The following is a 72,089-nucleotide window of genomic DNA, read 5'->3' as shown; positions in this document are numbered from 1 at the left end:
ACACTCACTATTTATTGGGCTGGTGGGGGGCTGTGTGAGACTCTGTGTACTTGAAATGCCAGGGCCCATTTTTATCTCAGTCCAGACTGCTTTTTAAAGCTCGGGAGATGGGACAGATCAGGTCCCAACTAAGATTCAATATACTGTAGGTCCTGGCATGTTCCCTCTTATCTAAGGTGTGTGTGAACACAAATTTTTCAGGCCAGCACACACAACAAATTGTGGGGCAGGCAAAGAATTTTTTGGTGAAAACACAAAATTTTGTATTATGACCTGAGCACACAGTTTTAAAAACTGCACACGCGAGTGTAATATGTGCACACACAAGAATTGTTTTGCTCACATAGCTGACAAGGAATTAGAGGGAGCATTGCCCACCAGCCCTATAAATAGTGACTGTCTATGGCATCTTACAGCAGCCCCTTTGGCAACCCACAGATTTTCAGTCTGGACCTGGGACAGATGCTCAGAATTGCTCCCCCTTCACTTGTATATAAATGACATGGAAGTGCTGGTGCAATTACTGCCATATTGACAAAGCTGCCACGTGTGCTGGGGGGCCTGAAGTTGAATACCTCTAGGTTATGAAGGGAGGCAGGTTAGTGAGCTCTCCTATTATCTATTACAGCGTTAATCTCCATGTAAGAGAGACTGCTGGTCGCATTAGTGACTGACTCACACATCCATCAAAAAGGTCAGTCCTCAGTGAATATTAGTTATTAATTCTATCCCTTTTGTCTGTCTGGTTGTAGGTTGCTCATTCATGTGCATTTGCTGGTTTATGCTGCACTAGCTTGAAATATTTTAGCATTCCTGGTAATTCAAGTAAAACTGGAGCTTACATTTTTTGCAAATAAGTCTTGTTTCCTAGTAACATTAACATTCCTGCACTGCAGCTTAAGCCTGTTCTGGCAGCAATCAGATCACCTGGGCTCAAACAGATCCTTACATTCTGCCCTGTAATGTAGCCCGAGGCCTTGTTTCGCCCTCTCTGCACTTTCACATGGACCTGTCTGTTTAAATGAACCTTTTAGGGGTTGAAATGTATTTTCCTTAAGCTATATATTGTACATTTTTTTCTGTTCCTATGTTTCAGCCTATGTAGTTATTGCACTCTAGATGTACAATGGCACCATGGGTGCAAAAGTTGGCTACGAGGGGGACAAGTCTGCTTTACGCTTACATCTTATAAAAAGGACAAGTAATCTCAAAGGCTTTGCATTTATCTAATGCACTCATTAGCATGATGGAACACTAGATTAGTCGACCTTGATGAATCTTCTCTTCTGCAGAGGCAGCTTCAGAAAACGGGTCCTAACATGGTTGTGGGGGACCTTGGAACGCAAAGTTTCATCCATGGACAGTATAATCAGTATGAGGATATTTGGATATGGAACAGGGATTGTGGGAAGAAAACCAAGTTGTGTCCTTTCCATTGCCAAGATTAACCTGTAGGCCATTGCTTTTTCAACTTCTCTATTATCGAGGGCTGGAATTTTTCTGGCCTATGTGGTGGAGGGACGATACTGGAAGCCACTATTGACAACTCCCCCATTTAAACCAAGACCATGTCCACATTAATGGTGCTAGTACACCAAAAAAGCCAAATGATTGGTGCTCACTGCAGGGATAGCACTCAAATGTGAAAAAAAGTAAGTCATACCCTTAATTATACCATAAACATACTATTAAATTCATGTACCATCTCCTCCCCTGTGGATAACACAGCACCTCCCCCCCTGCACATTATTAAACCCTAACAACAATTTCCAAATGCTTTCCAAAAACAACCCCCAGAACAAATCCTACCAGGCTCATGTCCCACAGAGTTCAGGGCAGGCAGAGTATGGCACACACAGGGAGCATAGGGCAGACAGCATGTGGCACTCACAGGGAGCACATGGCAGGCAGAGTATGGCACAGACAGGCAGAGTTTGACACACACAGGGAGCATAGGGCAGGCAGAGTGTGGCACAAACAGGGAGCATAGAGCAGGCAGAGTCTGGCACACCCCCGGAGCATAGGGCAGAGTGTGGCACACATACGGAGCATAGGGCTGGCAGAGTATGGCACACACAGGGATCATAGGGCAGGCAGAGTATGGGACACACAGAGCATAGGGCAGGCAAAGTATGGCAAAAACACGGACCATAGGTGTGAGAAAAAGTCACCCTGGTGGTCCAGTGGGCTGGCGGGGACGCCCGCCACACTGCTCCTCTCTGCTGTATTGCCGGTTTCCTAAGGGCGCGCGCAGCACGTACGCCCTACTTTTATAGGCGCATTATAGCTAGCGTGATGATGTCAGCGCGCAATGGTGCCAAATTCAAAAAGTATTAAAAGGGACTTCAGCATTGAATTTATTGCCCGTTGTTAGGTTCATCTCTTAGAGTTCCTGGGTGCTATTTTGTCTGCTCCTGTTATCTGATTCCTGTTTTGAGCCCTGCTTTCCTGACTAATCTGTATTCTGTGATCCTGACCTTGGCCTGTTACCCGACTATTCTGAATTCTGTAATCCGACCCGTGCCTGTTTGACTCTTCTAATTGATCTTCTCGTTTTGACCCTTGCCTGTACGACTTCGCTTGTATTCTGCCAGCACCAACCAGGCCTGGTTTGACTACACTCTGTTCCTTGAACAGACCTTCTGCCCAAAAAGACTTTGCTAACGATCATGTCCCTCTGCTCGTCCAGAACCCTTAGCTTGGCTCCTCTCTTAATAAGACCTGGCGGCATCCAATTAGACGAGGGCTCCTCCCGAGATGAAAGGCGGCTGTTAAAGGTGGAAGCAAGAGCCGAGACCAGGGAACCTAGCATTGGTTCTGGATTTTGGGTACCGACCGTGACAATAGGGCAGGCAGAGCATGGCACACACAGGGAGCATGGGGAAGGCAGAGAATGGCATACACAGGGAGCATGGGGAAGGCAGAGAATGGCATACACAGGGAGCATGGGGAAGGCAGAGAATGGCACACACAGGGAGCACAGGGAATGCAGAGTATGGCACTCATAGGGAGCATAGGGAAGGCAGAATATAGCAGGAGACAGGAAAACCTATCAGGACTCTAAGATGAACAGTTGATACTGTTCTACATACAGTGACACAGTGCTGGTGCCCCTTCAGCAGTTTGTCTGAGTGTGAACAGGTGAACAATGGGGGCAGTTTCAGTCTGGGTCTGAGGTGTGAACAGTAAAGGGTTTAAGGAGTGTGAACAATAGAGGTGTTACAGGTGTCTACAATACAGGGGTGAATTTGAGGTGTAAACAATGAAGGGCCAATTAATCTCAGTACTGATAATTTAAATGTTACACAAGGTAAGCAATCACAACAGACAGACATTCATGTGGGGGCACACAAGGCTGGGGGGGGGTCACGGGTCGCATCTGGCCCACGGGCTGCCATTTGGACTGTTGTGCTGTCAGTAGGGAGAATAAGAAAAAAAAGTTTTGTCACCTGCTTTTATTTTAGGCCAAGGTACAGAATAGTGGTCCTATGAACAACACAAGTGTCAGACCATAGTATAAAAATTTACTGTGTTTTTCCCAATTCTATAGCTTTTAGTTTCTTTGTGGGGGCTTTTGTTTGTTAATTTTGATTGTACCTGGGTCGCCAGACAGCCCTGCTATAGGCTAAAGCTCAACCTCTGGGAATTAAAGCACAACCAAGGCAAATGCTGAAGAGCTACTGATTACAGACTGGTTTGCCCTTATTGGGGCTCATCAGAATAGTGCAGAGCTGGGGAATGGGATCCATACAAATTTTACCTTCAACTGAAAGAAGTAGTAGTTTGTACCAGTATCACGATAGGGCTCCTGCGCCACAGCTTCTGTCCCGAAATAGAAGCGATGCAAATACCAAGTCTTTTAAGTTGTGGACAAACATGAACAAGGTTTTTTTATTCACAACATGTTTCGAGCTAAAGTGGCTCTTTTTCAAGTGTTAATCAGTGCACTTTACAAACAGGTTTTTAAATCCATATACACTCCACCCCCTTAGCGTGATAGGTTACTAAAACCGTTAACTCATCGAGGTCACTGCAGTGGGGATTTGTTAGCCTGGCCTCATATCATATAATGTAATCAGTGTAACTGTGGTGCTTATAGTCCAGTGTAGTAAAAAATCCAAATAGTCCAATAGCCAATAAAACCATAAAAATGGTAGGTTACACTTTACCCCCTGTACTGCTTTTCAGCCCACTGCAGTGACCTCGGTGAGTTAATGTTTTTAGTAACCTATCACGCCAAGGGGGTGGAGTGTATATGGATTTAAAAACCTGTTTGTAATGTGCACTGATTAGCACTTGAAAAAGAGCCACTTTAGCTCGAAACATGTTGTGAATAAAAAAAACCTTGCAGCACAGTTTCTGCGGTTTTATGTTCCTGTTTGTCCACAACTTTAAAGATTTGGCAAATTTTACCTTCTAAGCTGTGCAGATGCTGATTAGGAAACTACACTACACTGATGTGGATTACCATCCATAATTCCCCTCATTACTGATGTGCCTCACATGGGGGTGCTAGTGATTCATCTTCTAACCAAATAAATGAGCCACCGCCCTGTAGCCAAGTGTCTTCAGAATTTTTTTTTCTCTCAAGAAGTAGTAATTCGTGTCATGTTAAGAAATGCATTTGTGATGAGAAATACGTGAAGTATTTGGCTCAAGGATCTTATTGAGGTAGGGTATTGGCAATCAAACAAGGCCGAGCCTATATGCTTTTATAGGTATTATACACACATAAGCCTTGTAATTGAACACGTTTGTGTGTACTTGTTGCCATTAGACTTCCATTTACAGCTTTCCAGAGGGAGTTCTCCTGTACAGTTAAAAGTGCAGATTATAGGGGAAGAATTTGCACCAACAGCTTCATGGCTGGCATTTCCCAAAGCTGCACATTCAGCTCCAAACAACAAGGCCTGCCTGCTCTATAGCCACTTGCATAACTGCTTTTCTCACTAATGTTCCCTTCTCTATAGGGAATGTGTCTCACACTTGTCACCTTCTAAGCACCTCATTGTCACCATGCGTGCCCAGGCTTGTACTGGGAGTGTAAAGCTTCCTATTCAGTGGCTCAAACCATTAGAGGTATCTGTCTCTACCTCTGCGCACAAATACCAGCAAAGAATTGTACCTTATTCAGATGCCCCTTGTGTATGTTGATATTTTGTACAATGAGTTTGCACAAGCAATATCCTGACATTTAGACATATCAGAAAAGGGGGTTTGGAATTTGCAAGGAATGCCAGGAAATATTTCCATGCAAAATCTGGGGCAAGCATGGGCACCAAGCAGGCGTTTAGTAAACCTTGTGAGACAACGTAAGTAGCATGAATGCGATAATAGGTGTTAATTGTATATGCTCACCAGAATATTTGCAATGACAGAAGTGCTCGCAGTAAACTTGCTCTTGAGGATTTTCTGGCGTTTTTTCTGGCGCAGGCTATTATTGCTGCTAAATGCACCTTAGTAAACTGACGCCAGAGACCCAAACAGGCCAGATAAATAGTGAATGTTTATGGCATTTTACAGAAGCCCATCCGGGACTTGCCAGAATCTACAGATTGTCAGTGTGGGCCTGCTGACTAGTGATAGGCGAATTTGTCCAGTTTCGCTTCACCACAATTTTTGCGCATTTTGCGAAATCCACGAAACTGGCGAAAAATTCAAGAAACGTAAATTTTGATGTGGGCACACATTTTGACGCGTCGGAACTGTTTCCTGGAGTCGAAAAAACTTTGATGCCGGCGTCTAAACAATTGCATGCGTCAAAATTTTTAGATGCCAGCGACTTTTTGCCAGAAAATCTTCTCGGCAAATTCACGATTTTCGACCATCACTACTGCTGACTCTCTCAAGACACATGAGACTGAGGCAAACACAACAATGACCCGTATAATAGTACCAATCCCTTGTGCCAGCTTCAGCTAATAAAGGAGAAGGAAAACTGCCGAAGCAGCTTATTGCCAATAGATTAGCCACAATAGTGCAAGCTATAACACTATATTTATTCTATAGAATACTTTACCATACCTGAGTAACCAGCTCTAAAAACTCTCTATGTTTTTTTAGGATAGCAGCTGCCATATTAGCTTGGCGTGAAATCACTTCCTGCCTCTCCCTGCTCTCTCATAGTTCTGGGCTCAGATTACAGCAGGGAGGGGAGGAGGGAGGGGAAGAAGAGGGAAGGGGAGAGGAGCAAACTGAGCATGCTCAAGCTAACGCCCTGGAGGTTTAAAAGGCAGGAAGTCTGATACAGAAGCCCATATGTACACAATAGAAGGAAAGAAATTTGGTATTTCTTTTGACAGAGGACTCAGAGCAGCATTACAGCATTGAGGGTTTACTTGTGTATTTATACAGACCTTTCTGATAAAGCTTACTTAGTTTTAGCCTTTCTCCTTTAATAATATATGTATTCCTCAAGCAGACTACAGGTCTGGCCACTATCAACCAATTAGCAGGCAGCATTTACTGAGCACCTGTTTATAAGCAAACCTCTTATTGGTTGCTATGGGTAACTGCCTCATGGCAAACTTTGTGCCTTTTATTACATATGGGGGGAATCTGATCCAGCAGCACATTCAGAGCTGTAATATTGAGGCCAGTCCCTGCCTTTATTGTTACAGAATCCTTCCAGCTGGCAAGGTTGGGTGTGTCTCTGCTGTGGAGCTTTGCAGGAAATAGAAGGGGCCGATCAGGTTTCCTCTAGCGCCTGGGCCAAAACTGTAGCAGTCTCTGTTAGTGTGTCAGGGTGGGGCTGGGGAAAAGAACTATGTGCAAAGTAAGTATATAGGAATGGCACCAGCTGAGGAAATAGGATGAAATGTTGTTGTGGAAAGGTGTAAATAAGACTGTGGCCCAAAATTTGTTTTCAAGAGAGTGTCATGTGACATATGCATATTCATGCCACCTGATGTGTTGTAAATGGACTGGTAGGTGAAATTGAAGGAGATATTTTTCAGTTTAGTCATATTTATGTTTCTCCATCCCTATACACAAAGGTCCCTGCTGTAGAAAGACCAGCCCATCCATACCATGTATTTTCAATGCTCTTAATCATGACATTGGTTAAAGAGCATAAGGTTACTTCAAGGTATGGTCACCAATAAATTACAGAGGGTTGGGTAAATTATAGAAGCCAAGCTATTGACAAGAAGCCCAAACAAAGTCCCATTGTTGAAAGAGAAACGTGCTGAAGAGTTTGCAATCTGCCAAATAACTCATTAACTGGCCTAAAGAGAAATGGCACAACATTTTGTGGATTAATGAAAGCAGGATTGTTCATGATATGGGGATGTTTCTCATACTGTGGTGCTGGGCCTATTTATCACATACCAGGGATCATGGATCAGTTTCAATAAATCAAATACACAAAGAGGTCATGTTGCCTTATGCTGAGTAGTGATGGGCGAATTTGTGACGTTTCGCTTTGCCGAAAAATTCGTGAATCTTGGTTCCAGACCAACAAGAATTATGTTGTGGAGTGGCCAGCCCAATCCTTGGACCTTAATCCAATAGAAAACCTGTGGGGTGACATCAAAAATGCTGTTTCTGAGGCAAACACCAGAAATGTAGAAGAATTGTGCAATGTAATAGGTTCCAGAAGTTGGTGGACTCCATGCAACACAGATGTGCAGCAGATCTCAGAAACACTGCTTATACAACTAAATATTAGTTCAGTCATTCAAAGGACAGCAACATCTTGAAACATGTTTCAGTTTATATAGAAACATAAAAATGAGGATTAAAGTTCCAAACCAAAAGTGTTCTCCAGTTCGGTAGCAACGAAGCTTCTCTCCAACCTCCAAAATAGTTCAAAAAGTTCCAAAGGTGTGTTACCGATCGTACCTCAAAGAAAATGAGTGGAGAATAAAACAACAAAAAGCATTTAGTGTATCATTCACACACTATCAGTGTATCAGTTCTGATTCCAAAGTAATTTGTACAAGTGAGATTAATTCTCATCTATACTCAAACACAATCAACTTAAAGTGCTAAAGAGTGAAGAAAAAGTTTTAGGAGGTATGGGGATACCCACACAGTTTGAGCCCCCCGTTTCTGGTAGTCGATTATACTCACAGACAGTCGGGTTAAAATGCACATATCAAGATTGTTAGCTGCTTCTTGAGTCCTTCCTTGTGGACAACAATAAGAGTGGCATGTGCGGAAAACATTATAAAACACTTTAATAAAAATATATTGCACTTACAAAATTCTCCTTTTTAAAAACGCCTTAAAATCAACACGCAACGTTCTTTTTCCTAAGGGCCAAATGCTTGTGCAGTTTTGTGACCTTTGTGGCGCTTTCTCTCTGTGTGTGGATATTCCGTTCTGTGTCTTGGGATTTCCGTAGCGTTCCCCAGGTCCAAATGCGCATGTGTGTGGTTCCTTCTGCTGTCATCACCTCTGACGCGTTTCGCCAAACAGGCTTCCTCATATAAACAGTTTATACAATGAATATTTCAGTTTGTAAAGACACTGCTATTTCTGGAACAGCCTAATAATTCCCTTTTCTTCACTTTCTGTAAAGGAATAACACAACATTTTTCTGCATGTTTTGATTTGGAATACATAGTAACATAGTAACATAGTAAGTTAGGTTGAAAAAAGATACACGCCCATCAAGTTCAACCTTTTAACTTTATAATTAACCTGCCTAACTGCTAATTGATCCAGACGAAGGCAAAAAAAAACCATTTAAAGCCTCTCCAATTTGCCTCAGAGGGGAAAAAAAATTCCTTCCTGACTCCAAAATGGCAATCGGACCAGTCCCTGGATCAACTTGTACTATGAATAGAATATGCCGTGTTCCCAATGCATTTGTGTGTATGCAAATAAATTAAATGATAAATTCTTATGAACAGATTTTAGTGATATCAATTATAACTGGTGCTTAGTGATGCCCCCTGTATAACGTGACTCATTGAAACCTGTGCATTTAAATACATGATTTAACAGTGCATTGTACATATTTGTTCAGTCAAATTGCTTTCTGCATGGATTACATACTATATGTCCATAATATATAGAGACTTAGAAGGATTGCCTGCTTCTATATACAGCTAGAGATACATAGACGCCCAATGCTGCATGGCAAGGTAGAAATTACCTTAGCACAGAGGCTGTTTAAGTCTTATTATGTTATTATGCTGCATTCTTCATTGACACAAATTGTCTGATTAGGACATACTGTATGTACTGTGTATATATATATATATATATATATATATATATATATATATATATATATATATATAGTCCATCGCATAGAAACCGCACTCGCAGGTCTTAAGAATTTTTTAAAAAAATGTAATTTATTATCATATTGGCGGCTGACGTTTCGGCCTAGTCCTAGACCTTTCTCAATGTGCAAAATGCTTAATGAACATCCCATATATACAGGAAATGGCGGGAAAACAGCTGATGTAACAATGATGTATCCCCCACGTCACCACTGGGCGACTCCATAGAAATTTAGCATAATAAACACATCAAGAACGAAGATAAAATACTATTAACATCAAACAATCAGATCCTTACATAAACACTTATTACAAAACATCCAGATAAAAACAAGATAAAAACAAAATACCATGTAACTTTGTTATCTTAATATTAGTCTGTAGCAAATTCTCCCACTTATAAAGGTAACAAAATTGTTACAGTTACTAAAGTATCAATCTTTGAGTTAGGTTTGGAGGTGGCTCAAAAAACTATACTGCCAGCTATCCAACAAGCAATGTTATAAGTATGCTTACACTATACCCTTAGGCCTTACTTTCCCTTTAAAACATATATGTTTAGTTATACGAATCAGTCCCTGTATATATGGGATGTTCATTAAGCATTTTGCATTTTGAGAAAGGCCTAGGACTAGGCCGAAACGTCAGCCGCCAATATAATAATAAATTACATTTTTTAAAAAATACTTAAGACCTGTGAGTGCAGTTTCTATGCGATGGACTATTACTTTGAATTTTGATACTGCACCCAGGCAAGTTATTTCTATTTTCGAGAGTGCCGACTTTTGGATGTATTATATATATATATATATATATATATATATATATATATATATATATATATATATATATATAAACAACACACAGTATGTCAATAGTCACAGTGCTATTTGCCAATCGGCAGAATGAAGCCAATGTTCAAAGACAGATTATGAATACTTGCTTTGTGTGTCCTAAACTCAAAGCTGCTCCACTGAAAGTGTTGACAGTTAGCTCCTGTCTATGCACGTTAAACAATAACAATCCTGAATTCTTGCTGATTCCAGTTAACCTGCCACATCTTGTATGTACTAGACAACATATCAGAAACACCAGTATTTCCTTACCACGTAGGAACTGTTCTCCTATAAAGCAAGGGGGTCCCAACTACACTCGTCCATGCTTTAGAGTCTCATACATTACAGGAGCAATAGGCTAATGATGTCACATGGGGCTGAAATTCGGCTTGTTGAAATATGCAGAGAATCACCCACTACACTGGTAGGCACCGGGGCTGATGAATCCAGGTCCAGGCAGTACAGGATGCTTATGCCAGTGTAGGGGCCGATTCTTAGCAGATTTTGGCACTGAAATGCAAACTCTCAGTAGAATTGCTGGTAGGACAGTACAGAACAGGTAGTTGTATTCTGCTGCTGGATGAGTACGAAATTCTGGGATGTGGTTGGCTCAAAATAAATATCTTTTCTCACATCTCATTGTCTGTACTGCTATTTGAGAATACTGCCCCATTCCCACTTGGTTTGCCTTAACACAATGCAAAAGGCTCCTGGCGTTTATGTAACCCAAGCAGTATTATGTTGCTGGTCAGAGAAGGGAAAGTATTTTCAAAGGTATTTTGTCTTGGGATTAAAAGGCCAAGATATGGCACATTGCAGGCAGCTGTGGTACCATATAGTGCATCAGTCGCAAAGAAGTGAATTGCTTAAAGGAGAACTAAACTGTAACTAAAGAAGTAGCTAGACATGATGTACATTACGTGTTGGGCTTCTGTACTAGCTCAAGGCAACCACAGCCCTTTAGCAGTAAAGATCTGTGTCTCCAAAGATGCCCCAGTAGCTCCTCATCTTTTTTCTGCTGATTCACTGCACATGCTCTGTGCTGCTGTCACTTACTGAGCTTAGGGATCGAAACACAGTATACTTTATATACAGAATAAAAATGTCACAAAATAAGGCTACCATGTAGCAATTAATACAGATAATTACTACATGGCAGCACAGAAACCAGTGCAACTAGCATCAGAATTTAATAATCAGCCCTGTAGCATCAGTTTATATTACAGACAAACCTAATTTTCTCTGCTGGATAATTAGTGACGACCCCTAAGCTTAGCTTCTCAACAGCTGCTCAGAGCCCACTGAGCATGTCAGTGTCACAGACACTTTCCAAGATGGTGACCCCCTGTGACAAGTTTGAAGTCCCGACCTGGATCATTGCTGCTATTGAGATGCTGAAACTTTTGGCCTGTGCACTAAGTTCAATATATAAAATGTGGCATTTTTAACCGTATTAATTTTTAGGGTTTAGTTCTCCTTTAAAGCAGTGCTATAAAATGTACCTTAGACTCGGATGATAGGTTATTGCTTGGGTATTGTTTTGTATATCACAACATTGTGACACATATTAGACTGTAGTAAAAGGCTGATTTGTAAAATTGTGCTGCTCAGTATTTATAGCTAAAAGCTTATTTACCCATTCTCAGTATTCCAGGATATCAGTATCAGTGCTAGTATGTGGAAACTTTGTAAAAATTACAGACGTTATCAAAGGTAGTTTTAAGGGGACACCTTACTATTATGGGCTTACTATAATGCATAAAAAGCAAACCTGAATCATCAGTAACAAAAATGTGTGGGAACTATTCTTATTTTGGGGTCTCTGCATGTCATTGTGTTTTTCAGTGTTGATGTGCCAACTGTGATGTCATTATGTGGTGAGGTGCTGATTTACAGTATAGATAAAGTACCCCCTCTTGTAAAATATAAGGATATTATAAGTTACCGAGGAGTTTCATGACCATATAAAAACACGAGGCCGAAGGCCGAGTGTTTTTATACAGGTCATGAAACTCCGAGGTAACTTATAATATCCTCATATTTTACAATTGGGGGTACTTTATTTATTATAATACACAAATTTTAGTGAGTCATGTGACAGAAATTACATCACTACTCACCGTTTATAACTGATGACATCACTACTCACCGTTTATAAGGATATAATTTACAAGATATTCATGGCTTTTGTGTATTATATGTATATATATATATATATATATATATATATATATATATATATAATCATTGGATAAGGACCCGCACTCCGATATTTCGTGAAAAAAGATTTTTTTATTTTAACTTGTGCATCCAACATTTCGGCCCATGCCTGGGCCTTTATCAAGGCCCAGGCATGGGCCGAAACGTTGGATGCACAAGTTAAAACAAGGCCCAGGCATGGGCCGAAACGTTGGATGCACAAGTTAAAATAAAAAAATCTTTTTTCACGAAATATCGGAGTGCGGGTCCTTATCCAATGATTGTATGCTGAAGCTTTGACCCAGCACCCACAGTATCTTCAAGACTGGATCTGAGTGCAAGCGTTTTTCTACATATATATATATATATATATATATATATATATATAACAACCAAAGGGGTCGGTGCACACAGAGCACAAAATGGATGCCTAGGTGCTGGAGCAATTAAACATAAAATGGAGATAACAAGCAGAGCCCGCACACACAGGACTTGAGTGAAGAAAAATTATTTTCGTTTATTCAACGTTTCGGCCCAGTCACATGAGCCGTCTTCAGGAAGTGAGGGTGTACCAATAGGCATACAGATATTTATACATTTGTAAAACAAAAAGGGGCGCCAAAAATCACAAATAAAAAGGTAACAGGAAGCATGGGTGTGTAATGCTCGTGAGGATGACGTCATCTATTGTTCAGACCCGTCAGGTAAGTGTTGAGCATACATATCTTAGTGAGGTAAGGTAAATCATGCCTGTTTTCGTGCCGTGTCCTATATTATAAAAATGTGAATATAAGCAAAGTCTAAAAACAATTTAAAAACAAGTCGGGGATTATCCCCGCCACTCATAGGGCCGGCCTGCATTCTGTGAGACACAGGAGAGGAAAAACAGCTGGTATCGCCACCGGTACCAGGTACGGGTAAAGACGTATAGAGAGGACGGTACCTGTGTGGTTGCGCATTCCTACAATCAATTGCCCATACGTGTCAGAGAGCAGTACGGTCTCTAGGAAACATTCCTTTCATTAAGCGTCTGCCCTGCCGTCAAGCGCTGCCCTTGCCGTTAGAGGCTGTGGAGGGGAGCTGTCTTTAAGCCGTAAAAGGCGGTATAGGTAGAGGTGCCTGTATGTTTAGACAGCGGACCGATTAAACGGTTCACAAACCCAGAACACAGCTTCACGGCACCCATCTTCTACCAATAAAGAAGCATCCCCAACTTACATTCTCATCGTGCCAGGCATAGGGTATTCATAAGACGCGTAGAGAACCGGTATCTGACTCACGGTTGGGGGCGGATTGTAATGTCATTAACTCTCGGTCTATTACAGGTGCTGTCCAACGTCTCCCGAACCCTGTGTGGGGCCGTCCTATCGCACATAGTTCAACTGTATCTCACTGCTGGCGGGTATCCTGGAAAGAGAGTGGAAGGAAACAACAAAGTTATAATATTGTTATTATGTATAAATGTATCCAGTGAATAAAGAAACATATGAATTCTAATGGCCTGATTTGTATTAGTCATAAAGCCAAAGGGAAATTTCTCACTCCAATCCTCTAGTAGTTCGCATATCCCGAATGGCAAAAGCATATACGGTATGGCACCTATATTGGGGAAAATATACAATAAGCAGGAGTTGGAGGCCACTACACAGGCCTAAATAAAGAAAAGCTAGCTGGTCATAGGGGCGATAGAGCAGAGAAAAGCCTATTTGGTTGTGGAGAGGCACATAATTAGATGTATAAGGCACCAAGCTTTGGATGTCATAATGTAGAAAGAACATTAGGAAATATATGACAATGTAAGCAGGGGGAGCAGCCCCCCTTAACAAACCAAAGAGAATTTTAGTGGTAGGCCAGAGAGCTCAAGCAAGACAGAAAGTTATCGCTCAATACACAAAGGTAGGATAGTCCAAAAAATAAGTAACGATTCGAAATAGTATCCACAACAGTCCAAAAATAGTTCTAAAACAAAAAAATCAAAAAAACAAAAAACAACAAAAAAATCAAATCAAAAAATCAAAAGAAAGGGGACATAGGCAGAGTCTCGTTTAGTCCTCTGGGGGCCAGAGTATCCAATTTGTATATCCACATCGATTCCCTCTGTAGGAGTAATAAACCCCTATCACCTCCCCTCCGTGGTATCGGGACATGATCAATCATCATATGGCGGAACTGAGGAAGAGTATGCCCACACTTTAGCCAATGTTTAGGAACAGGCTGGTCAGCTTTACCACCGGCCAGGGCCAGTCGGATTGCACTTCTATGGTTATTCATTCTCTCCCTGTAGGTTGTTGTTGTTTTACCTATATAGTGTAGGCCACACGGGCACCAGGCCATGTATATAACATGGTCCGACAAACAAGATAGTCTAAAGTTAATAGAGTATTTGTGCCCGGCCTACACTATATAGGTAAAACAACAACAACCTACAGGGAGAGAATGAATAACCATAGAAGTGCAATCCGACTGGCCCTGGCCGGTGGTAAAGCTGACCAGCCTGTTCCTAAACATTGGCTAAAGTGTGGGCATACTCTTCCTCAGTTCCGCCATATGATGATTGATCATGTCCCGATACCACGGAGGGGAGGTGATAGGGGTTTATTACTCCTACAGAGGGAATCGATGTGGATATACAAATTGGATACTCTGGCCCCCAGAGGACTAAACGAGACTCTGCCTATGTCCCCTTTCTTTTGATTTTTTGATTTGATTTTTTTGTTGTTTTTTGTTTTTTTGATTTTTTTGTTTTAGAACTATTTTTGGACTGTTGTGGATACTATTTCGAATCGTTACTTATTTTTTGGACTATCCTACCTTTGTGTATTGAGCGATAACTTTCTGTCTTGCTTGAGCTCTCTGGCCTACCACTAAAATTCTCTTTGGTTTGTTAAGGGGGGCTGCTCCCCCTGCTTACATTGTCATATATTTCCTAATGTTCTTTCTACATTATGACATCCAAAGCTTGGTGCCTTATACATCTAATTATGTGCCTCTCCACAACCAAATAGGCTTTTCTCTGCTCTATCGCCCCTATGACCAGCTAGCTTTTCTTTATTTAGGCCTGTGTAGTGGCCTCCAACTCCTGCTTATTGTATATTTTCCCCAATATAGGTGCCATACCGTATATGCTTTTGCCATTCGGGATATGCGAACTACTAGAGGATTGGAGTGAGAAATTTCCCTTTGGCTTTATGACTAATACAAATCAGGCCATTAGAATTCATATGTTTCTTTATTCACTGGATACATTTATACATAATAACAATATTATAACTTTGTTGTTTCCTTCCACTCTCTTTCCAGGATACCCGCCAGCAGTGAGATACAGTTGAACTATGTGCGATAGGACGGCCCCACACAGGGTTCGGGAGACGTTGGACAGCACCTGTAATAGACCGAGAGTTAATGACATTACAATCCGCCCCCAACCGTGAGTCAGATACCGGTTCTCTACGCGTCTTATGAATACCCTATGCCTGGCACGATGAGAATGTAAGTTGGGGATGCTTCTTTATTGGTAGAAGATGGGTGCCGTGAAGCTGTGTTCTGGGTTTGTGAACCGTTTAATCGGTCCGCTGTCTAAACATACAGGCACCTCTACCTATACCGCCTTTTACGGCTTAAAGACAGCTCCCCTCCACAGCCTCTAACGGCAAGGGCAGCGCTTGACGGCAGGGCAGACGCTTAATGAAAGGAATGTTTCCTAGAGACCGTACTGCTCTCTGACACGTATGGGCAATTGATTGTAGGAATGCGCAACCACACAGGTACCGTCCTCTCTATACGTCTTTACCCGTACCTGGTACCGGTGGCGATACCAGCTGTTTTTCCTCTCCTGTGTCTCACAGAATGCAGGCCGGCCCTATGAGTGGCGGGGATAATCCCCGACTTGTTTTTAAATTGTTTTTAGACTTTGCTTATATTCACATTTTTATAATATAGGACACGGCACGAAAACAGGCATGATTTACCTTACCTCACTAAGATATGTATGCTCAACACTTACCTGACGGGTCTGAACAATAGATGACGTCATCCTCACGAGCATTACACACCCATGCTTCCTGTTACCTTTTTATTTGTGATTTTTGGCGCCCCTTTTTGTTTTACAAATGTATAAATATCTGTATGCCTATTGGTACACCCTCACTTCCTGAAGACGGCTCATGTGACTGGGCCGAAACGTTGAATAAACGAAAATAATTTTTCTTCACTCAAGTCCTGTGTGTGCGGGCTCTGCTTGTTATCTCCTATATATATATATATATATATATATATATATATATATTTAAAGCACCAGTTTGATATGTAAGTTTCCTGGTGTGCTGTTTTGTCTGGTCCTCCGGTATATTGACTTTTTACCCCTATTCTTTTATTTGTATCTTTTTTGTTATATTCTTTATTCAATAGTAGTGATGGGCGAATATTTCGCAAGCGCAAATTTGCGGCGAACTTACACATTTCACTGTGGACGAATACATTTGCGATACTATAGAGAAAAAAAAATCCAATGCGTCCAAAGAATTTAGGCATGCGTCAGAATAGTCACGCGCATAAAAATTATTCGGACGCCCATTTGACTTCAGTGCCTTACGCAATTTTTTTGCCGTTTTGCGAATTTCTTGGGAAATTTCTCCTTACTCCACACTGGTACTAATAATTGAATGCAATTATAAGTATTGATTGAGTAATCATGTGCACATGAAGCATCAATCTATTCAGAAGGCCCTGCACAGGACCAGTTGGGCAGACCCATGCCTGACCTGGACCTGCTGACCTGTAACCCAACCCGCAATCGTCACCCAATATGTTCCCTTATTGCTACCTGACTGGAACTGTAAACAGTTAACTTACCTTCCGACTCAGCACCCGTGAAACCATAAATATTGTATTTTTTTGGACCGGAGGTGACAATTTTGACACGAGCAACAATTTTTATACGTGCGACTCTTTTGTCCAAATGCATTAAAGTCAATGGGCATCTGAATAATTTTGACTTGCATCAATTTTTATGCACGCAACAATTTTGACGTGCAACAATTGTTTTTCGTTGCGGTGAATTTTCCACAGTGAATTTTTGCCATAGTTTCAGGAAAACATTCACAGGCAGCGACATGCAGAAATTCGCCGCAAATCCGTGCCTGGCGAATAAATTCGCCCGTCACTAAACATGACCTCTTTGTGGGTATTCCACAAGTACCTGACCCATTGCAGGACCCATTCTTATTTCAGATGTATTATTTTTACCAAAGAACGTGTGACATGAGATGCTGCAAAGTGTAAATTGTTACTTGGAAACCTGTTGTGTACTAAGGAGTATTTACCAGTTTTGAATTCTTCAGGAAGTGTATTTTACAAAACGATATGGTTTTATGGAGTCAACCTACTAATTTGGGCTTTTACAACTCATAAAACAAAGGCAGTTTGTTTTGTTTCAGATACCCTAGTCCTAAACACATTGGTATAAAACTGTTGAAAAGCTTTGTGGTATTCATATTCATGATGGTTTGTCTTTGTACCAAGAACATGTGTGAGATAAGATATTGTAAAGTTCAGTCTTGAGTCAATTTTAGATATAAAAAAACTGCTATATTCAGCAACAAAACGAGTTTGGAGTAGAGAGACATATTAACCAGTTTTTAATTATGCATAATTCTAGCAAAATTCCTAGAACTTTTATGTGCAGGACTTGATAAAAATCCAAAGACAAATTACTGCATTTGCTTTAGGCAAGTTATTTTTATTTATATGTTTTTGTAATGCAGGAATGCAGCCAAACCGCTCAAGTTATAAGGAAGTCGACAGCTGGCGTCATTTGGGGCGGTCATTCCACTATAAATAATGCGCACATTCTCACAAATCAGAAGTAGGCATTTGTAAAATTCTTTTCTGGTTCGGAAGGTCATAATTCAAAGGATACCTGTACCCCCTGGGACAAATCTTCAGCATAGCTGATATATCTATGGAATGAAGAGGGATCAGGGAACTGGTTTGGTTGGTCAATGCCTTAGTTAAAGCCCGAGGCATCAATGCTTCCATAGAAAAATTGCAGAAAACAGGGTTACGTTTACATTGTCCTGTTTCCATGGGTAACAAAGTAAAGACTGCATGTTCTTTCATCTTTAGGGTGAGGGCTTCCTCTGACCGAGATATGTGAATGGAATTCTTAGACTTTGTCAGGCAGCGCCACACACCTATATAGTAAACGCCAAATTGTGTGCCTTTCAGTTGCAGCCTGAACATTTTGCCATTAACCTAAGTACAACGACTCTAACTTTATGTCTGGTATAGTGGCAATGTGCCTAATATCCTCCCAGCAGTACGGTTACATTAATAACCTACAAGTGCTTATATCCGCTGTTGCTGGCAGAACCATTTACTGGGTAAATTAAACAAACATGAAACATAGACTGTATGTCTCTCAACTACTGTACAGGCTTCTGAAAATTCCTACAGCTACCAGCAACCTCTGCTGACTCAGGCATTCTGTCCTAACAGCTGAGAAACTGCTTATTCCCTCTCCGTGTCCCTATTATTGATCAGAACACAAGGCTTGCAAGTCACAGGGTCAGCTGATTAAAAACAAATGGCAAGTTTGAGCTCTTTTATCAGGAATGCTTTGGATCTAGGGTTTTCCACCACTCATTCCACCACTTTCCATCCATATCTATGGGAATTTTAAAAAAATATTCATCAATGGGTGAAAGTAAATAGTCCTTTCAAAATCCCATAGAAGTGAAGGAGAGTGGCAGAATTTCACTCCAATGGACTGTGGTGATCTCTAAATTAACTTTTTTTTTATATAAATAAATGAGTCTTTCCATAACTTGGGACACCATGCCACAAGACTACTAAAAATACATTTAAACTTTAAAAACCACCAATATGGATTCATGCAGCTTAGTTACCATCAAGTACATGGAACTGGTTTCGTAATACAGAGAAAAGGGAAATCGTTTGCCTGATTATAGATGCCTGTACAGGCAGTTGTAGGATTTGAGTAGGGCACATCTGGCCTCTAGAAGAATTCATCATTAAGGATCTAATTGCTTTCTATTTGTAATCTTTTTAACTAATATTCAAGTCACATTTTTTACCTTCTTATGTCTTTCTTAAACAGCTGGGGTGTGCGTCGCTGACTCTGTAACTGTTCTAAACTGATATATTAATTATCTTTGTCCCTGCTGAGCAGAATCCCTGAGTTTCATTAAAGGCAGCTGTTAGAATTAATACAATAGTTGCTAATATTCAACAGATACTGCTGAGAAATGTATCAACTAAATGTTGCAAATTGTAAAAGTTCAGAATCGGCACCTGGATTACTAAACTGGCAGAACATTAAACTTTAAACTTAAATTTTGGGAGAACGGTAAAAAATAAAAGATGGAAAGCAATTGAAAAAGTCTTGGTTTATGGCGAATCTGAAAACAACTGAACTGAAAAAAGTTTTGGAAGGTGAACGACCCCTTTAATCCAACTCTAAACTGTGAGGGGCACATTCACCAAGCTCGGGTGAATGAATAGAGGGAAAAAACCTCGAATTTCGAGTCATTTTTTGTGCTCCTCGACTATTGAGTTGGCGTAAATTCACATGAGTAGAATGATTCGAATAGATCGAGCGAAAAAACGCTGTGACTATTCGCCCATTCGATAGTCGAAGTACTGTCTCTTTTAAAAATAATTCGACTGCCTACTTCGCCAGATTAAACCTACCAAATTGCTTTAAAAGCCTATGGGAAAGTCCCATAGGCTTGTTTTCTAAGTTTTTGATCGAATAAAAAGGCATTAGTTCGATCATTCGATCGAATTACAATCCTTTGATCGAATATTCGATCGTGCGACTATTTGCCCATTCGACTACTCGCCAGCGCGTAAATTCGCCCGAATTCCCTATTCGATTCTATTCCCCAGTCAAATTTCGACGGATTTAACCCCTCAAAATTCGACCCTTGATACACCTGCCCCTAAAAGTAAGAAAAATGCTATACCTGTTTCTTCCTTTGTGTGTTCAACCCAACATGTGGGAGAGCAAAAGCCCTGGAAGAGCAGAGAGCTGTATCGGCCGATATCTTGTGTCCTTCCCATCCTCAGTCAGTGGCACCGTTGTCTATAACATTTCAACTTTCTCAAAGAAATATGCAAATAGTGTTCACTGAAAATATATATATATATACATCTTTATGTATTACCTTGGGGCATTATTTGATTGATATAGTACTATGCACAACAACTGCAAAAAAAAATACATAATTATTATAATATCAAGCCACTGCTCAAATGCCATCAATCACAACTGACAAAAAAGTAGATCATGTTTCAATTTGTTATATAACAGGTAACTGAAGTTAAGTCAGCTCCACTGCAGGAAGGGTGTATGCTACCACTTCCTTGCACACACACACACACACACACATATATCTATATATATATATATATATATATATATATATATATATATATATATATATATATATATATATATATATATATATATATAAATATAAATATATCTATAAATATATATCTTTAATATATCTATCTATATATATATATCTATAAATATATATGAAGAACATTTAAGATGCACATGATGTTGAAGTTGTTAAAGAATATCAAACCAGAGGGGAATGAGTGTTAAAGGGTCACTTATAAATTGTATCATATATAGAAATTATTTTGTCAGCATTCAGAAATGTACACTTGCTGCAGTGTCCCTTAGTAGAGGTTGTTTCAAACCTTATGGATAGGTCCTAGATTGACAACCACTGGCAAATCCACAGGCTATTGCACAATAGAACCCAATAAATGTGCCAATGGGAGTCCCACACCAAAGAACTTGGCTTCTGGGTGGTCAGTTGTGGAGCAATCACACCAGCATCCAGACACACAGACTCATATTCATACTGCGCTGTCGTAACAGATCTGCCCAAACTGTATGTTGTCAGTTTAGAGGCAGTTTTTATGTATAATAAAAAGAATGCCTCCTGTTCAATATCAATATTCAATTGTAAAGGTAAATTGCACCAGAGCAGTAGGAACAAAGAAACAAGAATCATCAGTGGTCCAACTTGAAATTGTTGATTGGTTATAGTTATAGCATCAGTACAATTCAGCACCAATGTTGGTAAGAGATAATGTAATCAGGTTGTATAAAAAGAATAATTGTTGGAGCAATTAACACGGCCCTGTAGAATACCTTCAACTGTACCCTTCAGTAGAAGTCACAATACAGTATATCTCCGGCTGTTTCTTTGAGCAGCGAACCCCAACCACTGGTTTGTGAATAACATGTTGTTCTCCAACCCCTTGGATGTTGCTCCCAGTGGCTTCAAAGCAGGTGTTTATTTTTGAATTCTTGGCTTGAAGGCAAGTTTCAGGACATAAAAACCAGGTGTACTGTCAAACAGAGCCTCCTGTAGACCTCAAGTCCACATAGGGGCTACTAAAGAGCCAATCACATGATCAATGTAGTGCCGTAGTAAACTGACTTTGCTGTAGTCAGTTTTAGCTACTTTCCATTGTGGGATACTGCCACAAATGAGGCCCCCTCTCTCAGGGGTAAACCCTCACAACGGGGTGGAGTCAGGGTGTAGTGCAACTGTAACCAGGTGTGATAGCACAAATGATGGGCGCCAGTAGTTCTTTAATGCTTAACCAATGAACTGTCTTTATTTAACATAGCACATAGCAAATATCCACAATGGAGCTTAGAACAATCAGACAGCATAAAGGTAGCATATACTCAGAGTACCAGTATAGGCTGAATCCCTGCAGGCCAGGGAATATACAGCAGAGAGAGTTGCAGCTTGTGAGGGGTATTGCCTAGTTTTCAGGATCTCTTTGAGTGGCAGTCTAGGGGAATACCTATCATCCCTAGTCTCAACACTTGGTCCCTACTCTGGGTCAATAATACCCTGGATCTTAATCCCTCTAATATCCTCGGTGGAGCCTTGAGCTGCTCAACTATATAACCTCTCTATCACTCCTAGAGTGATCTATAAAAGAGTATGCTATCACTTTACTAGGGCCACTGCTCCTAGGATCACACTACCCATTCCCTTCCAGCCTGCTTGGTTGGGCTAAAGTAATGGACCCAGACCTTTATACTACTGCACAGTGCCATCAGGTGTACACTGTGAGAACTACAGGGGTTACATAAGCACAAGGTCCCCATCAGGACCCATTTAGGTGTCCATATTACTAGGTATGTGCCTGTCAATAATGTATAAGGGTGTCTAAATTTTCACATCCCTACATATATATATATATATATATATATATACACACAGCAATCCACGAAAGCACTCACAGCAGTCGCCATCAAGCGTGTATCAATAAGTCTTTATGTGTGCATGCACAAATAAAGACATATTGATAGATGCCTGATGGCAACTGCTGTGAGTGCTTTTGTTGATTGCTGTGAATGACTTTGGTTAGCACCCGGCAAATAATTATATGATTGGTGAGTGCTGATTAATCCTACATATATATATATATATATGCAAATTAGGGGTGGGAAGGGGGAAACATTTTTTACTTCCTTGTTTAGTGACAAAAAGTCACGTGACTTCTCTCCCTGCACCTAATTTGCATATGCAAATTAGGATTCGGATTTGGTTTGGCCTGGCAGAAGGATTTGGCTGAAAAAGGCCGAATCCAGGCCGAATCCCAAACAGAATCCTGGATTCCCTTATATACAGTATATATGCATGTGCATGAATATTTTATATTTATGAATGATACAGGTTCTCATTGAGTATTAGGTTATAGTTTGGTCTTCCTAATGGGTATAACTCTATAATATAGTGCTCCCAGTAACAACAGTATTATAGGAACCAGACTTCCAGCTATTCATAAAGTGATGCTCACTTACCATAATCAACATATTTCAGTAATGCTAGCACCAAATCATCCCTTGATTTTACAGCTGGGGCCAAATTGCTAATACTATTTACTGACACACCTGCTCATTTTATCAACCAAGTATTCACGAGTCAGCACTGCTGGGACTTGTTTTGGGTTTGGTCTCATTTATTTGGTTTCATATTCCAGTCCTAGGCTTCGATTATTGTCAGTGCCACCAAACTATTTTCACTTCTGTATTTAGCAAATAGAAATACAGATGTAAGATTATTTCGCTGTTGATGGGCTTCCTTGAGCTTCTATATAGTGTTACTGACTAAAGATTCATGTGTGCCTTTAGCTTCTTCTTGCTCTTGCGTTGATAGTCCTCATTTTCTTCTCAGGAAGTTAGTCTGACTTCAATTTCTAAATAGAGGAGATTAAACTGTTCGTCTGACTTCATTTTCTAAATAGAGGAGATTAAACTGTTCATCAAGACAAAGACCAAGCAAAGCAGCACATAACAATGCCACTTATGAGTGGGCTACTCACACTGTATTTTGTCTTCCTAAGCCCCAATCCTGTGGACTTTGGCTGTCAGAGCGATATTGTCAAATATCTAGTGGCGTGGTCCACCAAACGATGATATTGTCTGTCATCCTTCTATACTTAAAAAATATGTCTAGAAATGATGTGCTTTATATACTAAACTAAGTTCACTAAAGCTCAACAGCTTTTAATCACTATCCATTCCTTGGATGTTTTTAGGCTAACATGTGTGCCAGTGGCACTGCACATGCTCAGTGTGCTCTGAGCTGCTGCTGACAAACTGAGCTTGAAGGTCGTCACAAATACACAAAAATAACTACTGTTTAACCTTTAGCATTTACATGTAGGAAAAGTGGCAAAGAGCCATAAAATTTAGCCTACCATATAAAAGGTTAGAGCTTATTGTGGCTAATGCACTGGCATCTTTTCTAAATGGAGTATTTGGCCTGATCTTTATTACTGGAAGAAAGTAAAGACACAGGAATACCAGGAAATGGGGTGTTGGGGGACTGGGTTTAACTCCGACCACAGCCCTATTTGTATTGTGTTTCTATGTTATGTTCCTGTTCTCACAATGGTTTTCTCCCACACAGGCATTTAGGCAGGTTAATTGACTCCTCGGGACTTAATACTTAGTGTGTTGGTGTTCATTAACTCTAAGATGTCTATACACTTCCACATATTGATCAGATATTTATCAGGAGGTTGTGGGAAAGGGCATGTGTTTGTGTATGGCCAACTTTAGATTGTGACCGCCAATAGAGGCAGGAACTGATATGATTTATGGACAACCCAGATAAAGTGTTGAGTATTATGTTGGCCCCATATATGACATAAAGGAATTATTCATACTATTATAATTAATGACATGTGTTTATAACATGGCAATGTATTCCACAGCACTCTACAATAGATGAGTATATACATCAAACATCCATATTGCACATAGGTACTGGTCGGTGCAGAAGCTTTATTATTTTTATACTCCCATGACTATGCCACAGCATCTACTGCACATTCACAACCTGTCCTCTCACTTTGCTTCCCTATTATTTTTAATTGCACAAATGGAATTCATGTCACCATTACTCATTGATGTGAATCCAAATCAGGGAAGAAGTGAATGATGATGAGTCCTGAAATTTAAGAGCCAATGCAACCCTCTCATTCTGCAGCAGAATTGAGTTTACTACGGGAAGCTAATTATAATGCCATGTTTTTATGGTGTATCTCTATCAGTCTAAAATAAAAACGTACTCCTGTTGTGATGCAGTATGATGACATGTAACAAGGACGCTTATGGCCAGCCTGCCAGGCAGTTTCTGCTTTAGAATGGCTAGAACTGCAAGCTGAGATAATACTACATTAAAAAATTGGGAAAATGTTGAAATTAAAGGTAAAGGGCTTACACCAAGTAGCATAAAAGTCCACCCCTTGGGGCATCATATCTTTTGTATAAATGCCTATCCTAGCAGTCCAAAGTGAGGTCTGCACCTTAAGTTGGCTGTGCTTTTGTTAGTACACTTAGTGCAGAGTGAGGGAACATACATGTAAGTGAACCTTACTGTACATGTAACACCTATCTGCTGGAGGTACTCCTAGGGGACATGTATGTGGGTTGCCATGGCTTGACCTTACAGTGCGCTATATACAGTCACAAATGCAGTAGAACAATATGTACGGTGGGCAAAAATCATGAGTCCCTGTCTTGCCTTATTATTTATTGACTTGTGCATACAAGGGATTTCTGTATTTTAATTAAAGCCTCTGTGACTGTCAATTCATCAGAGACTTCATAAAATCCGGTGGCTGAACACAGTCTCATATTACCATCTATGTCCCCATTTCATACAGTACAAGGATGACGGTAAACATACCAGATAAGCCCCCGGGGTATATCACCTGTTCTCCCAGCCTTCCCAGCGGACTGAACCCTCAGGTTTTACCAGTCATATCTCTTCTAAAGGGAAGGAACATACAAAACAATTATATAATTATAATTTATTATATAAATAACAATTACCAACCAAAGTAATAGTAAATGGAATCAAGAATAGGTCAGAGTCCCTATTACCTTAAAGGGGATGTTAAGCCAAAAATATAATTTTGCCTAGTAAAATAAATTGTAATTTTAAGTAACTCTCCAATATACATTAATTACAAAATGTCCCTTACTGCACTGCTCATCGTATATTGAAACAATATAACAGAAGTCAGCTTTGTATTCTTATTCACCTGCTCCTGCTACATTGACAGGCTTCCAATAGCAGCTATGTCTATAAATAACTTGAAAACCATTGACATTTTGTAACTAATCTATATGGCAATGTTGCTTAGAATTATCATTTCTTTTACTAGGCAGCATTTTTATTTGAGGTTTACAATTCCTTTAATAGCAGCCAACCTACAACACACACAAGGATGTGGTTACAGGAGAGAAACAAGGCTGGGCACATACAGGGTGAGCCAGGGGTTATGTAGAGATGAATGGAAGAGTGAAAGGGCAAGGGCAGGCACAAGACTCAACCTGACAAGAGATGCATAGAATTACAAGTCAATAAAACACACCAGGCACAACAAAGAACTGTAAATCAGGGAAGAAAATGGCAAATTATCAATAAGATCCTAATTTATATTACAGCAAATTTGAGTATGGGAGAAAATCTAATCAATCAAATCAAAAATCAAGATAAATTGTCAGTGTCGGACTGGTAGGTAGGCACGTGGCCAGAGGGCAGTCGGGTTGTGGGTCGTGGAGGGGCACCAGGTTGCGGCTCAGGGAAGGGGGCCAGGTTGCGGGTCGGGGAGGGGGGCCGGGTTGCGGCTCGTGGAGGTTGGCCTGGTTGTGACTCTGTGAATTGTTCATTATTTTTAGGGAAAATGTACATTCTGAGCTTCATGCTCGTCTCTGTATGTAGTGTTGGACTGGCCCACCGCGATACAGAGAAAACTCCAGATGGGCCGAGATGTCAGCGGGCCTCTTGCTTCTAACCATTTAGCCTATTCCATGGTCATTCCCTATTTCTTTATGGGAAAAACCTAAATAACTGAAGAATATAGTAAGTAGATATAAAAAAGACTAGGATAATAAAGAGGTTGAGTGAGGAGAGGAGGAATAATAATTTGGAAAGTGGGCCCCTGGTCTAAGGTTTTCTGGTGGGCCCCTGGCATCCCAGTCCCACAATGTCTGTAGGTCTCAAATGGAGGGAAGGTCTGACAGCACCCAAGTAGCCACTCCTCAAGGGGAAAGTTAATTTTAAAGAAATAACGAAAAAATACCTATGGTGAGCAAATATTTCACTGGTATGATGCAGGCTCATACCCAATAAAAAAAGTTGTGTCATAAGCTATATACAGTTAGATTACTATACGGAGTGTGCTGTATACAGCATAATGTAGGGTGTAGACGGGCAGCCTGCTCTTGGTGCAGAAGTTAATATGCACTGCTTGGATTACATCAGCCAGCAGAACAGTTTGGACATCTAAGGCTTCATTTCACCACACTGAAATAAAGCAAGGTTTTCCTGCAAACTAAGACCGTTAGTGCTGGTAACTTTCTTCTTGTACATTGAATAGGAAGCTGCCGAAACTTCCATTACGAAGCACCAGGCGACTCTACAGGAGGGTGTCGTGGGTGTGCGTCCGCTCACACTAATTTGTTTCATTTCGTATTGAGACACAACCACTAATACCAGATACCTGGTAGGGCCCGGTGTAAATGGGCCCTCATATTTCTAACCATTTGGCCTATTTAAGGGCATTCCTTATTTATGTATGGGAACAAAGAGGCTAAATATGTGGAATAATAGATAACTATGTAAAAAGAAATGTGAATGTTTAGTGCTGCTCACAATGGAAATGTTAGCGTCATTTTGTTGCAAAAAACCCTTTGTGATTACAACATTTTTTTACATACACTGCACATGTAAGCAAACTTTGCGAACCTTTGTTGAAGTTTCGAATTGGTCATAAAGGACACAAAAAATTAAAATCTTGGTCGGTAACGTTTTCAAAGGTGTTTGCAAATGGTTTTTTTTGCGCTAATGAAACATATTATATTCCCCCATATAGAAGAAATAGGTCAGTGAGGAGATGAAGAAAAAAAATTTGGAGAGTGTAATTTGCGTTCCATTTACACATGAAGGTTGTTCCATAGTTTGCAGCAGGCCTCTTTATGCTGGTAGGAAAAAAGCTATGGAGTTTACCATTTTCTTTTTTTGTCTAAGCACTTGCCCCCAATCATCATAAATGAGACCTCTAGTATATTAAAAGAATGTGTTTGTGGAACACTAGGGGAAATGATTTTCTAAAAAATGCCCACACATCCTGACTAGGGTGTTGTGTTGCCTTTCCCTTCTGTGAGCAGTGTGAAATAAGTGCTGATAGTAGTCTGTTTGTAGAGCTGTTAGTCATATACATTATCATTACATCTCTATTCCATAACAAGGGCCAACCCCATAGCCATAATGAGTAGTGCAGCCATTAGTGGTCTCCTTTACTCCTCTACTCAAGTGCGTAGAATGCCATATATTATTTCCCATGTTCCACAGCCACCACAGTAAACAAATGTTAGATAAAGAATGCCTCTTAAAGGAGAACTAAACCCTAAAAATGAATATGGCTAAAAATTGCATATTTTATATACTGAACTTGTTGCACCAGCCTAAAGTTTCAGCTTGTCAATAGCAGCAATGATCCAGGACTTCAAACTTGTCACAGGGGGTCACCATCTTGGAAAGTGTCTGTGACACTCACATGCTCAGTGGGCTCCGAGCAGCTGTTGAGAAGCTAAGCTTAGGGGTCGTCACTAATTATCCAGCAGAAAATGAGCTTCCCCTGTAATATAAGATGATGCTACAGGGCTGATTATTACATTCTGATGCTAATTGCACTATTTTATGTGCTGCCATGTAGTAATTATCTGTATTAATTACTAATCAACCTTATATTGTGACATTTCTATTCTATGTGTACTGTATATTGTGAGTGGGTCCCTAAGCTCAGTAAGTGACAGCAGCACAGAGCATGTGCAATGAATCTGCAGAAAAGAAGATGGGGAGCTACTGGGGCATCTTTAGAGACACAAATCTTCCCTGCTATAAGGCTGTGGTTACCTACAGAAGTTCAAAACATAATGTACACAATTTATACCCTACTTCTTTAGTTAAACTTTAGTTATCCTTTAACTGCATTGTAAAATTACCAATTACCTGTTTAGGCTCTTGCTCATGCTCATTTCTAATGTTTTGATGATGCATTAAGCACCTGAAATAACAATGCACATACTGTATGCTCCTCATATAGATCCAGTTCTTCCCAACAGAATAGGGAGGAAACCACTTGCAAACAGTTATCTCATTTAGATCATGTCTCTGTGACATCTTAATTAGATCTTGACATTTTTTCTTAATCACTGTAAAGCCATGCAGCCAGAGGCATATTTACTGTATATGAATGTATGCTGAAACGTGTAAATACAGTTCAACATTGTCATGGGTTTTATGGCAAAGTTATGTGCTTTTACCATTATGTCCCTCCCTTTTGGTTGCTGGAAATCACCTAATAACCTTAGTTCTGTGTAATGCACACATGGCACATGGCATAGTTGGATAGACATTTTTGCCTTCCCTCTACAGGCCAATATACATCTCCAGCATAATTCCATAGGCTTGATGTTCATACTGGCTCAGCTAAAATGATGAATGAGGTGCAGTTTATCAGAGAGACTGGTCTGTTTACTAAAATGGGGCCAGCATACAGTATAAATATCTTCCCAGCGGACACATTTTATATTATGGCACAAACTGGGGACCGTATGGTTCATCTACCTTTCTAGACAAATTAGGAAATACTGTACATGTTTTAGGTTTCGCCAGCAAGTATTCCTGATATAACTCTCCATGTCACAGTGATACTCTGCAGGTATATGGGTGCGGCAGTCGGAAACAACTGACTGCCATCAGCTTTGATCATCCTATAATTCTGTTCCTCCCTGGCTTTAAGCAGAATGAATAAATGACACTTGTATTCTTCTCATTGGCCGTCAGATAATTATCAGCCGTCTCACAGGCAGAGAAAAGTTCCCAGACAGTCTCGTGGTAACATGTAAACTTACCTCCCCCTTTTCACAAGTCAGAGGGAGAGAAAGGAAAACTTCAGGTCTGTTCTGCTTTATTTTCTCATACAGGTGGCATTACCTGCTCAGCGAGGAATGCACCTCCCTAATACTCCCCCTATTTTGCTTGGCAACATCTCTGTTTATAGTATACTGTACATATACAACTGTATCTGAGCATTCAGCCTAAAAACCTGAGCTCATAAAGCTTCCAGCAAAAAAAAAGGAACTTGTGCCTTTGATCTGGTTTTACTTGCAGTAAGAAGAGCACTCAACAAATATCCTCCCTCAACCCCAGGCTGACCATATTATATGTATTGTGTGCTGATCACATATTGACCTACAAGTTAATGTATGTCTGACTTTCCTGCCTCCTGTCCAACTGGTTTTAATCTTGGCTTTTTATCTTTCTTATCTTTCTTTGGTTTTAATAACATTGGCATAATATCATTTTTATTGGCCAGGCTGGTAAAATGCCAGTTAGGTGGTAACCTTCGATTGGAAATGCAATCCTGCACTTTGGGGATCAGCATTAAAATATATACAGTAGAAGGGATTGTGTACAGGCAGTGAATCATCCATGGAAGGGATTGGATGGTGATACAGAACATTCACTAAGGGGGTTATTTATCAAACTCTGAAATTTTCTCAACTTCTGAAAACCACTCCGACCATATCCGCACGGACTTCCCCCCTATTTATTAATAGAAAAAAAAGTCATGATAAAATCGTAAAAAAAAATCTGAATCCTTTTATCTCTCGGATTTTGCGCTTTAAACATTTTTGTAAAATCACCAGAAATCTACAATTTTTTCAGAAACCCAGCTCCATTAAGAAAATCTTCGAATTGTTAACGGGACATCTGCCATCGACTTTTACATGTTCTCGGCAGGTCTGAGTTGGAGTACTTTTTTCATCAGACTTTTAACACCATCAAACTTTAATAAATCCCGAAAAAAAATTGAGGGTTTTTTTTTTTCGACGAAAGAATTGTATTTTCCACTTTAAGGAGCAGATTAACTAAGCTCAAATGAATAATTAGAATGGAAAAATATTTGAATTTGAAGTAATTTTTGGGTACTTCGACCATCGAATTGGTCAAATTCGATCGAATCGAATGATTCGAACGTTTCGAAGTAAAAATTGTTTGACTATTCGATAATCGAAGTACTGTTTCTTTATAAAATACTTCGACTTCATACTCCGCCACTTTAAACCTACCGAGGTGCAATGTTAGCCTATGGGGACCTTCCCCAGCACTTTTCTACGTTTTTTTTTGGTTGAATAAAAATCCTCCGATCGATCGCTTAAAATCGTTCGAATGGTAATAAAACTTTTTTGGCTACTGCTTTACTACAGGATGACCTCTTACTACATTTGAATTCTTTGTATTTTCCCAAACTTTTCATAACCTGCCAAAATTTGTAAAATTGACATGTTAGTTAGGGAGTGTGGGCCAATTTTTTAACACTCGGCAAAACTTTTTTTGTCCCTCTTTCTATTTTCAAAATGTTGGGACTTATGAAATGTTTTAAGTGCTGAAGATCGGCCCTGTTCATTGCATTGTCCATCTCAAGTCTCCCCTAGTGCCATGGGTGAGAATATGAAAAATATAGCCCCTCTCAATGCACAAACTAGATCTCTTACTTACTACTGATCTTTTTGTCTCAGACAAAGAAGATGCTTTTTCATAGAATTGTCTGTTATTAAACTGTAAAAATAGCTGGATAGTTGGAAGATGGTAATGTATTCATTCTTCAAGCCAACTTAAAGGGGTGTTTTTTCTGTAAATGATCTTTTAGTATGATGTAGACAATGATATTCTAAGACAATCTGCAATTGGTCTTCATCTTAATTGTTTTTCAGTAATTAAGCTTTTTGCTCAGCAGTGCTCCAGTTTGGTATTTCAGCAGCTATCTGATTACTAGGATCTGATGGTTTGAACAACAGACAAGAATAGGAATAGGAGAGGGCCTGCATAGAAAGAAAAGTAATACAAAGTAACAATATCAATAAAATTGTAGCCACACAGAGCAATAGGTTGGCTGCTATGGGGAGTGACCCCCTTTTGAATGAGCAAGGAAGAAAATAAAAAAAACCTATAAAAATAAATAATAATGCAGAGTTGCTATGAATAGGTCATTCTATAACATACTAAAAGTTACCTTAAAGGTGAACCACCCTTTAATTAATCCTACACTATCTATAACCTATCTTTGTGTAACTTCAAATGTAGATGAAACACCTTCTCTAGTTCAGGTAGGGTTCCATGATACATTGGCTAAAATGGAGCTTAGTACATAATACTAGGTATTACACAAGAGGAAAGTAGTTGTGCCTCTGGGACATTCTAAAGCTTTTTCAGTTATTTTGCTAACTGGGGATATCGTTTAAGGTCAGTAGTGAAAGTACGTCAGTTTACAAATGGTTAGTGGCTACACTAAGGGGCAGATTTATCAATATCAAGTGATAAATACTTTGAAATTCGACCATCGAATGGCTTTACTTCGACTTCAAATATCGAAGTTGAAGTTTTTGTCCACTGAATTTGACCGTTTTGCAGTTGAAATCCTTCGAATCGAACGATTTGAAGGATTTCATCCATCAATCGAACGATTTTACTTCGACTTCAAAGAACTTCGAAAACTGCTCTAGAAGGCTAACATAGCACTTCAGCAGGTTTAATTTGGCGAAGTATTGAAGTCAAATTTTTTTAAAGAGACAGTACTTCGAATGGTCGAATATTCGAAACGATTTTACTTTGAATCGAATTCGAAGTCAAAGTCGAAGTTATCCTATTCGATGGTTGAAGTATCCAAAAAATTACTTTAACTTCGAAAATTCCCTCGAATTCACTTCGAACGTTGATAAATATGCCCCTAAAAATATTCACTTTAAATTGATTTGGATTATGAGAACATTGGGGCAAATTCAAGTAGACGAGTAAAAAAGTAGGTAATGGTTTATCACATGAAAACTTGAATCGACTGGAAAATCTGGCAATGATGTTTTTTTTTATCAGAGTAAAGAAACAAAATAATTGGAATATTGTAGTGTCATGAATACAAAAGTATGTCTAAACAACGTAGGGGTTCTTCACAGTGAGGACAGTGAGGTTGTGGAATGCACTGCCGGGTGATGTTGTGGATGATTTATTATTTATTATTATTTATCAGACCTGTCTAGTTGCATATAAGTCAATGGGAGAAGTCCCAATGATTTTTTGATGTGCGCTGGGATTCATGCAATACCCCTGAAGTTTTAGGAGTTTTCAGTTAAAAATTCCAAAAAAAACATGTCTGTGGGCCTGGGGAATATCCCCAGTCATATCCAGATGGTAGTTCAGTATGGTTAAAAGCAGCCAAAATGCCTGACCAGATGTTGCCTTACCAGCTTTATGCAAAGCATGACTTTTTGTGGTAACATACTTTAGACCAGAACTATTTGGCCTATTACAGTGGAGTGCAGAGAGTTGTGTCTTTCCCCACCATCAGGGGCGATCCTGGCCCCTCCGCCGCCTGAGGCAGCAGCAGTTGCTGCTGCCCCCCCTCCCCCGGAAATTCGTTCTTAAAGAACCAGGAGCAGCATTTTTGCTGCCCCTGGTACCTAGTGGGGCGCTGCCACCTGCGGCGACAACCTCAACTCGCCTCTTTGGCGAAGCACCCCTTCCACCATTGGTTTATTCATCTGTACGGCAGCAATGAAACAAAAACGTTTAGGAAAAGACAACTTTATGTAAAACGTAATTATGAAATATAATATTACATTACGAAAATGACATACTTATGAAACATAACATCATCCTTTAAAGCTTATGTTTAATGGGGTGGTTTGCCTTTAAGTTAACTCTTAGTATAATTTGGAATGGCTAATTCTAAGCAACTTTTCAACTAGTCTTAATTTTTATGTTTTTTCTGACTTCTGACTCTTCCCATCTTTCAAATGAGGATCACTGACCCCATATAATAAACAAATGCTCTGTAAGGATACACATTAATTGGCAGTATCACTTTTTAATAATCATCTTTGTATTCAGGCCTGTCCTATTCGTATCCCAGTCCCTCATTTAAACCAATGCATGGTTGCTAGGGTAAAATGGACCCTAGCAACCAGATTGCCAAGATTTGAGCTGCTGAATTAAAAGCTAAATTACCCAAAACCCACAAATAATTAAACAAATGAAAACCCATTGCAAATTATCTCAGAATATCTCTGTCTACATCATACTCAAAGTTAATGTAAAGGTGAGCAACTGCTTTAAAAAAAATGTAGAAAGTTTTTGGCTCCATTTTTTTCTCAAAAATCTAGCAATAGTTAAAAACTCACTTTCCAAAGCTTTACCTGTTTCTAAGCAGAAAATGTTTTCCAGTATTATTCACATATTCGATTTTTTTCAGTGATCTATCAAATGATTTTTCTTTGACTTTAGAAAACTGCTCTAGAAAGTCCCCATAGGCTAACATAGCACTTCGGCAGGTTTAATTTGGCGAAGTATTGAAGTCGAAGTTTTTTTAAAGAGACAGTATTTCGATTAACGAATGGTTGAATATTCAAACTATTTTACTTCTAATCGAATTCGAAGTCGTAGTATCCTATTCGATGGTCGAAGTATCCAAAAAATTACTTTCGAATTTTTTTACTTCAAAAATTCCCTCGAATTCATTTTGACCCTTGATAAATCTGTCCCAAAGAGAACCATGAGGAAAAATGAGTAAAACTCACAGTCAACTATTATGTCCTGCACTCAGCATTTCACAAACAGAAAAAATATTAGCACAAATTTTCAATAATAATTTCACATCAAAACCATTTGTAAATCTGCCACCTGGTGTGAGACCTCTGCAGGAATATTTTCATATCCAGATTTGTCAACTGCCCTGTCTGTCCTTAATAGTCAGGGTTTTGTATCTGGGTCTGGGTGATCTGCTTCATAAAGACATTAATCCATATACAGGTGTAGCGCTATAGTAAATTGAGTGCACCAGTCTCTTTCTATTGGCTTCACTCCCAATACTGTACTCCGGGTGAGACCTTAAATCTTAGGGAGTGAGCCCTCGCGAACGGTGTGGAGGCAGGGTGTAGTGTGACTGTAACTAAATGCAGGGTGCAAGAATTGGGCGCCAGTGGTTCTTATAACTTAACCAATGAACATATTTATTGAACAATTACAATCCTCAGTGGAGTGTACATAATAGCAAAACAGGATCATACAGAACAGTGGATAGGGATATACTCACAGCACCTTTGGTCAGTATTAATCCCCACAAGGAAGAGAACATACACCGCAGCAATGAAGGTACACCCAGCTTTCAGCCTTTCCCTAAGTGGAACCCAGGGGAATTCTATATCCCTAAGTCTACACACTTAGTCCCTACTTCTGGGCAATTAGTTCTTAATCCCTCTGACTCTCCTCGTAGGAGCCTTATACTGCTCAACTAGATAACCTATCTATCTGTCACATCTAGAGTGACCTCTAATGCATCTTAATGTGAGTAACCTATTCCTTACTAGTCCTGATTCATTTAGGTTCCACAAGAGCTCTGCCTACCTGCTCAGGCTAGAGCTAGCACAGAATGGACCCTAAGTGCATGGCTTCAAAGGGTTTTATACTTTAGCACAGTGCCATCTACTGGTCACTATTGAGAATCTCAGGGGCATATCATAAAGCAGAGCATTGACCCCATTAGGACCCATTTAGGTGTCAAAAATACTGGGGAATTGCCTGCCAATTTTAACTAGGGGTGGCTATTTTACACATCCCTACACAGGTATGAGATTGATTATCTGGAATGCCTGGGAGATGGGGTTCTCTGGACAATGTGTCCTTCTGTAATTTGAAGCAGCATTCCATATGACTATTATAAACATTTAAACATTAGAGGACAAGTTAAGAAATTGGAAGAGTTCTAGTCTATTAGATAACCCCCCCCCCAGTGAAGTAAAGGAGAATGAAACCCTAAAAATGAATATGTCTGGAAATGCCATATTTCATATAGTGAACTTATTGAGCCAGCCTTAAGGTTCAGCATCTCTATAGTAGTGATGATCCAGGATTTCAAAGTAGTCACTGGAGTTTGCCATCTTGGATTTTGTTAGGAGTGTCTGTGCCACAAATATGCTCAGTGGGCTTTGAGCAGCTGTTAAGAAGCTAAATTTAGGGGTCATAGCAAATCATCAAGCAGACGAGGTTCGTTTGTCATATAAGCTGATGGTACAAGGCTGTTTATTAGTTATTAATGTCTAAAGGTGGCCATACACTATAAGATCCGCTCATTTGGCGACATCGCCAAACGAGCAGATCTTTTTCCTGATATGCCACTAACGGCACGGCTATATCGGGGGTAATCTGAACATTCAGCCCAATGGCCGATTAATCGGATTACGACAAGCGCAATGGGCTCCGATGGGTCGGTCGGGAGAAAAATCAAACCTTCCTGTTCGATATCGTGTCCAGATATCGATCGGAAAGACCTCTCGGAAGCCTCCATACACGCGCAGATTAGCTGTCAAATTGGTCTAAACGACTGATATTGGCAGCTTTATCTGCCCGTGTATGGCCACCTTAACTCTAATTAATCTAACTAATGTATGTGCAGTACAGTAAATTTACAATAATGTGCATGTGCAAGTCTAGTGCGGCACATGGGATCCCTGGGAAAAAGCAAAAGAAGGCTGCACAGAGGTGAGATCGAAAGAACCCCAGCCGATGCAATTTTTTTTCAGCAGAGGAGCACCGGCCCTGGGAAAGTTATGAATTCAATTCATTCGTAAGCAGGGCCGGAACTAGTGGAAACAGAAGAGGCACATGCCTAAGGCGCAAAGGTGGAGGGGTGCCAGGCACATGCCTTTTTTGCCGCCTTCTCCTAGCTCAGACCCTTGCATCCTCAACCACTTGCAGCTCCTCTTGTCTCTTTGCGTGTACCTGCGATGTTCCCCACAGCCGGCAACTACTCAAGAATCCTCTGCGTGCTCTGCGCATGAGCACGCACTTCGTACGCTTGAGGAGTGTTGCCTATGGCGTCCAGCTGGTTTGGCCCAGCACTGCACGTAAGTGCCTTTATATATTCTATTAGCTTATTGTAGACTTTTAAAACCCCAGTAGGATTGTTTTGCCACCAATATGGATTTATGCAACTTAGTTGCCATGAAATACAAGGTACTGTTTTATTATTACAGAGAAATATGAAATCATTTTTAAGAAAATAAAAGTACATGCTTAAAATAGACTCTATGGCCTTCCCTTAATTCAGACCTTTATGGATAATAGGTTTCTGGATAATAGACCCCATATCTGTAATAATTATTTAATTATGCAGTTTAGTTCAGTGAATTCTTAAAAATACTTCTTAATTCTGGAAGGTTCAGTGAAGGCACAAACATCTGAAAAGATAAAAATATACTAATGAGAGATGGAGAAGAACAAAGAATAAAAATGAATCACGTATTTCTGTGAACTCACCATTTCCATGCTGGATATTTACACGTGCAGGAGCCTGAAGCCTATAAAAGAGTCATTTTTAGAGAAAATTGTTGACATTTGTTATCTGTGTATTGTTGGTGTCACACACAATTGAAACCTGGGGTTCTTCCTATAATTTGGATCTCATTACTTTAAGGGGCAGATTCATTAAGGGTCGAATTTCGAAGTTAAAAATACTTCGAAATTCGACCCTCGAATTGAAATCCTTCGACTTCGAATATCGAAGTCAAAGGATTTAGCGCTAATCCTTCGATCGATTCGAAGGATTTTAATCCAACGATCGAAGGAAAATCCTTCGATCAAAAAAAGGTTAGCAAACCTATGGGGACCTTCCCCATAGGCTAACATTGACTTCGGTAGGTTTTACCTGCCGAAGTAGGGGGTCGAAGTTTTTTTTAAAGGGAAAGTACTTCGACTATCGAATGGTCGAATAGTCGAACGATTTTTACTTCGATTCGTTCGATTTCGTTCGATTTCGAACGAATTTAACCAATTCGATGGTCGAAGTACCCAAAAAATACTTCGAATTTTTTTCATTCGAATCCTTCACTCGAGCTTAGTGAATCGGCCCCTAAGTCTGCTAAAATAATTTAAACATTAAGGGGGTTATTTGTCAAAATCCGAAAAGTTATCACTATTTTCTGCAAACAACTCCGACCAAATCCGCACGGACTTTCCCTCCTATTTATCAATACATTTTCACAAATAAAATAGTAAAGCTACATTTTTGTTCGTAAAATCGCTTGAAAGTTAAGATTTTTTCAGAAACCCAGCGCAACTCAGAAAATCTTCCTATTGTTAATGGGACATCTGCCATTGACTTTCACATGTTCTCAAAAGGTCTGAAGTTTCATTGGACTTTTATCACCATCTGAGTTTTTTTCTCAGAAAAAATTGTATTTCCCCCTTTAAAAGTATGACTAGATAAATTCGGAGCTTAATAAATAGCCCCCTAAATATATGCAGTAGGTTTGTTTTCCTACCAATATGGATTAATGCAGATTAGTTGGGATCAAGTACAAGCTACTGTTTTATTATTGCAGAGAATAAGGAAATTGATTTTACAAACTAGAAATGTTTTGCTTAAAATGGGCCTTTTTTTGCTTTGAGATGGCCTTCCATAAATGTAAGCCTTTTTGGATAACAGATGTCAGACTTGTAGCATCTGTGCAGGTGGGATTTCCAAAACAATTAGTTTTATCAGATAAATCTCAGGTCTGATTGTGCAAAGTAAAAGCATTTTAGGACTAAGTTTAGGACAGGGTGCAAAGTGTAAAAGCTGGGCACAATCCGTCATGTTTGCTACACTATGGGGCCGATCCACTATGGGTCGAATATCGAGGGTTAATTAACCCTCGATATTCAACTGGGAATTAAAATCCTTCGACTTCGAATATCAAAGTCGAAGGATTTAGCGCAGATAGTTCGATGGATAATTCCTTCGATCGAACGATAAAATCCTTCGAATCAAACGATTCGAAGTATTTTAATCCAACCATCGAAGGAATATCCTTCGATCAAAAAAAGTTAGCCAAGCCTATGGGGACCTTCCCCATAGGCTTACATTGACTTCGGTAGCTTATAGATGGCGAACTATGGGGTCGAAGTTTTTTTTAAAGAGACAGTACTTCGACTATCGAATGGTCGAATAGTCGAACGATTTTGACTTTGAATAGTTCGATTAGAAGTCGTAGTCGTAGTTGAAGGTCGAAGTAGCCCTAAAAAAACTTCGAAATTCAAAGTTTTTTACCTTCGAATCCTTCACTCGAAGTTAGTGAATCGGCCCCTATGTATAGTGATGAGTGAATAAATTCCGCAGGTGCGAATCGACGACAGTGAATCAATTTTCGAGTCTCATGAATTTTTCCGTCGTTTCGCAAATTAAATGAAACAGGAGAAATTCGCCCGTCACTAACTATGTTCCCTGCTCTTCTATAAATTTACACAGGTCTCTGCACTCCCGAATGAAGTGCTAATCAGTGCTAATAAAATGGATTTTACTCTGCTTATATGGCTCTGTCTTAATTACGTCAGTGATGTATTGGAATGTACTGGACATCATAAATGTGTAACCTCTATCCCTATGTGCCTGCACCTTCCTTATCAAATATCCTCTCACCTGCTCTCTTCCCCCTCCAGAAGTAAATTGTAAGCAGCAATCTCAACATCCAAAGCCAGCTTCACATGCAGTAGCTCCTGGTATTCCCGCAGTTGCTTGGCCACGTCCTGTTTTGCTTTATGAAGCACATCCTGGATCTCTGTAACCTTGGCATTGGCATCTGTAAACGCCATGTTACTGTTGGTCTGTGCCAGTGACACTTCTTGCTCTAGCTGTGAGCACTTATTCCAACAGAGAAAACAGCAGGTGGTTAGCATAGGCCATGCTTGAACATATAATGCAATGATTCGTTTTTAAGAGTTATAGTCTAATCTGCTACCCAGTAAGGAACCAGGTCATTTGTAGGCACAAATATAGCTGGAGTGTAGCCAAATTTCATAACCGACTGCATATATTATTGATTAGGGTGACATCAGACTAGTGAGAGATTAATGAATAACTGTTGCTCAAGAGGATAAACCAAAGTAAAGAGGATCCATATGATCCCTGTGGAAATCCCCTAACTTGCAAGTCTTCCATACAAGGAAGGTAGGAAGAAATAAAGAGCCCCGTACTATGGCAGGTGTTAAGTACAAGGCCCTCATAGCATAGCATAGCATAGCAAATACCACAAGTGCTCAGTGGATGGGTCTTAAGGGGATTCTGTTTGCTCCAGTTAGGGCTCTTGCACAAGTAGGATTAATAAATGTAGAGTTGCTTCTGGCGACAACTATTGATTCTGCTGTTGCACAGAATCACAATGCTGTATTGATGTTTGTATTTGAATAGCGGATGGAGAAATATCACTACTTTTTGGTTGCCTGTTGCTCTCCATTTCCACTAAGGTTCATGGGAAAGTTTTGTCCCCTGTAGCCATCCATAGACACCCAGGGGTAAATTTACTAAGCGGCGCTTTACTAAGATGCGAAGTTTCATGCCGGTCAGACGAACGCTGGCGAATTTTCGATAGTGTTACTTCGGCAGTGCAAGCAAATCAAAGCGAAGATGCGCTAGTGTTCAATTCTGCCTAGCAGGACTTTGTTAGAGGTCCTAATTTGCATACGGCAGGACATTTAAGGTTGAATGCACCTCTTAATGTTACATTTGCATCTAATACATTACATTTACACTGATAACTACACATGCCAAGGGAACCTTAATAAAGTCATTGTTATAATGCCCTACACATGAGCCCACTGTAAAATAATGTTCCCATAGGTTATAAATGTATGGGGGAAACGGGTTAGACTTTTGCAGCCCTGAAAAAAGGAAAATACGACAGATTTTTTTGAACTTAGAAGTTTTTGCACTAAAAAATATGATGTAAGTAACAGAAGATTGCAGAAGGTCTATGTACTCCATTGCACTTCACCTGATCTGAGCTGGTCTGGTGAAAGAGGTAACGTTCAGTAAAATCCGCATCTTAGTGAATTTGCGGAGTAAGTCCATTCGCCAGAGCGAAAATTCACGTGGTGATAGATTGTGAATCGATGCTAGCGTCTATCTCCTTCCCTAGCGAAGTGACGCCTGTGAACGTTAGTAAATCGGCAAAGTCCCTGAAAGCGGTAAGCAAAGATTTGCCAGCTTTAGTCACTTCCCCCCTTAGTAAATCGGCCCCCCAGTCTCTGATCTGTGTAGAGTAAACTTAGTTTCTTCCCACCCCCCACCATTCAACCCTAGCCTAATTTAATCCTCTTGGTTAGATTGTAACAGGTGAAAGTTGTATATGGCAGAAATTACATTTAATTGTAGTTAGGTGCACATTTTACATTGTGACCCTCTATCGTTCCACAGTTCAGTTGCATGATTAGCAGCATGTTGTTTTTCAGCTGCAGTTGAACAATCTTCTTTACAATAACTAACAAGCAGGTGGATTTGCAGTTACCTTTTAACATGCTCACCTGGCTTTGAATGCTTTGGATATCTGACCTAAGGCGCTGAATCTTGCTGTTGAGCTGGGTGATCTCACTGCGGCTGCTCTTTAGTTCCACCTCGTAGCGGCCAGCCCTTTGTACTCCTTCTGCCAACTGCAAAGTGATCAGTTCAGTTACGTAACCGAGAGACAACACAGGTTATATCTGATTTTTAAAGGGACCTAAGGGTATATTTTAGGATAGGACTACACGGGCGTTTTCTGTGCGATCGGATGACACACTGCACAAAAACGCAGGCGTCAAATCGCATGTGATGGAAATAAGATAAGTGAATGCATTGTTGGATGGTGTTGCAGCATTGATCGTTGACGTGACACCAATGTCGGATGCAGACGCAGTGTGTCGGATCGCACAGAAAACGCCCGTGTAGTCCGACCCTAAAGTTGACCATAGAGAAATCTCCAGCTCTCTCTTCCCTTTAGTTGTATAGTTATCAAACTGGGAAAATACACATATCTTTGGAGATCTGTGGTGAGTTCTATTTTCACTGACATGCATCAGATTTACTCTCCATTCCTCAAGTACTGCTTATATAGGGAACACATTTCAATTGAAACAAAGTGAAAGAAGAGTGCACTCCCCTAATGGAATCCTTTCTTAAAAGTGTCTGTATCAAAATATATTGCACTTACAATTTGACGAATATTATTGGCTCATCAGTTAGCAGTGTAATAGTAATAAACAAGCCCAATCAGTGTCTGACTGGCCCACCGGGATACCAGGAAAACTCCCGGTGGGCCCAGGGGTCAGTGGGCCCTCCTGCTGCTAAACATTTGGCCTATTTCATGGCCATTCCTTATTTCCTTAACAAAGAGGCGATATACAGTAGATTATAGTAAAGAAAAGAGACTAGGAGAATAGAGGTTGAGTGAAGAGAGGAAGAAAATAATACTGAGAGTGAGCCCCTGGTCTAAGTTTTTTGGGTGGGCCTCTGGTCTAAAGTTTTTTGGTGGGCCCTTGGTGTCCCAGACAGACACTAAGCCCAATCCATTTCATCACTCCTTCATGACTTCCTCAGGGGAACCACAATCAGGTAAAGAATCTTTTAAAATCCGCACCTCTTCGCTGTTGGCAAACACGTCCTCTGGTTGCAATTGAACTACATCAACTGCGACCAGAGGAGAGGTGTGGATTTTAAAAGCTTCTTTACCTAAATATTTACACGATTGGGTGCCGCTGAGGAAGTCATGAAGGCGTGATGAAACACGTTTGGCTTGATTATTACTATTACACTTCTACAGTAACTGATGAGCCATTGATATTCGTCAAATTGTACAATATATTTTAATAAATACACTTAAGAAAGTATTACACTAGGGGGCCACGCCCTTCTTTCACTTTGTTTTTGTAGATGTTGCCGGTTTGACCGTCCATTTGTTGAAGAGGCAGCACCCAGAGAATGATTGCGGCTACACTATTGGGAATTTGTAAATCAAACACAAACTCATACACCGACCAATTGAACTTGAGCTGGCATTTTAAAGAACTCAAATGTTTTTTTGATTTTTCAGCCTAATTATAGCGCCCCTTTATATTTTGACACACATTTTAACTGACCGACTGGAGCTGATTCCATACATAAAATGCATCTGCTATCAAAGAAAGCAATCACTTTCTTTAAATATTTATAGTTATATGTGTAACGGTGGCTCTTCCATGTACATAGAGGATCTTATAACTAGGGACGGACCAAATCCAGGATTCGGTTCGGGATTCGGCCAGGATTCAACAAATCCAACTTGGTCAACCATCCATAGCCTTTAGCAACTTAGCAGCCATTCTTTGGACTCTCTCTCTAATTCAATAATTTTCCTTTGCAGCATAAGAGATCTAAAATATGCTCTGAATATTCTAGATGGGGCCTTCCGAGTTGCTGATTCTTCCTGTTGATGACTTGCACTACTTGCTAAAGCAAAATTTGCCCATGTCCCTCTCCATCAAGAATATTCCTAACATAGTCCCATAAAAGGTATAAGTGAATTGCATATTAGTCAAAAGGGGAATGTATTTACCTACTTAGCAGGAACATTGTAAGTTATCAATACTCTTTTATTCCCCAGTAATTTACCCTATTGGCCTCATTGTGCATTCATGAAATACCTTGTTTCTGGAGAGTGCCTGTGCTTCTTCTCGATTCCATGATGCAATGCGCTCATATTGTTCCTTTACTTCTTGGACAACCTTATCTAGGTTTATGGGACAGCTCTGTTCCATGTTTACAAGCACTGATATGTCCCCTGATTCCTCCATCAATTCTTTAAGCTCCTACAAGAATATCACAAATAATAAAGTACTTTTAGTCTTAAAGAGAAAATGGCAGATGCCAAATATCAAATGGCCCTGCCCTGATTTCTCCTGCTATAGTTATACATATTTAAGGTCAACTGGAACAAGCATTCATTTCTTTATTTTAACTGGAATGTAATTAGTACTTAGTAAATTAAGTTGGTCATGATGAGACAGAAATAATGTACTGTAAATGGTAAGGTTGAACCGATGAACTGAATACAATTGATTTGGAAAGGTACATGGGTGCATAGACAGAAAGACAGATAGATAGATATACAGCAGACAGCACTACACATCACTTACAATTACCCCAATGCCTAATAAAACTATTGAAAATAAAAAAGTCCATATATTTATATAAATAGTATATTATATCAATATGAATCAGCCTGAGATTTCATCACCTGGTTGTAAACGGTTTTCATCAGATCTATCATCTCTTTTATCTTTAGCTTTCGTGTTTCCAGTTCAGTGCGTTCCAAACTGTGCTCATCTAATGCCTGTAGAAACAATCACAAGCATATTTTATGTGTGTTGCACAGTGCATAGTTACACACCTTCTCAGTTCCAGACTTGAGAGTTCATTTACAAACACAAGTGCAAAGTGCAGAATTACATACTCCCTCCCCTCTTTCACAAAAGAAAAAACAGTTTACTCTGTTTTGAATAATACAAAGTACAAGGGACTCGGGTGCAAAGGAACGACAACTTACTTTAAGGGGGATTTACTTGCAGCGCTTACTCTGCACATTGCACCTACACATGCACCTGATGACTTCACTAACACCATTTCTAGAGCTTACCGTATATACTCGAGTATAAGCCGTCCCGAGTATAAGCCGAGGTACTTAATTTTACCTCCAAAAACTGGGAAAGATTATTGACTCGAGTATAAGCCTAGGGCGAGAAATGCAGCAGCTTCTGGTAAGTTTCAATCAAAAAATTGAGGGTTTCTGCTCCAATTGGAGGTGCCGGCGTCTCGTTTTTGGATGCCGGCGACCATTCTTGGAGACTTTTCTTGGACGCCGGCGACTATTCTTAGATGCCGGCGACTATTCTTAGTTTTTGCGCTTGACCCGAGTATAAGCCGAGGTAGAGTTTTTCAGCATATTTTGGGGGCTGAAAAACTCGGCTTATACTCGAGTATATACGGTATGTATTTGGCAAACACACGCACACTGGGGCTCACTTATCAACACTGGGAGAATTTGCACCTGGGCAGTATCCCATGGCAACTTATCAAAATTTTGCTTTCACTGTTCTACTTACAGCTGGCTGGGGAAAAAAGCTTATCAGTGATTGATGGCTATAGGTTACTGGCCGGATGCAATTTTGCCCAGTACTGATAAATAAGTCCCTCTGATGTCAGAAAACATGCATACATTTTACCAGGGTCAATCCTTATTTTTGGCCTACAGTGGTAGCCCACGTGCAAATTGTACTTCCAGCTAATATGCAGGAATTCTTAGAAAAATAACTAAATTCACTTTTGTAAATTAGTCATTTGGTCTCCATGTGATAAATGAATCAAATCAAAAAGTAATTTAGATTGAGTTTTTTCCTTCTCTAAACCAGTTTAAATACAGTACTTGATTCTTAATTCAATTTCACAATCATCAGTGTAGCTGCCCTATAGTCATCATACCAGTGTGTTCACTCTATAGATAAAACAAACAAAATGTAGCTGAATTTAGTGAAAAAACTGATGGAAAAACACTGAATTTCACAGTGAATCCATGCTTGTCGGAAAATTTTGTTCATCAATAAAAATTACCTTACTTTACATGTTAATAATATCACTGTACTCATTTACAAAGGAAACGCTGCTGCATTTCTGCTACTGATGTGTACTGGTCATGCTGCGTTCACAATAGTGAACCATACTGGGGAACTGGCAACAAACATAGGGTCTCAGTTCCTGCCTAGATTTACAATTATCACCTGGTGATTTTTATCACTTTGTGATTTAAGGGTATGCATAAATAGGGAGTAATTCTTTCTTTGTGTTGGAATATTTACTTATATACCATACCATGATATTTAACACTGCCAGTGATCCTCATTATTAAACACAGGGGATTAACAGTGTACATGGCAGAGCAAAGGCAACAGGAAAGGCTAGATATTTTCACAAAGCAAATAAAGCTTGCAGTTCTTTTCTAAATACTTTCTCTTAACTATGCCCGATCACTTTGTGACCTGTGGTTGAAATTTGTTGAAATCTAAATAAACATAAGAGCTTCCATGGATGATCAACTGCAGATAGGTTTAGCCCTCAAGAACCACATTTGCCAACTGTAACTGGTTGAAATAGTTTGCATGGAATCTTTCTAAAGCCTCTCAGTGTTCTTAATATAAGATGACCTTATCTGACAGAACTAAATGAATGAGCGTGAGATCGATTGTAGATAGTTAAATCGGGTTTTCCTACCACTGATATCAGACTAACCAGCCTATAGTTTTGAGGCTGAAAGCAGGATCTTTTTGAGTAGTGGCGCCACATAAGTAATTCGCTAGTCTCTCAGACCTCAATGAATCTTGAAAAATTAAGTAAAGAGGTTTGGCAATCACAGCGGTAAGCTCCATTAGTACCCTGGGATGAATACCATCTGGTCTCAGACCTTTATTTATCTTAACATGTTCTAGTCTCTTTTGAATTTCCTCATGTGTGAACCATGCATCTTTACTTGTATTACTAGAATTAGAGGGACTATTAAGGTGAAAACCTTCATTAACTGGTTCCTAATTTGTGTGGACAGACGAAAAATAACAGTTTAGAATCTCAGCTTTTTTTCTGTTCTCATCAACCAGCTGAACCCTTTCTGATATTAAGGTCCCACCTCTTGTCTGAAAGCTTTTTTCATGATTTATTGGCCTTCTTGTACCAAACAAACGTTTTGGCTGTCCCAGCTAACTTGAAAGTCTTAAAAACACGTATTTTCTTACCCACCTCAACACCAACACTTCTATTGAACCACAAAGGTTTTGTTTTGCAACAACATTCGTTGCTTACAAGGGGACATTTATTTATTCATATATACTGACATTTATACTTATTAAAGGAGACCATGTTTTAATCACTTTTTCCCAAATGCTCACCCACACAAATGCTAGAGATTAATTTGGTATTATTAGATATTACAAGATCCAAAAGAGACTGATTCCTAGTCGGATCTTGAAAGAGCTGAAAAAACGAGGATGTTTGCAAAACATAAACTATGTTCCACTGCAGATGAACCCTGGGGAGGTGACTCCTTATGTTTCTGAAACTCGTTTGTGTTCCTTATGGTGTCTGTATGATCAAAACAGGGCTGGAAGTAGGAGTAGGCAGAAGAGGCACCTGCCTAGGGCGCAATAATAGGGGGTGCTTGGCAGGAACCTGTTAAAGGGTCATCTGCCTGCCCCTAGTCCTAGCTGCTCTGCTCTCCCCTCTGCTGCACACCCCCTGTGTCACTGCAGCCCCCCATGTCATGTCATGGCACATGCGCCCGCATACACAGGGGGGTGGGAGGGGCATGGTGGCTGGCAAGTTGCCTTGGGCACCCAGTTGACTTGGACTAGCCCTGGGTCAAAATGCTGCAGAAGGCCCATAAAGAAATATCACAGCACCATAAAGTATGTACCTGTGTCGAAACATGCTCCTATCTGGATTACATCCACTATAGAGGGGAATGGTTTGATTTATGTACCTTCATACTTTCATTTGAAGACTCCATAAAGGCACACCATGGTCAGTCCTCCACAGGATCTGATTGATGGATCTACAGCCCTGACCCAGAGAACTCTATGCTTCTCTTCATTATTACAAGTTGCTTGGACAACAGTTTAAGGAAGGCTGGCTTTTTTAATGTCTAAATAATGTTACAATAATATTCTCCAAGGATTTTCTAACTTTTTAGAAAATAATCTGAATCTGACCAGTTTATGCTGATTTGAGTTTTATTTGTAAATATACTAGCAATCCTGAAAAACAAAATTATGACAAAATTTTAATAGAAAAGACTCATGGAAAAACAATTAATTGTGGCATACAGATACGTGGGATACACAGATACAGGTATGGGACCTATTATCCAGAATGCTTTTCTGAATGTTTTCTGAATAACGGATCTTTCTGTAATTTGGATCTTCATGCCTACTAGAAAATCTTGTAAACATGACATAACCCAATAGGCAGGTTTTGCTTTCAATAAGGAAATATATATAAAATATATATATATATATATATATATATATATATATATATATATATATATATATATATCTTGGTTTGAATCAAGTACAAGGTACTGTTTTATTATTACGGAGAAAAAGGAAATAATTTTTAAAAAATTTGGATTATTTGGATAAAATAGCGTCTATAATGGGAGATGGCCTTTACACAATCGGAGTTTTCTGGATAATGGGTTTCCGGATAATGGCTCCTACACCTCTACTTACTTTTTTGAGTTCTACAAAAGAATATTCTACATCTGTGCGACGACGGAGCTCATCTTCAAACCTAGCAAAAAATGTAATTAGAAAACATAAGTAAGAAAACTTGGTGCACAAAATGCAGCGTCAAATGGTATTTGAGAAGCCTAATGGCTACTCTTTCTAAGCTGTATCATTGTAAGCAGCACTTTCACAGGTCTGTTTCCTGTATATAATGCCATGAAACTGGGGCAATATTTGCTGTGAGGTTTCAGAGAAGCATTTGCACTTAACCCTCCGGTGCTGTGCTCTGCCAGGTGCAAAGTGCAGGCATGTTCTGGATGCAAGTGCTTGAATGAGCATAGTGGGGTTCAATTTTGCACCCCCAAGTTGTCTTGCACTTGCTTGCAGGTCATCAATGAATTATCATTATTCTATATTTGTACAATATTTGGCAGCAACAGTTTGATTTTATACCATAAAGGTTTCAATGTGATAGGAAAGTCGAAATGGCCTTTATTTCATTTGAATCCCATTCATATTTACAATCGTATTATAACCAGCTTTTATCTATTATCCACCTGTGTTACTTTACCTTAAATGGGAAACCCCATATGAACCTGGTCGCATTTTATATAATATATATATATATATATATATATATATATATATATATATATATATATATATATATATATATATATATTAGTGCTTCTGGAGTATATTTTTTATTTACATGCATATAAATACTTTATATTTTGCTGACCCTTTAAGGGAAAGTTTCCAAAGTCTTGTAGGATGACTTTCTCATGGAGTATATGTTGTAACCTTTCCAGTTGTCTCCACTCTGTGCCTCCTTCCAGTCTAATTAACTATAGTGCTTATTTCAAGCAATGAAATAGGTTTCTGGGCACACTATCGGAATGAGTAATGGCACATAGCTGTGTTTATTAAAGATCTGGTACAAGGGTGCATAACTGTATAAATTAAACCCCTCCCTAGGGCAAAGCCTTACAGAATTATACATATGTCACAATCTTTCTAGTTGTTGTGGTTAAAGATGTATCTGAAACATTCCTCTTTGGGACCCAGCAGCAAACCACCCTTAGCTTCTCACAGGCCCTTATTTTGCCATCAACGCTAACATTAAACCCAGTACAGTGGGCAACACCTAATAGCACTTATAAAAGGACATTATCCGATTTTGAAATGGGCAATCAATAAAGCAACAATATTGCTATAGTGTTCCAACTTCATTTAGCTCTAAATTTATACAAAGCTGATTTGCATTGGGAAATTTTGAAGTCCCTCCCAGCAATTTACTGTTCCAAGATGGAATGTTACCCTATATATATAACCAATTCCTGGTGAATCATTTTGGAAAATGGATATAATTATAACATATATGTTTTCCAGATCCGTGCCAAGCACAGTAAATTATCTCTACCCATGTGACATCAGGCTAATTAGCTGATAATTACTTTGGTACATCTAATTTTGTCTCCAATAGCGATGACACGTCGGATTTTTGAGTTTCTGAGGACAGGGATATGTTTTTATCATTGATAAAAGCAATATATGACAACCACTGTTTAGTGGAACACCCAGCTGCCTCACAATGGAGGTTCTGTCCAATCAAATTATCATCTATGCTCAACATTGCTAGGATAATATCAGCTACCCTTTGCCCATAGACTGCAGGTTAAAGTCACACAGGGAAAGAGGCCAATGTAATTTTATAGAACTCACCTGGTGGGGTTTTCAGTTATAGAAGGAGGGATGGAACTACATGATTCTGGATGTATCAGCGCTGATATTAATCAGATTGTTGTGACTGGTGCATCAAAAAGATTTGCTAATCTGTTCTGGTACCAATCTACATTGGGAGCTCTAAAGTTACTTTAGCTTGTTGATGGGTTAAGCACATATTTTTGTAAGAGATCCAGCCTAGTACATTTATTGTAATTAGATCTGACCTTAATTTAAAGGAACAGTAACACCAAAAACTTAAAAAGTATATCAAAGTAATGAAAATATAATGTACCGTTGCTTTGCACTGGTAAAACTGGTCTATTTTCTTCAGAAACACTACTATAGTTTTTATAAATAAGCTGCTGTGTAGCCATGGGGGCAGCCATTCAAAGCTGGAATTTATGAGAAAAGGCACAGGTTACATAGATGATAACAGATAAACAGCGCTTTTACAAATAACATACATAAATGGCTACACAGCAGTTATATAAACTATAGTGGTCTTTCTGAAGCAAATACACCAGTTTTATCAGTGCATGCTAATATGTTAAATACTTAAAAATGCTTCAATTTTTGGTGTGACTGTTCCTTTAATAAGAGGAGTCTGGTGCAGGTCTTGTTACCTATAGCAACTCTAACCACTAAAAGAGGTGACATTTACTGGTCAGCTGTTTGAAAGCATAGACCACAGCTTGCTAGTGATGGCCGAATCTGTCCCGTATTGCTTCGCTGATAAATTCGTGAAACGGCGAAACGTATTGAAGTCAATGGGCATCAAAATAATTTTGACGCCAGTGAAAATTTTTATTCAAGTGACTATTTTATCCAAATGCATTAAAGTCAATGGGGGTCCGAATATTTTTGATGCGCAACAATTTTTATGTGTGCAACAATTTTGATGCGCAACAATTTTTTTTTGTGAATTTTTCGCCGGTGGATTTTTCGCTGCAGTTTTGCTAAATCATTCACTGGCGGAGAAATGTGGAATATATGCCTGCCGAATATATTCACCCATCACTACAGCTGGCACATCTACATAGATTCTCTGGCAAGAGCTACTGCCCAACATCTTTGATAAACAGGTAGTACTGTCCTGTGTCTAAGCATTCCCTTGATCAGGTCAAGGAATATGGCCACTTCCATGATATTTATAAATGCCAATATGCAGAGAAGAGATATTGAAAAATGTTGTCTGATCATCTCCCTGGCAAGGGACCATAAATAAATATGGAGAGAAGCCTTACTTCCAAACAGGGTATATTTTAAAAAGTTACCCTGGATCTATCCCCAATTTATATATGTAGCACAGTGACACAGTGGTAAGCATTTCAGCCCTGGGGTCCTGAGTTTGATTCTAGCCAGGGCAGAATGTGGAAGGAGTGGCTGGTTGCCATGGGTTACTAAAACTCAAATCACTAAGGGATTAAACAAAGAATGTACAAATATATTTCCCTTGAATATTTGTATAAAGAGTTGCACTGTTGTCAGTAAACTGTCAGTGTACAGTTAGCAGAAAAAGCAATGAACTGTAAAGACTTTACTGATAAAACCCAACCCAAATGGCAATTAAAGTAAAGCTGCTAAACGTGGGTCTTCTCTTGAAGGTCATAAATCACTGTGGACTAATGGCTCCTTATAAATTGTTGGGTTGTCATATCATAGCATGGTGACATGGCTGTAATATTTGTAGGCTGACTAAAAGAGAGGATATATAGAAGGGCCATATTTATAAATCATGCAAGTAAAATTAGTACATTTGGCTACATTTTCAGATTTTTGCTAAAATCCTGTTGTCATTTAAATGTTTCTTTTTCTCCTATTTATAAAGAAATTCAAGGAATTTATTTTCAAGATCAGATTTGGAAAAACCTTAGGGTTCATTCAAGACAACCTAGACAGAAGTTCAAGAGCACTATAGGGTGAAAGAATGACTTCTATGAGCTCCCCCCCAGCCTATATCCAGCAGCACTGTATTTATGGGGGTGGCACCTTTTTTTTACACTTTGCACCCTGCCTTCCTCTTTGTAAATGTCTCCTCTTATTCCTACTTTAATGGACATGCCTCCATAAGGTAAACCAAAAAATATATTATTATACTGGTTATCTTCAAAAGTAGCATCTACTAAACTGGGCCCATAATTCTAGATTATAGAAATCCTTTATGAAACTGCCCATTTAAAAGTAAAATATATTCCATGGTTTTGATTTTGCTATTGAGCTTAAATGGAGTAGCATATTAATGTTGACACTGGCCTGCATCTTAAAGGAATTGTTCATTATAAAAATAAAAACTGGGTAAATAGATAGACTGTGCAAAATAAAAAATGTTTTTAATCAAAAATATAATCTATAAAGGCTGGAGTGACTGGATGTGTAACATAATAGCCAGAACACTACTTCCTGCTTTTCAGCTCTATTGGTTTCCACTGATTGGTTACCAGGCAGTAACCAATCAGAGACTTGAGGGGGGGCACATGGGTCATAATTGTTGCTTTTGAATCTGAGCTGAATGCTGAGGATTAATTGCAAACTCACTGAACAGTTATGTCCCATGTTACCCCCTTAAAGTCGCTGACTAACTCGGGGTTAGAGAGCTGAAAAGCAGGAAGTAGTGTTAACCTATTATGTTAGACATCCAGTCACTCCAGCCTTTATACATTATATTTTTGGCTAACTAACTATATTAGAAACATTTTTTATTTTGCACAGCCTATTTATTTATTTGTTTATTTTTTAAGTTGTTATTTTTACTCTGAACTGTTCCTTTAAGGCTGCTATACAGGAGTCAGTCCCATGTGCCATTCTACTGTTCAGCCCATAGGTAGATCAGGCAGATAGGTTACAAGGGGTCATAAGTGGTGGGGCAGCATTTTTATTGTTATGATTGTTCCAGTAGAAAGCCTGAATGATCAGAACAGTGTGAAGTGAAGATGATCTCTGGTTCCTGTTCAATTCCACATCTTTCAATATACAATGTGCTGGCAGATATGATGCACCTGTAACATTCTCGATCCCTTATATGACCAATATCCTTGGAATCAGTAGGCCGCCATCCAGGTACTGAAAATTGTTTGCTTTGGGCAATTGTATTGGTACCTGTTTGGCCAGCTTTAGCTTCCTTTTGTACACAGGTATAGGATCTGTTATCCAGAATGCCTGTGACCTTGTGTTTTCTGAATAACGGATCTTTGCTTAATTTGGATCTTCATATCTTAAGTCTACTAAATAATTGTGTAAACATTAAATAAACCTAACAAACTGGTATTGCTTTTTAATTATATCTTGGTTTCAAGTACAAGGTACTGTTTTATTATTACAGAAAAAAGGGAAATCATTTTTAAAAATTTGGAATATTTGATTATAATGGAGTCTATGGGAGAAGGCCTTTCCATGATTCGGAGCTTTCTGGATAACAGGTTTCTGGATAACAGATCCCATACCTGTATAAAATTAACAGGAACCGACAGCTCATTTTACTTGTCATTCTAGAGTCAGGCTGGAACAAAATGCATGTTATTTCTATGTTTCTATTTCTATGTTCTACATTTCTCTTATACACAGTAGTGCATCATATCACACATTTTACATTTAGCCGGGCCCAGCCACACACACACACACACGAGTGCCCCAACTAACTTGTCTTTCACATCATTGATCGAATCCATCATGCCCAGCAGCTGCCTCTGTGTTTGATGGTTATTCTGAGTGACATTTTTCACTTTCCCTAGGAGACGACTGATATAAGACAAGTACAGAGGCTCCAGATCAGTTTGGGTGGTTTCTTCTGTTTGAACCATTGACCAGCGACCCTCCAGAATCTCCTGCTGCTTCTCTAAATAACGAATCTGCAACGGATGAATTAGAAGTGAAGGATGAGCTAATTAATTACTATTCTGTCTTCTCTGTACATGGCATGCTGTTATCAAAATGTCACATCTACCTTCTAGATTCCAACCCAACTGCTCTACGTATGCATTCTATCTTGTTTGTAGGCTTCAACATAACATCACATGGTGCCTTCAAAGAGCTCTAATTTCTTCCCATTTCACACCCCTTCATTAAATCGCATACAGTTTACATCTCTATAAATCAGTCATCAGCAAAACCTTTTCTATCGTGTCACTGGATTGGGAAATATTGAATGTTAAAGCTACTGTCCAACATCTTGATCTCCAACTAACTTTACAGGATCCTGTATTCAGCATTTTTCATAGTTGACCTCACATTATTAGAACTATTGCATAAACATGAATAATTACTTTATACATGTATCATTTTTGCAGATGTTGGCATCTGTTCATTCTTTATTCATGTGTTAAATGTGTATTTTTCTCACTAGGTTTCAGCTTTGATATACAGATAAATGTGGGCACCCAGGTTATATAGTACAGGTACAGGACCTGTTATCCAGAATGCTCAGGACCTGGGGTTTTCCGGATAATGGATCTTTCAGTAATTTGGTTCTTCATGCCTACTAGAAAATCATGTAAACATGAAATAAACCCAATAGGCTGGTTCTGCTTCCAATAAGGATTAATTATGTCTTAGTTTGGATCAAGTACAAGGCACTGTTTTACTATTACAGACAAAAATATGGATTATTGGATTATAATGGAGTCTTGGGAGATGGCCTTTACATGATTTGGAGATTTCTGGAGAACGGGGTTTCGGATAATGGATCCCATACCTGTATATTAGTAGTAAATACAATATATGTTAGCCCCATATCTCCCACTCTTGTGTTTCCATTGTTTCCCCATTTACAGGTTGTCTCCTGTGATTGGTTTCATTCCAGTACTCACCTTGTCATTGAATGTTGCCAGCGCTGCTCTTAGCTTTGTCTCCGCCTCCTCTGAGTGCAATGAAGAATGGACCTCAGAGGTTATTTTGAGTTGGGATTTGAAAGTTTCTTCTAAGAGAGTTGAGTGATTGCCATTTGTAGAACAAGAAAGGACCTGGCACCTCACTGATGGAGGAGGGCTGGGAAAGCCACTATCCCTCGTCCTTGAATTATCTTGTTGCCAAACAGAAAAAGCCTGGCTGGATTTCTGAGAGTAAGAAGCCATTAAGGCAGTTTAGCACATACACTGTGAGGTGTAGAAAATGTCTCTTGCCATGTGAATATCCAGAGGATAAATGTCTTTCCAAACTGGAAGCACACAAGCTGGGTGTGCCCGTATGATAGAGGGTGAGGCTGCAATTACCGGCTGCCTAAAAAAAATACAACAGGGTGTAAGCAGTGTAATATGCTAATATAGCCGTGCGCCTTAACAATGAGATAACTTAACCATACACATGGAATGTATGTACATAGACCAATCCAAAGAGACTGATGTGAGATACATATACACACACTCTTTGTTAGCCAGACTTCAGCACATACAAAAGACACAGCAAACTCGGTTACCAAACATGCCCAAGCAGGCACTTTCATCCTTCTCAACGGAACCACAGGAATTCTTCCTACACCTGGAACTGGAGAGATCCTAATCTATTTCTATTGCTGCAGAGTAAACTGAAGATTAGGCATACAAAAAACATTTAGAAATAAATGAGGCATTAACAGCCTTACACTGTTATTGGATGATAACTGTTTGGCAGTGATTTAAGCTTCATGGCTTGATATATGATGCCTCCGTGGATTAAAAGTAATTTTTCCTACATAAAACTTCAAAAGACTGTAGCTGGCAAGTTAGATACAAAGGGATGACAGTGAGAGGGTCAGTTGGTAAATGGAGGGTGAGATATGAAGGGATTGGGTGATGTTGGAACAGAATGAATGCTGTAGGGAGTTGTAAAAGGGAAATGGTTTAAGTTGGCTTGGAGTGGAATAGACAGGTGGGAAAATGAAGAAACATAAATGGATGATGTAGGGGTAACAGGATAAAAAAGAAAGGCAAGTATGGGATCCCTTTTCTGGAAACCCATTATGCAGAAAGCTCTAAATTATGGGAAGACCATCTTCCATAGACTCCGTTTTAGCCAAATAATTATAATTATTAAAAATGATTTCCTTTTTCACTGTAATAACAACAATAAAGAATTTTAGCAGACTAAGGTATAGAGTTTCACATTACGTAAAGATAACCTGATTTGGAAACACCCAGATCGTGTATCTGTATCGAATAAATTCAGAGACGGTATTACATTATCTTATAGAATTACATTATCGGCCAGATTTCGGTTTTCAAACCTTCAGATGAAAGGTCACCTATCACAGGAAATGTGCTTCCCCACCATGGGTGCTGGATAAAATAATCGGCACTATCATCAGTCCATTCGGAATGTGGGCTTTGTTAGCTAGAACTTCTGGCGGGGGAAAGAATTTTTTTTTGATAATTGGCTCTTGATCTAAATAGGAAAAACTGAACTGAACTCAGAAACTGTAGATTATAATGGATAATGTACCCCCTACTTAAAATTTATAGAGATATTATTAGCACCTCGGAGTTATGTGACCTGTATAAAAGCACTCGGCCTGCGGCCTCGTGCTTTTATATGGTCACATAACTCCTCAGTGACTGATAATATAGTGAATAAAGTACCCCCTTTTGTAAAATATAAGGATATTATAAGTTACCGAGGAGTTTCATGACCATATAAAAACACGAGGCCGAAGGCCGAGTGTTTTTATACAGGTCATGGAACTCCGAGGTAACTTCTAATATCCTCATATTTTACATCTGGGGGTACTTTATTTATTATAATACACAAATTTCAATGAGTCATGTGACAGAAATGACATCAGAACTCACCGTTTATAACTGATGACATCAGAACTCACCGTTTATAAGGATATAATTTACAGGATATTCATGGCTTTTGTGTATTATATCTTTATAAATTACAGTAGGGGGTACATTTTCCACTATATAAACTGCATTAACAACTAGCTGATAGTAAAGAGTGTTAGGTCCAAAAGAGAAAAAGTTTTTTCTTCCATTCTTGGTCACATGGTATTTGAATTGAAATAACCAAATAAACAAACAAAGCAATATCTTGTGCCTTCATGCTTTTCTTTATTGGGTAAGAATACTTATCCACATTAAGCTTAACAAATATTTTTTGACTGTGTTCTTATTTCTTGATTTCTGGTTCTTAACATGGACATTTTAGGTCTTAATACTGAGGGTGGCAGAATATTTAAGGCAGGGTAAAAGAGCAGGAGAGTGTTTCTTCTGTGTTTGGATCTATTAGAAACATCCTCAAGTACATTGTGTTTCCAAATACCAGTCAGGAGAGTAATGGGAGATATATTCTGTAGTGCCTTGTGGTGCCCCTGAAATTAAGTGATTGTGTTAAAAAAAGACTTTAGTTTTTATGCAATCTTTTTGTTCAACCGACTGAATTAAATCGGAAAGTCTGCAGTTCAACTGCATCTGAGTTGTTTCATTTAAAATTCATTGTGGTTATGTACAGAAAAAAATGTATCTAAAGATTTATGGGCCTAACTGCAGTGGCGTAACTACCGGGGGAGCAGGGGGTGCAATTGGACCAGGGCCTGCACCCCCGCAGGGCCCCCCTGGTAGGTTGCGCATGCTTGTACATGCTGTATTCCGGCTGAAGCGTGCATGGAGGGGGGGGGCAGCTGCATGACCTGCACAAGGGCCAGCCCCCACCTAACTGTATATTGTGCTTGGCTCCCTAAGCTCAGTAAGTGACAGCAGGACAGAGCATGTGAAGTGAATCAGCAAAAAAGAAGATGGGTGCTACTGGGGCATCTTTGGAGACACAGATCTTTACTGCTAAAGAGCTGAGGTTGCCTTGGGCTGGTACTGAAGTGCAAAACATAATGTAAAACATTTTGCTCTCCTTCTTTAGTTAAGCTTTAGTTCTCCTTCAAAGGACTATTGCCTTTCCAAGAAGATAACATAAACACTTTTGTCTAATTGATACTAAGCATTGGTAGTTCCAATACCTGGAAGCAGCAGGAGAAGTGAAGCTGATTAATAGGTTGTAACTTAATCCTTAATTATAAATGATGAGTCAATGGTCAATGTGAGCCAAAAACAATTATAGGAGCTTATAAATTTATATATAGAACATATTTAATATATGTATAAACTGATAACACATGGCTCGTCATAAGATACACATTACTCAGTAATCTTTGTGCACAGCTCATCTGAAATGTGCTTCAAGTTGGCAGAGCAATGCTCCATGTATCCCTCACCCATATTTAGGCAATACAGATATTTTAAAGCAAATCCAGCTGTTGCAATGCAGATTGAGACACTTCTTTAACTAATGTAATGCATTTTCTTCATACCCTCTACATAGACTGCAAAAGCCCATCCAACTCCCAGTCAATTATCTGAAGCGCATACACCTTCAGCACACTGCTTATTTTGTAAAGTAAATTGATATCAATATTAGCAAAATAGTGGGTAAATTAATATGCTGGCATGGCTGGCCAACAATGTGAGAGAAAATCTATAGAAGATAATATAAATTTGTATTTTACAAGACCTACTTGGTAGTTGAAAAGATGCCAACAGTTTCCTTTCCCGAAAGGAAAAAAATATAGATCCATGATGAGACAATGCTTTGGAATTTAGTGTGTTATTGGAATGACTCACAAGCATGTTCATCATTTTACAATGAGGGGGAGTGAACTGGTGCTGTAGCAATCTCAAATGTACCTTAAAGGGATTCTGTTGTGATTCTTATGGTGTGCTTTTATTTCTACATTACACCGTTTACATTACAAATGATTCCCTCTACCACATACAATTTTATTCCTGAACCAAGGAGTGTATATTTTTTCATTTTTATTTTACTTTTTTTGTACTCTGTCCTGTGCTTTCAGAAAGAGCCAGCACTTCACAATAGAACTATTTTCAGATAAACCATTGTTTCTCCTAGTCAATGTAACTGGTGGAGCTGCAGTGGGACTTGGATTTTTACTATTGAGTGCAATTCTCATATGTACCAGGGAGCTTTAATCTTGTACTAAGGAGATGTTATTCTGTTACCTGCAGGAACAGTCAGCTTTATTGAACCTGTAGAGTTGCAAATGATATGTTTCAATCAATGTAAGTAAGGGGATTCTGTCACAGGACATCAGTCCTGTATTCAGAAAAGTAGATTATACATTACCGGCCAATAAAAAGTAGTTTTTTCATAGATGGAATGTCAGTTTGAGCTGATTCTGACATATAGTATTACCTTTTACGACATTTCCCCATACACATAGAGGAAACAGACTTTGTTGGTACAACGGCAGAGATTGGCTTAACGTGAACCCCAGAAAAGTGAAGAGCAAAGTAGGGGTGCTGTGTTTAACTAGATTTTTCACTATTGACATCATTGACTACATATTTTGTAGATGATTCAAATCGATGATTCAACTTCTGCCCTATGTGCCCTCCTGTACCAGGAATCACAGCCCCAATTATGTTTGTGAATTCCAGGAGAATTAGTAAATTACATGATTTTGATCTGATAAAGATCATGTAAGATGAGGGAAATTTTCAAGCCCAGACTCTGGCCATATGGCCTTTTTGGCAAATGCCCAGTGAGTTTGTCCATTTAGGAATTGGAGCTGCTGAATGGGAGCCAAAGCCAAATGGGGCTGAAGACAAAGTAAGCCAAACACGAACAGGGGCCAAAGTCAAATGGGGGCCAAAACTGAATGGGAGCCAAAGCCATCAGGGACCGAAGTTGAACAGGAGACAAATCTGAATGGGTGAAAAAGCCAAGTGGAGGCCGAAGTCAGATCGGAGCCGGAGCAGAAGCCGAATGGGAGTTAAAGCTGCTGAAAAGAGGCAAAGCCGCAGAGAAGAACTAAGAACCTGCAGTCGACTAGATGGAAGAAGACTGCCTGAAAAGTTTTAAAGGTAAATTTTCTCTGAACGCAGATGGTTATCCTTTTTTTAATCCCAGGCCACTGGTGTTGTTTTTAACTTTTATAGGGGGAAAGCCTTGCCCACCATTGTTTTTTTTTGTTTTTTTTACATTAATGGGGGAACCTGGCCACCAATGTTTTTTTGTAAACTTTTATAGGGGAAAAGCCCTGACCAAAAATATTTGTTTTTCTTTTTTTTACTTTAATGGGTTTTTAACTTGGGAGGGGGGGGAAGCTGCTTCTTTTTTTTTTGCCAGAGCTGCTTTTTTTTTTTTTTTTAATTCGGGTAGTTTATTGAGTGAATAAAAGCAAGCAGTTTACAATGAAAAGTCAAAATAAGGGAGAGCATTCTATCACATGTTACATGCCTAAATAAAACAGATTGTAAAGCACATAGCATGCAACAAACATTCCGTCATAGATACAACTTTTAGTGACTTTATTGGGGTCTCCCTCCAATGAAGGGTTTAGACCTAGTTGGACATGTGAAGCTTTAGAGCCATTTACCTTTCCTGAACCCTTTCGACTTAAACTGCTAGTGGTTATCTTGGGTGTTGGGGGTAAATGTCGGTCCAGGGTCCCCAAATTTTATGGAATTTGGTGGGGACTCCACTTTTTAAGTACATTAAGTATTCAGTGTTACAGGTATCCTGCATTATCGCTTTCCAGGTAGAGAAGGTAGAAGGGGACACTGCTCTTCAGTTCTGGATGATTAATCTCTTTGCCTGATATTGATTTAGCTTTAGGTCTTGTATTATGGCCAAGACACACGTTTTAGGTGTCACTTAGCAATTGACACTTGAAGCACCCCCTCCAAGGTATCAAGTACTTCCCTCCAGTATGCGGTAAGCTTAGTGCAGCTCCACAGCATGTGTATCAGAGTTCCCCTGTCCAAAGCACATCTAGTGCAAACATCCGGGGTGGCCAGAGCTGCTTTTTACTTCCAGTTCTGTCCTGGAAATGCTGCTCCATCTATTGTACCTTCAGGAAGCCTTGTGCAAGAGGCATGTCAGATTTAGGTGGACCAAATAAAGTTTGCCGAAAACGAACCCTTACCACAGCCTTCATGTGTTGGTTTAGTGATGGGTGAATCTGGCCCTTTTCGCTTCACCAATAATTTGCGAAACTGTGAAAATTCTACAAAATCCATTGAAGTCTATGGGCGTCAAAAGTTTTTCATTGCATGATGTGGCGTGTATTTTTTTTATTCCCGCCACAATTGTTTTCACCAATTGGAGTCTGTGGCCGTCGTTTTTGCAGCAAAACTCTGTGCAAGAATTTCACTCATCACTAGTAGAAGTCTTAAACTGTTGAATTTTTTGGTACCCACAATATATGGTATGCCAAATATATACTACTTTTAATGAAGCATTTCCTTTAGAATGAGGACACACAGTAGTCATCATTAATACATAAGAGTTTATTTATACGCTTCCAGGAGTGTTTCTGCCATGGGGCTAGGTGAGCACCTTGCCTCATGCGGCAGTTCCCCAGAAATTACCAGGGGCGGCAAAGAGCTGCTCCTGGTAATTTTAAGAGCCGAATTTCCAGGCGGGGGGGGTGGGGGGTGGAATTGCGAATGCCCCTCAGGCAGCTTTAATACTGGAAACACCCCTGTACAGTTAAATAAGCCTCAGTTCATCCAATTGCATTCTTACCCCTACTGTCAACTTCTATTCAACTGGTTAGTGGGGGATGAGGTGGGTTGTACTCTGTGTGGCAAGGCTGGAGCCCCAGTGTCCCATTTACATTTTAAACAGACTGACATCCTTGTGCTCCACATACAGGCTGTCTTAACATACAATTAGTGATGGGCGAATTTATTCGCCAGGCGCGAATTTGCGGCGAATTTGCGCGATTCGCCGCCAGCGAATAAATTCGCAAAAAGCCCGCGAAAATTCGCTGCAAAAATTTGCCGGCGTCAAAATTGTTTTTTTCAAAAAAACGAGACGCCGGCGCCGTTTCGCGAATTTTTCGCCGTTTCGCGAATTACGCGCGAAATTCGCAAATTCGCCCATCACTACATACAATGACTTGTTTACTTGTATAAATCAACAAATATAAATCAACTGCCAATCTTCAACTGCTCATTAGTGATAGTTCTTGAATCCTTCCCACTTTCTACAGTTTTCAAGCGCATCAGACAACACAGCTCTGCATAAAAAAGTATGATAATGCATAGCCTGGGGAGCACAGGGACTCCTACCCGGCCCCCCACTTGCCTACTCCCTATCCCATGCCTGCATCCCTCATGTCCCTTTGCTCATGTCTCCAGGTAGGAGAGCAGCTGGGGAGGGGGAATTTATTTGCAACCATAGAGGAAGTAGATCCTGCAGTCTGGGCCCACATGCACCCCAGCAACTATGGGGTCTGCTTTATCTATAGTTATGCCTGTGATGTTGAACATTATTTTAGAGTTTCATGTAGAGTTGCCACCTTTTCTGCAAAAATACCTTCCTATATTTTTTAACCTTCTTCCTATTAATAAAATTAGCATCAAGCATCATTTTTACTGCCCAGGTTATAAGTATGCCAGCCAGGTGACAACACTAGTTCCATGACCTGTATAAAAGTATTTGGTCTGCAGCCGTGTTCATTCTTCATGGAACTCTTTAGTGACTTGTAATGTCCTAATATTTAACAATGGTTAATGCACTATCCTTTGTGTACATTTTTTGGAACAATGCTTCCTAAAGATTCTTTCCCAGCATCCAAATATTGAATCAGAATAGCAGAATAATTCATAGACAAAAATTCAGTATGTAAACTCTCTATAGTGCTCTAGAAAATAATGAGAATGATGTCACCTGTCTTTGCACAAGTTTCTAGAAACTTGAATACACTGAACAAAGAGAAGTCATTGAATGATTGAATAATGATGATAAATCTGCCTTGAAGGCTTTTTGATTATAAATGTACTCGCTGCAACTCCCAACCGACACCAGGCAAGAGTCCAGCAAGTCATACAAGCAAGTAGCTCCACCTGCAGCCTACATAGCTATTCTCTTTATACTACATCCACTCTGGGCTACATCCATAACACCTAATCAGTTCTAATTATATTGTTCCCCCCACTGGAGGGTCAAGTTAATGGAGACTGTACTCTGGTTGGGATAAACAATTCCTTTTTTTTTTAAAAGAATGCTGTCCGTCAGTGCTATGCCACCCTCACATGCATGCGTTTAATCAGAGAGACCCCACAGCTTGCTCATTATGCACATGGGGCACTAAGCTTTATTTGCATACCTGTGTTCCAGAATGGCCACCTTCATTGGTAGGGGGGGTGTCCTGGTGCAAGCAGTTTAGCTCTGGTGGGGCTAGAAACATAGCATTTCTTTATAACCTGATTGGGGGCTCTATTAGCCTGCACCCCCAGTGGTGCCCTTTAAATTATCTGCTCTCAGATTACTGTGCCAGCAGAAAAGTAACCAGAGCCCTCTCCTGGGGGTCTCAGTTATTAGCCCATCAGACATCTGGGCCCCTATGTTGGCTTTTACAAGTAAAATAGAGCCCTGATGAAAAAAGTCCTACAGGTTCATGACAACAGCCTGATCCACCCAGGAAGCACATTTAACCCCTTGTATGGTCCATCAAACTGCACCCACTCCCCACAAACCCCATCCCTTAACAGCCTGTAAAGCTCACTTTTGACTCTTTTGGGTCCCCTCTGCCATGGAACTCGGGTTCTGGAGTACCAGCTCTGAAATTCTGTTCCTCAAGCAGCACATAGGATAGCGCTTCTTCAGGACATGACCTAACAAAATCGACCATCGGCCCAATTTTATTAAAAAGAGGGTGTCATAAAGATCTACTGAACATATTGGAAGAGGTGAGGATTACCAATTAGATGTCTCTCTTCCTGATGACCCCCTAATATATTTATCGACTGTATTGCCTCTTTTTACGTATATTGACTTTACTTACCCTTTGCGCTTATCAAATTATAACAGAAATGTAAACCTATTTCTCTGAAACACTATCCTTTTGTGGTGGAGTTGGGTTTTCTTCCTGTATTACAAAAATGTAAAAAAAAAAAAAAAACCCCAAGTTGAATGAATAAACTTTGTTTTGTATAGATGCATAGAGGTTTCCCACGCCTCCGTCTCGCTCTCATCCTGGGCACCCAAACTGCAGGAAAGAGCCGCAGGCAGGAATCCTAAACAGTAACTCTACTGCTACACGTTGCAATTTAAAGCTAATAGGGGTTCCTCTAATGAAAAAGCAAATAAATGTTTGCTGCATACCTAAAGACCAGCATAAGAGACTGCTGGAATGTGCTAATTCAGGTATCGCTGTTGGAGCTGTACATAGATTCAGTATATATACCGGTAAGGGGAAACTATACTCACACAATTTCCCCCCATATAATGATAATAATAAAGATGATTATAACTTTTATCAATAAGTACAATAAACTACTGGTTTATAGAGGCTATCTAGAATGGTATTATATTACATAGGACTCTTTCGCTCTTATTTCAGTCTGGGCACCAAACTGAGGAAACAGCTACAAGGACAGGGGTCCCAGTCCCAAATACTTATTCCTCTGCTATACAGTGAAATTTAAAGTCATAAAATCAGTAGAGCCCCCCGCCCCCATAAAAACTCTTGATAAAAGCAAGGACATATATTTTAGCTACATTCATAGAGACCGACATAAAACTGGTACTATACTTAAAAAGCCTCATACTTGGCAATACAGCTAAATAAGTGCATATTTGCCCACCTAAATACTGGTTTAATCATGGTGATCTGGTGTTTTGGAACCTAGGCCAACAATCAACTCATATTAGAGCCTACAGAGACCTGTCAGGAGAGAACAGCATCAACACACTCATGTAGCCCTTCCACAAACTGATTTTCTAACCCCTAATTTATAAATATTGATCTGGAGGGGCCAAGTTGTTATGTTGTTTATGACCAGCTTAAGAGAGTGCTTACCCTTCTAAACTACGTTTCACGTGAAAAACATAGATGAAGTCAGGCTGCTGCAACATGCAAACAAAAATCCTACAAACATTGAATAAAGAGGAACTAATAAATAAAAGTGGGGTGTTGGTAAATAAACTGTAGTATTTGCCCAGCCCAGACAAGGCAATCTGTGTTTTTTTTGGCAAACACCAAAGGGGCTGCTGTAAGATGTAATAGTTATTATTTATTGGGCTGGTGGGGGCTGTTTGGGCCTCTGTGTACCTGAAATGAGAGGGCCTATTTTGAATCTGAGTCCAGACCTGGTATGTGCTGGTAGCAAAGTGTCACGTTCGGCACCCTATATCCAGAACCCAAGCTAAGCTCCCTGGTCTCGGCTCTCACTTCTGCCTTTAACTGCCACCTTTCACCTCGGGAGTAGCCCTCGGCTAATTGGATGCCGCCAGGTCTTAACAGAGAGAGGAGCAAAGCTAACGGTTCTGGACGAGCAAAGGGGCACAATCGTCTCACCAGGATACTGGAAGGAAGAACACCACCAGGAACAGGCATGTCGGGCCAGCACAAGCAGATAGAATGGTCAGACAGGCAGGAATCAGGATAGAGAGCGTAGAATAGTCGATGGACAGGCAAAGGTCGGATTGGAGAGGTCAGAATAGTCACAGACAGGCAGGATCAGGATTGGAGAGATCAGAGTAGGCAGGCAGGCAAGGGTCAAAACACAATAGATCAGTCGGAATTCACAAGGAATTAACACCCAGGAACTTCTAACAGAACCTAACAACGGGCAAGGTCCTGTAATCTAAATGGGCTTTTTCTACCATTTGAATTTCGCGCCAATGCGCCTTTAAATGACAGACGTGCGAGCGGCGTGTGCCTTAGAGGAAGCCGGCACAGGAGAAGGGAACAGAGCAGCGGGCGTCCACGCCGAGAACGCGGCGGTGGACCCCGCTGCCCACTAGACCACAAGGGTAAGGCATCCTTACACAAAGAATGTTAGGAGTTAAGAAAACATTCATCAAAGTTCAACAAGTACAAAGGAAGACTGAAAGAAGCTGAAGTCTGAGGGTTGCTCATCTGATCATAATGGCCCATATCAGAGTATCCACAGACTCCCAGTGTTTGAGAAAAAAAAATATAGAGAGTGATGGGGTTTTACTGGATACCCGACCCAACATTAAGCACAGTGTAGCTATTGGATACTTTATATAAGTTGGTGACATGAGGGGGGAGAAAAGCACACATGGTCAGGAGGTTTCATCTATTGAACCTGGTGTAAAGGGAACCTTGTAGCTACCGTCTGATCAGGAGGTCGGTGGTTCCTCTGCATCAATAAGCTCATCAGCACTTGATTTGGAACGGAAGGCAAGAAGGACTGAGCAGCACCAACGAACTTATACGGAAGTGCAAGGGGCACATTTTGACTCAAGTACCTTTAATGAATGGTTTTACTGCAGGGAAATTGCAGGGACTGTAACTGCACTTGTGGATGTAAACAAGTCCTTGCATTATGGCAGGGTCCATTAGAGAGCATTCAGCAGATGTACAGTAGGTCTAGTAATGGCTCCAGGTGTGAACTTGCCTCTAGCTCCTTGTTAAGGTTCACACCCATAGCTGCAAACACTCTTCAGTATAACTCAATAGTAAATAGGCAGTCTGGAAGGATTTTTGTTTAAACATAACCCGAAATGTTTATTAAAATGGCACGCTCTGTAGAGCCACAGCAACCAAAAACATTCCACTCTAATTAAAAGTGAGTGCTGCTGTTTAACATTAGGGCATTGGAGCTGGCGAAGTGAGACTCAGTAACTGTACAGTAGTGACAGGAGCAAATATTGTCCAGGTAAAAATACAATTAACCAGCGTTTAGAATTCATTGGTCTACTGTAGTCAGAATTAAGAAATAATAATGTGGTTGTACTATGTTGCAATGGAAATCCATTCACATCAGTGTCCTATTTTGCCCCATGCGCACTTAAATCACCATTAAAGCTTTCTCCATCTATATAGTTATTCTTCCCCATCCCCTTCCCTAATGTGTCTCTCTACATGCAGGAGTCAATATATCAAATATATATATCAAAGCTAACTGTTTTTCAAAATAACTAACACTGACACAAAGCTCCATGTAGAAAGAGGGGGTGTTGAAGAGTAACTTGATTATAACAGAATTTTTCATCGATTATGTTGATAAACGTTCTTATATGCATAAAAGGAAGCCAACATTACATTCTCATTCAACACTTTCCTTTTTAACTACCCCATTCTCATCCTCTTTCAAAAGAAATCACTATTAAACTATAAAACTATAAAGCCCACTCAAAAATAATTATTAAAGCCTCCTGCATTTTAATTTGGGAGACTGATAAGAAGACTTACAAATGAAAGAAGGAACTGAATCTCTAATGGCTAAGCCCCTTCTAAAACCCTTCAGTCACCATAGAAAGTCTGGCTTCCACCCTGCTGTCTGTTATTTGCACATTTCACCCCCTGCTGGTAGGATAAACACTCTTTCCATCTCTTTCCTTCCATTTCCAAATTTCATATATGTATATAAATACCTATGTTATCATATATGCATCATAATAATGTTTTTTTTTATATGTGATATCTCAGATATGTTAAGCACCACTCAGTTAACATGGCAAACACACATTCAGAAGATCATTCAGTTTCCTAGCGCCTGTCTCTTAGCAATTTGATTGGTTGGGCAGTTAATTCTCAAGTAATATAAGTATAAAAAGCACTAGAAAGATGTTCATGTTCAAAACTTACCAAGGGACAAAAGTGGTCAAGGTGACAGTTCCAGTAAAGTTAGCTGAAATCTATATAGGAAACCAAAAATACTGTAGATGGTCACTGAAGGAATCCACAAAGGCTATGTAAAAATAACATATCTAGTAAAGCCTTACGCGTTCCTACTTAAAGCCTTTTAGCACAAAATATTCTTCTTCTATTTTTATTTCATCTGGCCTTACAATAAAACTAATATGGACCAGTAAACTGTAAAACCTTTCTGAACTGATGGGTTATCTGGTGCTTGGAAACAGTGATAGAAGGAGCCCCACTGGGCCTTGGGAATAATCAGTATTGGGTCAGTAGAGGTGAGGTTGGCTTAGGAAACACAGGAATCAAGTCTGAGTAATGATGGTAAGGCTAGTGTAAGATGCGCCAGGAGATTTCTCAGTTCTCTCACCTACCGGCGCGTCTCTCTTTGGCTAATGGGGAACAGGTGCGTGCTACCGGTGACGTCACATGCAGGGCCGGATTTACATAGCGGGTGACCCCTAGGCCCGCTGATGTTCGCCACCCCGTCCCCTCCCTTTGATTTACACAGATTTCCATCGTCTGGACCAGCGCAATGGGGATTGGCTAATGGGAAATTTAAAAAACGATTTAATCTCCTGCGCATCCCCAGTGGTTGGGCAGCATGCCGCTCCCCTAAAATCCAGCCTCCCTAGGCCCAGGCCTTGGTGACCTCTCCACAAATCCAGGCCTGGTCACATGCACCAACTGTGCGCAAATTGATGCAGGCCTTGAGTTGCTCTCGATTGACGCTGAGCGTCGTGACACTTGTGTTTTGATGATGAGCGTCATGATGTAATTTTTCAGTGCGAGATTCGAATCTCCTTCAAAAAGGCCTTTCTCTGTTATGCCCAAGCTGGCTTCTGTTCACAGGTCCTGCTGAAGCGTTATATACTATTGGACTTTCTAGGTTTTTTGACTTCTGCCTGTATGACTTTGATTCCTGTCACTTGCCTCGACCCATTTGCCTGTTTTTGTAGATTTGCCAATGCCTGATCCTTTCCGGTACCTCTTTACAGACTCTTTTACTACCAAAGGCACAAATTCCTTGTTGGTTCCGCAGCAGAAAGCCCGGAGCCCCTAAAGGGCATCAGTGAACACCGAAATCCGCAGGGGTTCCTTTGTGCATCTGAGTGTACCAGCTGCCTTCAAGGTTCCAGATTGACGAGTACGTTACAGCTAGCCAAAGGACTGCTTTAAGATTAATTTATCATCCCACCATCTCAAAGCCCATTGAGCAGATTAAAGATATGATCAGGCATGATGATCCTCCTTATAGCATTTAATACTTTAATACATGGATCTGAGTTGAATGTTGATACATTACCAAAATATAAATAACAATCACCCTACCAACAACTAATATAGAGAGTAATGGGGTTTTATGGGGTTTTATGGATACCTGGATACCTGACCCAACATTAAGCACAGTGTAGCTATTGGATACTTTATATAATATGGTGACGCGAGGGGGAGAAAAGCACACATGGTCAGGAGGTTTTACCTATTGACCCTTGGTGTAAAGGGAACCCAGTAGCTACCGTTTGGTCAGGAGGTCGGTTGTTCCTCTGCATCAATAAGCTCATCAGCATTTGAAATGGAAGGCAAGAAGGACTGAGCAGCACCAAGCAAACTTATACGGAGGTGCAAGGAGCACATTTTGACTCAAGTACCTTGGTTTTACTCGCAACTGACTGCAGGGAAATTGCAGGGACTGTAATCGCCTACTTTATTCTTCTTCTATTTTTATTTCATTCATCTGGCCTTTTTGTAATTTGCAGCTGAGTGCTCACCTGTTTGTGGTTTCTCTAGTAACATAGCCTGTAGGGTTTGTATAATAAGGAGCTGGAAACAATAAAACTAATGTTTTACTGGAAACTGTAAAACTTTTCTGATACTGGGTCAGTAGAGGTTGGATTAGGAAACACAGGAATCAAGCATTTTGTGGGGATCCCTTAACAGCTTGGATACCACCCCACTAGAGACAGTAGAATTTGGCCAAAGCACAGATAATAACAGAATCATAAGCACATATATATTTTGCATATGTTTGCATTGCCTGATGTTAAAAGAAATCTCAATAATTAAATCCATTCAAGTACATTGTTCAGTATAAAAATAACTAGGTGAACAAATAGCAAAATAAAAAATGTTTCTAATATAGTTAGTTAGCTAAAAATGTAATGTATGAAGGCTGGAGTGACTCGATGTGTAACATAATAGCCAGAACACTACTTCCTGCTTTTCAGCTCTCTTGGTTTCCACTGATTGGTTACCAGGCAGTAACCAATCAGTGACTTAAGGGGGGGGGCACATGGGTCATAAGTGTTGCTTTTGAATCTGAGCTGAATGCTGAGGATCAATTACAAACTCACTGAACAGTTATGTCCCATGTGGCCCCCCTTTAAGTCACTGACTTATTCAGAGTTAGAGAGCTGAAAAGAAGGAAGTAGTGTTCTGGCTATTACGTTAGACACTCCAGCCTTTATACATTATATTTTTGGCTAACTAACTATATTAGAAACATTGTTTATTTTGCTCAGCCTATCTATTTACCCAGTTTTTATTTTTACACTGAACTGTTCCTATGAAGGTCTTACCATGGACTTGGAAAACTCCACTATTAAACAAAAGTTGGACATATATGGGCCGATCATTTATGGATAATCTGCACCGATCTGCAACTGCTTTGTGATGAACTAAAGTTCATTCTGAATTCACCCCTTGCTGGTGGCATCACAATAATATAAATTTAAGTTATAAAGCCTTTATTGTATGATGTGAGAACTTAAAAGAAGTGTTCAGTGTGAAAATAAAACCGGGTACATACTGAAGATAGAATGTGCAAAATAAAAATGTTTTCAATATAGTTAGTTAGCCAAAAATTGATTTATAAAGGCTGGAATGAACGGATGTCAAACGCAATAACCATAAATAAACGTTCTCCATTGCAGCTCACTAACCTGCTGCCAGTCAGTAACCAATCAGTGACTTGAAGGGGGGGGGCATGGGACATACAGATAGGGGCAGATTTATCAACGGTCGAAGTGGATTAGAGTGAATTTTCGAAGTTCAAAAAGTTCGAATTTTGAAGTAAATTTTTGGGTACTTCGACCATCGAATAGGCTACTACGACTTCGACCTTGATTCGAAGTAAAATCGATCGAATATTTGACCATTCGATAATCGAAGTACTGTCTCCTTAAAAAAACTTTGACTTCAATAGTTCGCCAAATTAAACCTGCCAAAGTGCTATATTAGCCTATGGGGACCTTCTAATGCATTTTTCTAAGTTAGTCAAAGCCTTTATACATTGCATTTTTGGCTAACTAACTATATTAGAAACATTTTTTATTTTGCACAGCCTGTCTATTTACCTAGATTTTCTTTTTACACTGAACTGTTCCTTTAAGACAAAACTACCATGGCGATTGGTTTACTGCGGTTATTAAAGGTTAAGATGGGACTGGGGGTCAATATCTTGCTGCAAAGGCTAAAAACAACTTTTGTGCTTAGAAACTCAAAAAGAAATCTGCATGGAAAGGCTAGGAAAGACCATGAGGTCAATTTTGGCAGATGTGACATGTGAACAATGATTTGTACAGTGACTATGTCCCCTCCTACTTATATCTAGTCTAGCGATATGCTGCTTTGGGACAAGTAATATGTGATGTGATATCTCATGTAAAATGTTTTCACTATGCCTCACTAAATACTTAACACTGGGAACATTTACCCATTTTACACAGCGTTTACAGGCAAGGTGCCCAGTAATTGTTTATGAAAGCAGTCAAAAAATTACAGTGATGCTGCTACTATGAACAGACTGACCCTGAACCTTAAAACATAAGGGGACAGACAGAATATGATGCTCTTGTGTAACTTTGTATCTTGTATCCCCTACATAACAAAGACGGGTGAACTTGTCACAACCCTAGAAGAGGTGGACTGAACTTTAGGCCAGGGTATATGGACCAATCTTTTACCAGGCTGTTATGCTAATATGAATGCTGGTTAGTGATGGGCGAATTTGTCCCGTTTCAATTCGGTGAAAAATTAGCAAAAGCGAATTTTGACACCCGCGTCAATTTTGACATTGGCATTAAAGTCAATGGCCATTTGAGTAATAGGTTTTGACAAGAGTGACTTTTTTGTTGCGCGCCCAAAATTTTTTGACGCTGGTGAATTTTCGCTGCAGTTTGAATTTATTCACCGTTGGCGAAACAAGGAAATTCGTAGCAAATTCGCGCCTGGCAAATTTATTTGCCCATCACTAATGCTGGTTCAAATTTATGGTGGGGCTGAAAGTTCATTTAAGCCCCAGCTGTGAAATGTTAATATATCGATATATTGTATCTATATCTACAGTATATCCCTTTCTCCCTCTCTGTCTCTGTCTCTCTGTCTCTATATATAAATCTACGGTATATATAGTAATAACTGATGGCTATTTTCAGTATATTCATTATACAGCTATGGGATCCGTTGTTCAGAAACCCATTATCCAAAAAAAGCTCTGAATTACAGGAAGGCCATCTCCCATAGACTCCAATTTATCTAAATAATCCAGTTTTTTAAAAATGATTTCCCTTTTCTCTGTAATATTAAAACAGTACCTTGTACTTGATCCAAACTAAGATATAATTAATCCTTATTGGAAGCAAAACCAGCCGATTGGATTTATTTAATATTCACATGATTTTCTAGTAGACTAAGGGGCACATTTACATAGCTCGAGTGAAGGAATAGAAGAAAAAATACTTCGAATTTC

At 39.7% G+C, this 72,089-nt stretch overlaps 1 protein-coding gene across 1 annotated transcript; it reads right to left on the bottom strand.

The window, feature by feature from the left end:
* Nucleotides 1-36,989: 36,989 nt before the first annotated feature.
* krt80.S (keratin 80, type II S homeolog) lies at nucleotides 36,990-55,047 on the bottom strand. Its single transcript, XM_041584473.1, has 9 exons — nucleotides 54,543-55,047; nucleotides 53,377-53,585; nucleotides 48,016-48,076; nucleotides 43,980-44,075; nucleotides 43,387-43,551; nucleotides 41,254-41,379; nucleotides 39,374-39,594; nucleotides 37,234-37,274; nucleotides 36,990-37,154 (listed from the first exon to the last, which is right to left on the bottom strand). The coding sequence occupies exons 1-9, from the start codon at nucleotides 54,804-54,806 to the stop codon at nucleotides 37,108-37,110; spliced, it is 1,230 nt and encodes a 409-aa protein (XP_041440407.1). The 5' UTR covers nucleotides 54,807-55,047; the 3' UTR covers nucleotides 36,990-37,107.
* Between the last annotated feature and the right edge of the window lie 17,042 nt (nucleotides 55,048-72,089).

The sequence above is a fragment of the Xenopus laevis genome, chromosome 2S (genome assembly GCF_017654675.1).
Source record: "Xenopus laevis strain J_2021 chromosome 2S, Xenopus_laevis_v10.1, whole genome shotgun sequence".
Taxonomy (NCBI): Eukaryota; Metazoa; Chordata; class Amphibia; order Anura; family Pipidae; genus Xenopus; species Xenopus laevis.
Note: the sequence above shows the minus strand (reverse complement) of the source record. Positions and strands in the feature narration are given on the sequence as shown.

Coding starts and splice junctions, on each gene's coding strand:
- krt80.S (XM_041584473.1), bottom strand. CDS start 54,806: ATGGCTTCTTACTCTCAGAAATCCAGCCAGGCTTTTTCTGTTTGGCAA. Junction 48,077..53,376: donor ATCAATGATGTGAAAGACAA/GTTAGTTGGGGC, acceptor ATTTTTTGCTAG/GTTTGAAGATGAGCTCCGTC. Junction 43,552..43,979: donor TGAAAACCGTTTACAACCAG/GTGATGAAATCT, acceptor ATATTCTTGTAG/GAGCTTAAAGAATTGATGGA.